Below are 72,089 nucleotides of genomic sequence, written 5' to 3' on the forward strand. Positions count from 1 at the left end.
GGGTTGAGCCTCAGCTTGTAGAGAATAAGTCTTTCAAAGACTTGGCCAAGAGCATCAAGATGATCTTCTCCTTCTTTGGACTTGATCAGAATGTCATCCACATAGGCATCCATGTTCTTGTGCATCTGATCATGAAAGATCACTGCCATAGCCCTCTGATAGGTTTCCCCGGCATTCTTGAGTCCAAACGGCATGACTGTATAACAAAAGGTACCCCAAGGCGTGGTGAAGGAAGTTTTGGATTGGTCACGAGCGGCCAATTTGATTTGATTGTAGCCTGAGTATCCATCCATAAAGGAAAACATGGCGTGGCCTGCCGTGCTATCGATCAAAAGATCGATGTTGGGGAGTGGATAATCATCCTTTGGGTGGCTTTGTTTAGATCTCTGAAATCGATGCAGATTCGGACCTTGCCATTCTTTTTGGGAACCGCTACGATGTTCGCCAACCAATCTGGATATTCAATGGTCCGAATGAACCCTGCTTTTAATAACTCTTCGAGTCCTTCTTTAACTTGCGGTGCTACCTGAGGATCCATCTTTCTTAGTTTCTTCTTGATTGGTTTGCAATCCGGCTTCAACACAAGGCGATGCTCGACTAACTTGGAGTCTAAGCCTGGCATATCCTCATAAGTCCAAGTGAAGACTTCCTGATGCTGTTTGAGGAAGTAGATGAGCTTTTCCTTCTCATCTAAACTTAGACTGGAACCAATTTTGAGGATCTTTGGATCATCTTATGAACCAATATTGACATCCTCCGTTGGATCTTGAACCAACACGATGGTTTATCCTGTTTCTGAATGCTGGCAAATTCTGGCAAATCTTGAATTGTCGAGTCGAATTCTGCCAACTCTTCAATCTGCTCTGTCATTTTGCTGACTTCTGCCCCTGTCTTTGCCTTGCAGATTCTGGCCGGTTTATTTTGAAAAAAGTTGGTATTGATAACGAGTTTTTTGAACGATTTAAGAGCCATGATCCCGACAATCTGAAAGCGAAAAGAAGGCCTCTGAGAAAAGGGTAAAAATGTTCGAAAAATAGCATTTTGTACAGAAACGGAGAATGACAACATAGACAAAAATATAAGCAAAGAATTCGTGTACACCAAGATAAATAGAGCAAACAAAACTTTTCATTGATTAAGCAGACTTTGATATTTATAAACGATTGTTGAAGAAAAGAGAGAGACTGGGGCGGATCTTGCCCTTACAAGATGACAGAAGGGAAAGAAAACAGAAAACACTGACATTGTCTTCATCACTGGGCTCCCTTGACGAAGATGGTCTTTCTGCCGGATGACTGACCTGTGAAACCCAAGCCTGTACTGGTGACATGCTGATCGGGGACGATCGGCTCCAGAATGCCGTCTTCATCTTTGCCCAGGCCCCTGAAGGGCTGATAACCGTGCTTCATTAGAAGATCAAATCCTTTCTTAGCTTTGGAAAATTGAGGAAACAAAGGGTGATCTTTACATGAAGTGCAATCGAGGCGTCCTCCTAGCTTGAAGAAGCGAGGTCTCTGCCACTGAACAACTGCGGTGACATTTTCTGTTGGCTGGACCTCTCTCAAATTTAGCATGTCCAGACTTTCACTCAAATCAATTTCTTCGGCTTCCTGGATGCTCGGGATGTCGGTAGTGAAAGTAGGACGGGGAATCATCGGTTGCGGGAGTCGTTCTTTCGGATCCTCTCCTAGGACCGTAGTGATCATGCCTCCCTTCGACCACTTGATACACTGGTGCAGGGTTGATGGGACCGCATTGGCGTTGTGAATCCAAGTGCGCCCGAGGAGCAGATTGTACGTAGGTGGCACATTGACCACATGAAACAGGACCGTATGCACCGAATAGTTGATAAAAATTTCGAGAAATATCTTCCCCTTGGCTGTCTGTCCGTGGTTGTCAAAACCATAGATCGTGATTGGATCCGGGGTATATTTATCTTCTTTTAATCCCAAAGCCTTGGCTGTCATCTCTGGAGAGATATTGAGACTGCTGCCTCCATCGACGAGCACATGAGAAACTGTCATTCCCCTGGTTCGCACCACTATATATAGGGCATTGTTATGAAAAGAATGAGGTTTTGGCAGATCCTCATCAGAAAAGGTGATTGGTGCGTTCGTCATGGCCTGATTGACGATTTGAGCCATGTCTTGTGGAGTCGTGCTAGGCTTGACTTTGATCTTTCTGAGCAGATCTTCTAGCACTTGCTGGTGCTCAGGTGAAGCGTGGGTCAGGTCTAAAATAGAGACATTGGATAAAGCAGTGATTGGCTTCTGAACTGACCCTGAAGCTTCTTCTTTCTTCGAAGCTGCCTTGATAAAGCGCTTCGGGATTCTGGGGACCATTTTGGCAATTTCTGCTATTGCCTTTGTTGGTTTACTAGAAAATGCGGTGACATCCGCCCTCTTGGCAGAAGACTGTGCTTGGCGAATGACTAGGACCTGATGTTGATCCTGAATGTCCTGCCTAGAACATGGCTGGATACTGCCTTGCAGAGAGGATACTTGCTCTGTAACGACTGAAGCTGAATGTTTAGGAAATGGTTTGGACAAGATTTCTGGCTGCTGCTCATCCTCGTCCTCAATTAGCATATTTTTGTCAATACAATCCTGAATGATGTTCTTGAGGACAAAACAGTGTTCAGTGTCGTGTCCGACAATCCGATGGAATTTGCAGAATTTATCAGTTCATTTACCCATAGCGACGGGAGGATCTGCCACCTTGGGGAGTTTGATCATTCCTTTCGACATCATATATTCTAAGATGTCTTCACGGGACTGTTCTAAAGCTGAAAACTCTCGATCATAACTCCAACCCTCGTGCTTTGGCTTATCTGACTGCTTTGCTTTAGGCTGAGGCACTGATTGAACAGGCTGTGGCTTAATAAATTTTCCTTTCTGGGCTGCAGAGTTTGTTCTTTCGGCCCTGGGATGCCCTGAGTTCTTGCTGCGGCTCTTCTTGTTCTTCTTTCTGCCGGAACTGCTGCTGCCCTGATTTGTCAATTCTGCGGCATAGGCGACATGCGCCTTTTTCTTTTGGTCAGAATTTCCTCTGACAAAAAGATATCCTTCGTACAGACCATTGTCTAGGCCGGTCTCGAGCCACTCGGCTCTCTCAATCAATTTGATGAATGACTTGGCAGGCGAAGTGGAAATGAGGTTCCTCAGAGGCTGGGCGAAATTATTCAGAATAATCTGCAGGGCGTGCTCCTCTGGGATGGGAACCTTCATTCTGTTACAGGTGCTCCTCCACCTGTGGATGAACTCGCTGGCTTTCTCATTCTCCATTTGTTTTAGATTGTATAGATGATTGAGGGTTGGTGAGGCTTCGACATTGAACATGAAGCGCTCAATAAACAAGTTCACGACCTTATCGAACTCTCGTAGTTCGATAGGATTAATGTGGTCTGCATACTACCTGGCTGCTACCCCTTCTAAGCTGCGAGGAAAGCAAATGAATAATGCCCGGTTGTCTTTTCTGAAGCGGCCGCATTCAGCATAAAAGGTGGCCAAATGAGCCTTAGGGTTGCTAGTTCCGTCAAATTTAAGGAACTTGCGGGGGAGATTTTCCAGGTTGTCATCCCCGTCTAGACCATGATAAAAATCTTCACCGGAGTAGGTCTGCTTTCCCTTGCTTTTGGCTTGAATATCCTTGATAGCCCAATTCATTTCTTTCATCTGCTCTTGCATTGGGTCATTAGCCGGAATGAGCTTGTTTATGGATTCGGGCTCGGCAGCGGTCTTTACAAACTGCGGCGAAGGATTCTGATGATAAACAAACTGCTCCTCTTCTTCTGATTCCTCTTCAACTGATTCTGTTTCTTCAGAAGTGGTGTCAGGCTGTACTTTCTTTCTAACAATCCTGACTGGTTTCTTTACAGCCTTCTTCTTTGGCTTGCTTTTTGGAGCAACTTTTTTCTGACTGGCCTCGGCCTGCTCGGACATCATTTTAGTCATCATTCTTTTGAATAGATTATACATGGCAGGATCTATATCATCTGCTGGGTTCTGTCCCCTGGCTGATTTGGGAGAATCCATCCCTTCGGCCTCACTGTCGCCGTGTTGAGGAACTATTTCTTTTCCTGGCCTTGTTACAACCATTTTGCCAATGCCAGTGATTTCTTGCGAAGGTAAAAGGAATGGTTAAGGCACGGGAGATCTCTTTGTAAACACGACTTTTGAGACGAAGATGAGAACAAAGGGACTTTGATAGACAATTAAACAGATTATCCCATCACCAGGGATCGGGTCATCACACAGCTTGTGATAATTGCGTTACCATTCTGTGATAACGAGGAAAAATGTGCCTTATTACCTAGGCGAGGTTGTCCATCATGATAAGGGATACTTACAGAAGAAACGAAAGGGAATGTCTCATCATTAGGGATGAGATTGTCACGGGAATCATGACCATTCACAACATAAAAGAATCATTTGGCAAAAATAAAAAAAGCTTTTTCGACGGAACAAAAGGTCGCATTTTATTGATGAGGAATTCAAATACAAAGAGAAGGTAGGCACACAATTTGCCACCATTCCCGATATTCAGAAGATACATTGGGTCCAGGAAATATAGACAAAGGAATGAAGGAATCCCAAGTGTATTTGGCGACGTGGTATGCTCCAGACCACTGATCTGACCGTAGATCGAACTCTGGCATGCGACCTGTCGGGAAGCGGGTGTTGACACGAATCTGCCGCTGTGAGAACTGTCGAAGACACCTTTCTGGCTGATAGTCTACGCAGAAGAAAGGGCCGAGCAGTTTGTAGCGCTTGTCACGAGCATAGGTGTAGCGAAGAACCGACTCTCGCTTGTCGAAGTAATCCCAAAGGATCTCCTCCGGGTGCAGATTCTCAATCGAAGCTCGATATTGAATAGCGAATTTCGGCTTCTTGCTGTTGAACCTGAACGAGCTGGCTTTTGACGGCACATGTCACAGGAACCAAGACTGCAAGGCATAAGTGCATCCTTCCACCAAAATGGTTTCTCCGAGGGCGAAACGAGCTAAACCACTGTAGAGAAAGGCTAGAGCTGCCATGGATACTGAAAGCTGACGGATCTGCTTGCTTCCCCATCTTCGAAAAAGTTGGTCGACTCTGACATCGATGAAATTCTGACCATCCTGAAAGAATGCTAATCCCACTGTGCATAGGATCATGGCATGCTGGATTCTTTCTTTCGCTGCTCGAGACAGTGTGTCAACTTCTTCATAGGCTCCATACTTGTGATAGAGTTCGAACAGATCGATGAACTGACTTCCGTTGATCTCTGTGAGAGGCCAGGATCTGCTCCCTGTAGCTCTGGCCAATGCTTCTCGAACATCTATCCCTTTGACATTGATCAAGAATTGCTGCTCGACCGGGTCATCTGGCTGACCAGCTGGTTCCGGCAATCCCATGATGTCACTGAACTCATCCATTAGCAAGGTCATCTCTCCCCATGGAAACCAGAATGTTCTGGTACGTGGATTCCACCGCTCTGCCATAGCTTGAATCAGACTGCCGTTGATGGTTCGCTTGCCAACTGTCGATGCCATCTCCAATCCACAATCATCCAAGTGGTCTGGGAACATACGCGAGAAGGCGGTGAACCAAGAATAGTACCACCGAGGGAAGAAGGTACGAGACTGGATAACCCGATGATCTGGGGTTCCATTCCTTATTTGATAGAAGACATGATCCCAAGGGAAGATAGCATCGGGAGATTCGGATGCCATCAGAGTGATACTGAGGCAAAAAAGAGGAAGAGAATCAGATAGAGTGCAGGACTTACAGACAGATTTTGATGAAAGAAGAGGATAGACACAACTCCTGAAGATTTTTTGAGGGGTTTAGAAAAAGACTTTCAGGGCTTTTAAGAAAATTTTTGACACGTAAAAGAGAAAAGAATGTAGGTAAAGGAAAAATATACATCTGGTGTTTTCGAAAAATAGAGGAAGATCTTGAATAATATACACCCAGGGTTTTGAAAAAAAGGTTCGACATATATAGGAGAATACAATAAAAATTACGCAATCATGGCTGCACAGACAAGGATGCGCACACAGCACTCCCTAAAGGCTGACTCTATATGCAATATTTGAAATAGCTTGTAGGACCTTAATCCTAACTCTATGGTTCAGATCATCTGATTCTAATCAAAGTATGCCGATATACTCAAGCCGAAGCTCGAAGTACGTGGCATATAAGATATTTCTCTGGTTCTAAGGTAAAGGCTTCCCGACATCCTTGAGCACCTACCGATATACCTCGGACTATGGCCCTTAGGCACGTGGTAGGGGGGCGCGAACCCAAATAAGTGGTCCAGTTGTGAGGCTCTCTCCCGAACTATGGTTCAGTGAGACAGCCCAGCAACGTGAAGACCAGGACAATATAGGTGGGGATGTTTTAAAAAAAAACATGATCAACATGCGATAAAATCAGAAGGCTCTGATGCAAGTCCTAAAGAAATAGATTTAAATGAGAAGAAGCATACACTTGCATACATTGTTTTGCATTCAATCCCTAAAATTGAGGAGAGTTGTATTTAAGGCCTAAATCTAATGTGAACATGGATATAATCTCCTCAATATGGTCCTACCAAACCATACTTAGATCCTATATGCAATGATGTCAGCTTTAGGACAGAGTCTAGGCTCCTAAGGTTTGCATGGAAAATGTAGCTGGCATATGTTAGAATAAAGACTTAGATTATATAAAAGGCAAAGCAAAGGCACAAAATTCGACCAGATGAAGACGAGTCCCATCACGGTCGCCAAAACTGTGATCATCACAAAATTTTTTCTCTCTTGTGGTTTCTCTCTCTTCCTTTTCTAACCTCTATTTTCCTCCTTTTTGAAGGGAGAAAAATAAAAGAAAGAAAAGAAAGAGAAAAGAGAAAAGGGAAGAAAGAGAGAGAGAAGAGGAATTATTTTGCGCGGTCTCACTTGACCTTAATTTGAAAACATTTAGAAATTTAACTCGCCTCCGTTTTTGAAAATATTGCGGGAAAATGAGGAGACGGGATTCGCTTGTCGGTACGAGGTTCGACCGTTCCTAGCGCCTTTACCAGGGGTAATCGAACCAAGGATCTATGCCTTTTGCTTTGCCTAAATAAAATCTAAGAATTTATTCTAACTCTAAATGCACAAAGAATCATGCTTGTGCAATGCAAGGATGAATGCTCTTTCAAAAATTGATTTAGAAATTTCCAAGTATTCTGAGATGAACTTGGTAAAAGAGTGAAGAAAGGATTGAATTTTAACTTAGAACTCGAGATAGATCAGAGAAATTCTAAGTTTTTGAAGTAAATTAGGATTTGGAAGAATAAATGAGAGAGAATGACTTGAAGCTTTGAAATGAAAGGAAATGAAAAGTCAAAATCGAATTTGAATTTGGATTTTAATTTAGAAAAGGAAGTGAATAATTGAGATGGAATTTGAATTTGGATTTTTAAGTTTGGAGATTTGGAATGGATCTGAGAAATCCGGATGGTATTTTAAGAATAGAAATGGATTTAAAAGATTCAGATTAGATCCGAAAATGGAACTGAAATCTAGAATTGGAATTGGATTTGAAATTGAGAATGGAATTGGATCTAAAGATGGATTTAAAATCTGAGATCTGAGATCCGATATAAAATTGGGTTCTGGATCCTAAGATGGATTTGGATCTGAAGTCTGAAATCCAAATATAGAATTGGTTTCTGGATCCTAAGATGGATTTGGATCTGAAGTCTGAGATTCAAATGTAGAATTGGATTCTGGATCCTAACATGAATTTGGATCTGAAGTCTGAGATCCAATGTAGAGTTGGATTCTGGATCCTAACATGGATTTGGATCTGTGTTCTAAGATCCAAAGTGAAATTGGAGTCTGGATTCTAAAGGAGAATTGGATCTGAAGCCTGAGATCCAAAAGTGGAATTGGACTCTGGATTCTAAAGAGGAATTGGATCTGAAGTCTGAGATCCAATATGAGTGTTGAATCCTGGATCCTAAAAAAAATGGATTTGGAGTTAAATTCAGAAGATGAATCAAGAACTTCCAAGTTTAATTTGAACTTGGAAAATGAATTTGAATCTTTGAATATACAAATGAATTTCAAAGTCAAGATTAGACCTTGGATTTGAAACTTAGAAGATGAATCAAGAATCTCAAAGTTAAATTGAACTTGGAGATTGGATTGGACTTTTGAATGAATTTTGGAATGTCAAAGTCAAATTTGATTTTTGAAATCTGATTTGAATCTGAATATGAAATCTCAAAGTTAAATTGAACTTTGAGATTGAAAATAGAATTTTGAAAAAAAATGAAAGGATGAATCGGATTTGATAAGGATTGAAGATAGATTGAGGAAGATATTTACATTTACTTGGAGTTTTTGAAAAATGAATTTTTGAAAGTCTGATGTAATTCTATCCTAAATGATGAATGAATTTGAAGAATTTGAAATTGGATTTTGAAAAGCTATTCCATTCTTTAAATGAATTAAAATAAGATTGAAGATATAATACATCCTTGACTATGGTCATTGAATGTATTATATAATAATTTATATTTAAATTCAGGTGAAGAATGAAACATATTTGGTGCTTTTATAGAATTTAAAATGAAATTAACTCTCAATATACCCTGACTATGGCCATTGGTATATGTTTTGAATTAATTTTAAGTTAAATTCTGATAAAAGAAGAAAATATTTAAGGAAAATATGATGAATTTTGAAAACGGATCCAGTGTGGATCTAGTGTTATTTCGTAAAAGATAAAAATACTAAGTTTTGTCCACACCCTGACTATGGCCATTGATGTGGATCATCAACTTAGGATTAATTTACCTTTTACGAAATGGTGCACGTGTCATTCGTGTTTCACCATTGTGAGATTTTGAGAAATAAAGGAAAAATGCATGGAGAACAAGTAATTCATGTTATTTACAATGCTCATTCATTTTATCTAAAGCAGGAAATGTAAATTCTCATTTATAATCTAATTATTACACCTTTCGATGGAAATAAAAAATCCTACCCTAAGAACAACAAGTAGCATTCCTCTACATATTTTTGCGAAACAGGGTTAGTGTGAGATAGGATATAAAGTCTAAGAAGAAATTAAGAAGCTAGAGCATGCATGATGATGTCTAAATACTAATGGGAAAGGTATACCTGCATAAGCCACTTATGATGACGAGAAAATATAGGGTGGAGTGATACAATAAGCTAAAATGAATGCAAACATATATATGATGTCCTAAGCTAATAGTAATGGTAAATATTGAATGCACATCCTAAGGTAATTACAGACTTTAGAATATATACGGTCGAATATACACAATAGATTGATGTAATAGGTATGAGTGATGGCAGTAGCTGAGGCTGTATTATAGGAAAGGAGGCATAAAACCAAAGATATCGGCGACTTTTGTATAATAGGTAGAGAATAGCAATCATAGGGGTGGCTAAGGGTATAGGCTATAGAAATGCAAGAAATATGCTGTGAAACCATGGTTTTAAGTGGATGATAAGTGAAGGTAAGTGGCTGCTAAAGTGCATGAGTGCTGCTACTGTGAAGACAAGAAGTACAACAAATAGAGGATGATGGTGGGTGGTTATGTTGTTGCGATGGCAGCAATGTTGCTGTGAGTTGCAACAGATAAAGGAGGTGATGATGGGACAACATTGTAACAATATCCAATACTACCACAGATAGCCGCCAAAGGGGGCCATACTGCTCTCCAAGTGACTATACAGCAGTGCTTTAAGCACTGAGTATGATTGTAAGTGCATGAAAAGAGACTAACTGCGGATGGCTGGACAATATAAAACAGGGAGTTCCTGAGCCATGGGGTATAGCTGATGAGGTGCCAAAATGGCGACTATGTAGGCTGGTGCACAGGTGCCTTACAACAGGGAACGTGAACAACACAGGTGACATATGCTGGATGTAAACTTGGTACAGTGAGTTTGTATGTACGAGGTTAAAAAGGAGATAATTATGGAGTAAAAAAAACGATGTTCCAATTCACAATTATTGTTTTGACATTGCCAGCAAAATGGCTTTTCGCAGCTTGGTTTGTCATGTGCCCCAAAATATGGCTCCCATCCATGGCACACCAGGAAACTACTGTGAACATGGCAGATTAGGAGTAAGACATTCGAGGTAGGTGACGAAAAAGAGAGAAGAAAAAAAAAAAAGGAAACTATATGCTAATGAAGTAGTAAGACAAGATGTTGATGGGCTGTAACCTGTAGAACAACATAATTAAATACATCAAAATGCAAAATTTAAATTATAGAAAATGTCAAATCTGTGTAAAACGAATTTGATGTAGATAACCTGGATCACTGAAACATAGTAGCTTCGGTTCAGGTTTAACACCCAGACGAATACATACCGATCTTCAACAACTCTTGGAAATTTACTGAACATATATGAGGTGGATTCATCAGCTTAAGAGTTCAGGTGTATGTGCACTCAGTAAATAGGCACGTATATGAGTGATATGCTAGTAATGTTATTAGAGACAGAATGAAGTGCAGCGAGTTAAAATTAATACAGATACCTTGGATTTGGAACAATGAGATCTGTAATCAGTCTATAATGTTAAAAGAAGTATAACACGCAGCCAATGAAATCTAGAGGAATAAATGAACAAGACGATAATAAACTTCCACAAAATCCTAAAAAAAAAAATGATGGAAGAGCTAATACTTACAGGTCTGAAACGTTAAGACTCTTTGATGACTTTCTTAACCACAGCCAACTTAACTGTATAACACAAACATAAAGTTAGACTAAAAGAAATGTATACAATCTGGACATCAGGATTCCAGAAAGAAAAGAGCAAAAGGAGTCCGTGAGATTGCATCCATCTCTTTAGACACAGGATATTCAAGGAGACTGCCATCTTATAGTATCCCTTCAAAGCAAAGCATATTGGATACAACCTGTGAGAATCCTGATGTGGCCTCCTATTTCTGAGATTTCACCTCCAACCATCTTACAAATCCCAAAGCTGGAATCATAATGATAGAATAATAGTGAACTGGATCTACCGATTCTTTAAACATTGGAATGAGGATAAATTGATTTAAGCCTACAAGTCCTGAATTCTGATGGATATAAACGCCAGGGCATTGCCTCTACTACAGGGGGGGTTACGGCATTGATTTCTCTTATGGGTTTGTTGTGAATCAACTCTCACAGAACTCGATCGGTATTAGAGATTGATAATTGGCAATTGATGCTTATCAAACGATGAAAATGTCATACATGCGTAAGATGGAGATGGTCCAACAGACAAACCCGGGGGGGGGGGGGGGGGGTAAGCCCACACATGGATGTTGGATGAATCAGACTTGCAGTTCAACACCATTAAGTAGGAGATCAAATATAGAAGATAGTAATGAAACGTGAACAGGAAATAAGAAAGAAAATCAAAGAACCAACCAGGGATTAGAAATCAAAATAATTAAATAAAAAAAAGGGGGGCCGAGCTAATATCTATGGAATTAAAAGGACGAGGCACAAGCTTTACACAGAGCTGCAGTAAAAAAAAAGAAAAGGAAAGGAAACAGAAAAAGGGAAAAAAAAATAATAATAATAAAAAAAGGGAATCAAAGCATTTACGTTGAGATACAGATTCAAATTCTGATGAATCCATGATGCTATTAAGAAGCATCTTTGATGTCTATCAGAATAGAATTTAAGGATCCGATGTAAATTCCATGATTGAAATGAGCCAAGAAAAAGAAGAAAAAGAAAAGAAAAAGGGGACTACAATGCCTAATGAGGAGTTGAGTATAGATAGTGCAACTAAAATCAGAGAGAAAGCAATAAACATGAGAAGGAATTGTAGGAATAGATATCTCTTCGTTATGGCACAGAGGTAGGTTGATGTTGCCTGAGCAACTCAACACTGCCAGGAGTGCGTTAAAAATGAAATAAAGAAAGAAGAAGAAATAAAAAAATATATATATAATAAAAATAATAAAAGAGGCTAAACAGGAATTTTAGGTAAAAAAAAACGGAGATGGAGGATATAGATGGCTTACCCGAGTGCTTATGGGAGTCGGGAGGGGCCCTTCTTAATCTCTTTTCTGATCGAAGAAGGGAAGGTGGATCAACCTTCCTGTTCACAAAGTTTCTGAAAGAGGGGAAATGGCCCTTTCTCCTTTTTACTGAATCTTCCGGCGTAATGAATTCAGTTGTGGGGTTCTCTCGATCGCAGGCAGCGGACGACCTCCCTTTGATGGCCCGAGGCTTCCGATTTGCAGAAGTTCTCAAAGGAGGAGAGCTTGGCTACTGAACTTCTTTCAGACGGAATGAAAAGGAGAAATGTCGGGAGGCAGAGAACAAACTCCAAAAAAAAGAATCCGATCCCTGACCCCTTCCCCTGTGTGCACTCTTATAGGAAAGCAAACGAAGGCTCGAGAAGGGTGAGGCCGTTGAGGATGAGGCGTGCGAGGGTTTTGGAGGAAGATTGCACATGGGGTGCTTGGTGGAAGCTTCGTGAAGGGGGAGGGGAGTGGAGATTTCCGTTTCAGATGGACGGAGGCCATGGAGAGGCTCGTGGAGGAGGAGGCGGCGATGGATGGCTCGAAAGCTGGAAGCTTCGTGAAGGCTGAGAAGGAGGATGCTCCAGAGAGAGGTTTTTCCGAACCCTAAAAAAAAAAAGTTGTAAAAAGGGGCTTTTGCGAAAAGGCGGTTTCCTGTGAAAAAGTTTTCAAAATGATGGTCTTTTCAAAAAGTTTTTGCAAAAGGATGGTTTTAGTTAAAAGACCGTTTTTAAAAAAAAAAGAGTTTTTTCAAAAATCCAAATTTTGTATCTTTTCTATATTTTCATTTTTTGTTCTTTTCTTATATATATATATATATATATATATTGATATTTTCGAAAACAAAATTCTAAAACTAAGAGATTTAAACTAATCTTACAAAATTTCAAAATACTTATAGAAGAAAGGGTTTTTTCTGAAAAATTAGTGTTATTTTGAGAAAATTTCTTCAGAAAATGGGTTTGGACCCAAGTTTTGAGAAAATATTGAGGTTTTAAACCTCGAATTTGAGAAATACCATTTGACGAATACAAACGGACACCGGACGAACTGTCTGAGCTTTTCAAAAGGTTATTTTGGAAATTTCAAGAATTTTGATTTTAAACATTGGATAACAAAGCTCAGATTTAGATCTTTTATCTAAATCCGGATCCGAAATTGAGTCAGATATATAAAATGAATTTATTTTCAATAAAACTTGAGAAACAAAATGGAATTTAGATTTAAAACTGACTCAATTACTCAGAAAATGGAGATAGAGGCAAAAAGGGGAATATTTACAACATTTTGAAAAATTTGGGGTGTTCACAACATGATGCTCCCTGATATAGCCTGCTGAGCAATATATCATGGAGAACATGACAATTCAATGGGTATCCTACATCAGATCTTTAACAGCGACATCCACACAAATATTGCAATGCCAGTGCAAATCATCCATCAAAGTTAGCATTGCCCCCTTTTGGAACATTTTCACAGTGTAACCGGTTGTAAAACATCATACAACCATGTTTAAACTTGTTTGTTTCCAGCGACAACAGCTCAGGCTGTAAGTCAAGGTTGTGTGATGTTAGGAACAAGGAAAACCTTAAAGAATCAAAATGCAAATTCATAATTAAAAAACAAAGGATTAGCAACACACAGACCTCCACAACATGCTAAAACCAAAGAGGATTTCTAAAATGAACTGCGAAAGAGAAGAAAACTGTTGGAATTGGTAATAAATCGAGGTTAAGTAGCAACACATCAGTTTTGGTTAGATAGAGTGATATTTTTGCAGCTATCAAAACATTTTACTGAGGAAAGAATAACAAGAAAAGAGAATACCAAGTTAATCTAGTAAAGAGCATGAAATCAGGACAACCGATCAATCACTCATGCAGAGGACTCAGGATTAAGGGTGCTCTTAATCAGACGGGATATTGAGTTATGGGGCAACCAACCATGCTGCCGAGGATTGTCTGTATCCTTCTGTAGCTAGACATACCACACAAGAGCAGCAGAAATCGACGCTATGGGCGTCAATGTATTGAGAGCCAGGTGAACTTAATAGAATATAGGTAAAACATGAATGTGAGATCTTAGCCAAATGAATTCAATCTATCGCTAGATCAAATTTCAAACAAAAAATTTCTAGATATAAAGCAATAGAACTGTAGAAGGAAAATGAAATTGAATGAAAAATAGGTAAATAAGATTGTCTGGATGAAAGCAAAGGGGATCTGATTATAGCGGAATGTTGAACCGACTAAGGTTCAAGTTGCTTAAGTTAAAAAAAAAAGTTAAAACAAGTGTTGGAATATGTAAATTCCATTCATTATCGCACGATATATGACCCGATCTTGCTGTAAGCAACATCAGGGTCACAAGTGTGCTTTGTTTAAAGAGGATAATACCAATAAAAGGACCCAAAGTGAATGAAGAGCTCAAAATTACAACAGGAAATAAAGGGAGCTCTTACCGAGTTACTGGAAACTTCTGCAGCGAGATACACTCTCTTCCGTCGGTTGGGGAAAAGGCCAGATCAATATGCACAGAATGAGGAATGTTCAGAAGTCGATTGTTGTAGGGGCCTAATAGACTTCCTTCAGTGTGAGCGTGGCTCTGCTTGATGATCGAAGGGACAAAGGATGATCAATATGAAGTTCTTGATCAATGATGGCTGAGATGATCGATGGAGGGGATTAATGGATGTTTGGTCGATCCTCCAAAAGGAAAACCCGATGATCAATGGGGGAAATTGGTGGATAAGAGAAAAAAACCCGGATGTGATAGAGAAAAATTGGATGATCAACGGTGGTGGGTTGTCATGGGTCGCTACCGAAAAGATGGATGATCCTCGATCATGGGTGAAGGCCTCTTCTTAAAGAAGAGGTGGAAGGTTCGAGCGAGGAACTCGTTGAAGATGGAGGGTGAAGAAAAGGAAAGTTGTTGCAGATCGGACGATGAAGAGAGGAGGGGGAAACGCGCGGGAAGGAGTTGTTGGAATTTTCCACTTTTTTTCATAAAGGAGGTCCCCTTTTTAGGAAATTTTTGTAAAGTGGTTAAAAGTGACGTTTTCAGAAAAATTATTTTAAAAAGCTTCAAAACTATTTGTTTTTCTTGTAGTTTTTCCATTTTTTTTGGTTTTTGTGTTTATTTTTCATTTTTTTGTATTTTTGGAATAAAATCCTAAAGTTTTACGGGGGAATAAAGATTAAAACTAATTTTTTGTGTTTTTGGTAAAATATTTACAAAAAGGAGTTTTCCTGAGAACTCAAGGCAATTTTTGTGAAAATTTCTTTAAAAAAATGGATTTATATCCAGATTTTTAGGACATATTCGAGGTTTACAACCTCAAACTGAGAAATTTAGGGTTGGGGATCCAATAGAGTGCCAGATGAATTGCCCGAGCCATTTAGGACCATTTTTGATATTTTTGTAATTTTAATTTAGAAATCGGACAACGGGGCTCAGATTTGGGTTTAAAACACTGGGTTCGGACCCGGAATTGATTTTGAATGGATCAATATGGATTTTAATCCAGAAAATCTGAAGAATGACTGAAATTTAGCTTTGAAATTGCTTTGATTTTTCTCAGAAAATGGGGTCAGGGGCAAAAAGGTCATTTTTATAAACCTTTAAAAAATTTGGGGTGTTCACAGATGCCCCTGTTTGCTACTAAGCCAGTTGAAAGCCGAGTTTAGTGGCAAAGATAACACTCCAAATTTTGAAAATGCCCCCAGTCAGCAAATCTAAACTGGGTGTGGAAGAATCATTTTAGAAATATGACTTCTCAGATTTAAGACCTTATCCTGAATGGTTTTGGGGAGATGAAATCCTCAAAAATGATATGATTGAGTAGAAGATGAGGAAATCGTGATGGGACTTCGGGTGAAAATCCCGAAATGGTGAAAAATCAGAATTTTGATCAGGTCTCATGGGTGAGACAAGATACACTTTTTGGAATGATTCAAGTTTAGCCCTTAGCCTGGATGAGACGAAAATATATCAAAAATGTATTGAATGAGGAAAGGAATACATGAGGGTTTTGATGGGACATTTTTGGAAAATATCTCGTGAAATGAAGCTCAAGTAGGATCCTATCCTGGATGGATATACAAAGCATGGGTTCCTTGATGGGAAGAACCATGATGGGACTGGAAGGAAATATCTCATTTAGAACGAGGAATCTCGTTGGAACGAGACTCAGGTTTAACCCAAATCTGCAAGGAAGATACCTCGCGAAGCGAGGTTTCGGGTTAACTCATAACCTGAATAGGAAATCTACCATACGGGTTTCTCGAATAGAGAAACCATAATGGGACCTTCGGAATTTGGACGGACAAATCCGAAAGGGGTTTTGCGAAAGGAGAAATATAGGGTTGCCTAAATCTTTGAAAAGGAGAAGAAATTGGGCGTCTCATTGTTGAGACTGAAATAGCTTTTGAAATTAATGACCTCTCACAGAAGGTTCAGGTTTAACCCTTAACCTGAGTGGGAAAAATCTACTATGCAGATCTTTCAAATGGAGAAACGATAATGGGACCTTTGGAATTTGGACAAACAAATCCGAAAGCGGTTTTGCGAAAGGAGAAATATAGGGTTCCCTAAAGCTTTGAAAAGGGGAAGAAATTGGGCGTCTCATTGCTGAGACTGAAATAGCTTTTGAAATTAATGACCTCTCGCAGAAGGTTCAGGTTTAACCCTTAACCTGAGTGGGGAAAATCTACCATACAGATTTCTCGAATAGAGAAACCATAATAGGACCTTTGGAATTTGGACAAACAAATCCGAAAGGGGTTTTGCGAAAGGAAAAATATAGGGTTCCCTAAAGCTTTGAAAAGGGGAAGAAATTGGGCGTCTTATTGCTGAGACTGAAATAACTTTTGAAATTAATGACCTCTCGCAGAAGGTTCAGGTTTGACCCTTAACCTGAGTGGGGAAAATCTACCATACAAATTTCTCGAATGGAGAAACCATAATGGGACCTTTGGAATTTGGACGAACAAATCCGAAAAGGGGTTTTGCGAAAGGAGAAATATAGGGTTCCCTAAAGCTTTGAAAAGGGGAAGAAATTGGGCGTCTCATTGCTGAGACTGAAATAACTTTTGAAATTAATGACCTCTCGCAGAAGGTTCAGGTTTGACACTTAACCTGAGTGGGGAGTCTACCATACAGATTTCTCAATGAGAAAACTGTGATGGGACGAGAAGAGATACTTCAACTAAATGAGGCAACTCTTCTGAAAGATATAAACAACGCCAGGTTGTATCGAAATGGATATTGAATATTTATTTCATTTTCGAATATCTAGAAAATTTTGCCAATAAGATAGAAATATAGTTGACTCAAAAGGCTTGAAAATGTGCACGTATGTGCAAAGATATTTTCCTCTTTTACCTAGAGTATTTCCTCCAATGAGGTTAACTCTTCAGTTCTAAGAGTCAAATTCAAAATTTTTAGCGCTGATGATTTTCTTTAAGGAAGCTATCCATTTCTCTGACATGAAAAGAGAAGAAACATTCTTAATTTCATAAAAGCAAGTAATGAAAAGATATTGATAAAAGAATTTTGTATGAGAAAAGATGACTTCTGGCAATTTTGGCAGTTTGATATCTGGGTGTTTTCCCATGATGATCTTTTTGCACTCTTTTTGAGTCATTGAACTTTCTCGGGTTTTTACATCATCCTTCATTTGGATGTCCTGCCTTTTCTCTCTTTTCAGGAAATGGTATGTCACAAACTCCTTCATCTCAGAGATGTTTCGATCCTTCTTTTATCTCAGGAATTCTATTGATGATATAGGCTTAAAAAGGTCTTTAGATGATAGTAGGAATCAAATATCTTTTAGGGTTTGTCGGTAGGTTCATCGCACTTGTCTTCATCTTGACGGTGATCTGAACTTTCCCTGGAAGGATCCTTCATAAACTCCTTCATCTCTGAGATGATCAAAATCTTCTTTGGTCCTGGAGGTCTAGCTCGCCTATTCGCCTTCATCTTGACAATAGTTGAGAGATCCCTTTTGCAGATATTTGATTGCAACTTTAAATGAATGAGAAGATATGGGTTGAGTGAATTCTTCTTAGAGCTCAAGATATTTCCACTGCCTGATTGCTAGAAAATCGTCTTTAAACATGCGTCATAGCCATGATCAATATAAATTCACTTCTGGCTTTTCAACATCATTGAATATTTGTTTCATTAATCATATCGAGGATATTTCTTTCATCCTTTTGATTGATCAATAGGGAAAAAAATTGAATTTTATCCCTTTTTCGCAAAAGGTTTCACCTTTTTGGAAAGAAATACTAGACGTAATCTGAGGAAATTCTTTTTGTGTAGTCCGACTTTTAGAATCAACAAATGGTTTTAGAAAATTGGCAAAGTTCTCACGAATTCTTTGTGAAATAATCACTCAATATAGATTTTGATGAGACCTTTTAGCTGTATCTTCGATTTTGGAAATACATGACCAGCAAAAGCTGAGATCTTTGAAATACATGACCAGCGAAAGCTGGAACCTTTGAAATACATGACCAACAGAAGCTGAAACCTTTTTTGAAATACATGACCAATGAAAGTTGTAACTTTTGAAATACATGACCAGTGAAAGCTGGAACCTTTGAAATACATGACCAGTGAAAGCTGGAACCTTTGAAATACATGACCAATAGATGTTGAAATCTTTTGAAATACCTGACCAGCAAAAGCTGGAATGTTTGAAATATCTGACCAGCAAAAGCTGGATCGTTTGAAATACCTGACCAGCAAAACTGGAACGTTTGAAATACCTGACCAGCAAAACGCTGAAACATTTGGAAATGTATGACCAACGAGTGTTCGATCTTTTGGAAATACCTGACTAGTTATGAAAAACTGGGTTTTTGATAAAAAAAGTTTTGAAGGTTTTGAGAATGATCGAAATTGGGAGATTATAACCCGAGGGTTGAGAAAAACATTGCACCCAGAGGTTGGAGAATTGATTTTGGAGATATGAAGGTTTGGAAATGATAGAATGGAGAAATCTTACCCTGAAGGTTTGATTTGTGGGATAGGTTGATTTGGGAGCGCGACAATTGTGAGCTGGGACCTTTTGAGATATATGACTAGCGAGAGCTGGGTCTTTTGGAAATACGTGACCAACAAAAGCTGAGTTCTTTTTGGGAATACATCACCAACAAAGCTGAAACGTTTGAAATGCATGACCAGCGAAAAGCTGGAACGTTTGAAATACTTGACCAGCAACAGCTGGAATGTTTGAAATACTTGACTAGTGAAGCTGGAACGTTTTGGAAATACATGACCAACAAGTGTTGGATCTTTTGGAAATACCTGACTAGCAAAAAGCTGGAACGTTTGAAATACCTGACCAGCAAAAGGCTGAAACGTTTGAAATACATGCCCAACGAGTGTTGGATCTTTTGAAATACCTGACCAGCAAAAGCTAGAACGTTTGAAATACCTGACCAATAAAAAGCTGGAATGTTTGAAATACATGACCAACGAGTGTTGGATCTTTTGGAAATACCTGACCAGCAAAAGGCTGGAACGTTTGAAATACATGACCAACGAGTGTTGGAACATTTGAAATACTTGATCAGCAACAACTGGAACGTTTGAAATACATGACCAACGAGTGTTGGATCTTTTTGGAAATACCTGACCAGCAAAAAGCTGGAACGTTTGAAATACATGACCAACGAGTGTTGAAACATTTGAATATACATCAAATTTTGAGAGATTTAAATCAGAACTTGAATTTTGTAGAAGGAAAGATTTTGATCAAAAGACTGAATGTAGAAAGTTATTGGTGCGATGATCGGATCCTCCAAATGAGCTCAATATATGATTGAAGATATTGAGAAATATCCTAGTGCGAGGACTGGGTTGTAAAGATGAGCTAAACAAAGTGAAATTTTTAGAAAATAAGGATTCTTTGGTAAAAATTAATGGACCATCATAGTTTATTTGCATGTGGTCGACTTTCAGGATTTTGTCTCCTTGTCCTGAACGAGGGAAATAACAAAGAGAATACCTCATTGACAGGAGACATCAGGTTTATCCCTTAACCTGAAAGGGTAAAATTTTAAAGATAAAGGTAGATGGAATTTTAATAAGATTGAAAAATTTGTTAAAACTTGACAAAAATGAACAATAGCTTGATGAAAATTTGATCAAACCAAAAGTGAATAAAATAGAATGAAAATAAAGATCACAAGATCAATTTAGAATTAAAAGAATTTGAGGAAAAGAGCTTTTGTCTAATCCTTCCTGCATATGATGGAAGAAGACGATTATAGATCAAAATAAAATGCCCCAATATCATGGAGAAGAATGTAAGAATTGATAGAAGATCATTGTTTTATTGAAATGACCTTTTGAATTATACAGAAGGCTTTAAAATGAAAATTCTAAGTATAAAATTTCTTCAAATGCAGAGCGTTGATAGGGTCTGGCATTTCCACCCCGTCTGCATTGATTAAACGATACGAATTGCGAGACAATGCTTCCTTAACCACATAAGGGCCTTCCCAATTGGGTGACCACTTGCCCGGTGGTCGATGCTTGATATGAGTTGTCAATCTGAGCACCAAATCGTTAACTCAAAATTTTCTCTCAATGACGGACTTGGCATAGTGTCGAGCTATCCTCTGTCGATAAGCTTGAACATGCTCTGCTGCCTCGAGTCTCTTTTCATCTAGTAAATCTAACTGTACCAATCTCTGTTGCTGATACTGATCAAGTGGTAATTCTATAAGAGTGGCAAATTTGAGAGCGGGCTTCTGGACATGAATAGGTAACACCACTTCAGTTCCGTAAACAAGTTCTGAAGGAGTGGCATTAGTCAAAGTCCGAATGGTGGTTCGGTATGCCCAAAGTGCATCATGAATTTTTTCATGCCAATCTCGACCTGTTTTTATAGTCTTTTCTAGAATACGGATCAAGATTTTATTGGTGGCTTCTGCTTGGCCATTCCCTTGAGGATAATAGGGAGCTGAGAAATGATGAGAAATTCTGAATTTAGAACAGAAGGTTTTCATCTTCTCATTCTTGAAATGGCTCTTATTATCTGAAACGATATTATGGGGTATGCCAAAGCGGCAAAGAATATTCTTGTGAATGAAAGAAACCACATGGTGGCCTTCTACTGTGCGTAGAGTAACAACTTCAACCCATTTGGTAAAATACTCTGTTGTAGCCAGAAAGTACTTGTGGCCGTTCGAAGCAGAAGGGGTAATTGGGCCGACGACATCGAAAGCCCACATAGAAAATGACCAAGGAGAAACAACTGATTGTAGATATGTGGCCGGTGCATGAATGTAAGGCGCGTGCATTTGTCACTTGACACACTTCTTTACAAATCTATGACAGTCCTGATGCATGGTATTCCAATAGTACCCTGCTCGAACGATCTGCTTGACAAGAGTTTGATAGCCAACATGGCCACCACAAATCCCTTCATGTGCCTCTTGGATAATTTCCATAGCTTCTTCTTTGTCTAAGCATCTGGCACACTCAGAACTGAAACCACGGCGGTAGAGGACATTGGCAAGAATGAAATAACGGGTAGACATGCGCTGGATTGCACGCTGCTCCCTTTTTGGCATCTCTGGTGGAAATTCACCAGTCTCAATGAAATCTTTGATGCTTTGATACCAAGGCTTCTCCTTCTGATTGACTTGGTTTACTTGCATAGTTGAAGTGAAAGCAGGTTGCTCAAGTCTGACAACTTCGAAAGAACGACATGACTCACTGCCCTTGAAGGATAAAATGGAGCCTAAGCTGGCTAAGCCATTGACTATCTGATTGTGTTCTCTTCTTATGTGATTGAGCTGAAATTCTTCGAAGCTATTCACAAGAGCTAAGACGATCTTCTGATATGGAATCAGTTTGGAATCTTTCACTTGCCATTCAATGTTAACTTGACTGACAACAAGTAGTGAATCGCCAAAAGCATGCACTCTCTTGACATTGAAACTTTGCAGAATTTTGAGGCCTTGTATTAGAGCTTCATACTCGGCCATGTTATGAGTGCATTGGAAATCAAACTTGAGGGAATAAGGGATCATTTCTTTTTCTGGAATGATTAGCAAAACTCCAATCCCTATGCCAGACATATTTTTAGAGCCATCGAAGAACAAGTTCCAAAGTGGGGGCTGTTGGATATTGCATATGTGTTCATCAGGAAAATCATCTTCTGCTTTAATTTCTTCTGTCAAAGGAAAATCTGCCAATTGATCTGTGATCGCTTGGCCCTTAATCGACTTTTGAGAAATATACTCTAAGTCATATTGCATTAGAAGGACTTGCCACTTCGCAATCCGTCCAGTGAGAAATGGTTGTTCCAAAATGTATCTGAGAGGATTAAGTTTCGATAGAAACTTGATTTCAGAAGCCAACAAGTAATGTCTTAATTTCTGGCACATCCAAACCAGTGCTAGACAAGTTTTTTCCATCTGAGAATACTTTTTTTCATAATCAATGAAAGTTTTGCTCACGTAGTAGATGACGTGCTCTATCAGACTGCCTTCTTCATACTGCGCGAGGAATCCACCACAGGCGTTCTGATTGACAGAAATGTATAGTAGGAGAGGTTTCCCCAACTTAGGCGGCTTCAAAACTGGCGGATTAAGGAGATACTGCTTGATGCGCTCCAATGAGAGTTGGCATTCTGATCCCCATTCAAATTTAACTCCTTTTCTTAGCAAATGATTGAAAGGTTCACATCTCATGGCCAAATTGGAGATGAACATGCGAATAGACTGAATATGCCCTTGAAGGCTTCGCAGTTCCCTGAGATTAGTTGGAGGCGACATATCAATAATGGCTTTTGCCTTGGCTGGATCCACCTCGATTCCTTTCTTGCTGATAATGAAGCCAAGCAATTTGCCGGACTCAACTTCGAAAACACATTTCTGAGGATTAAGTCTCAACTTATAAAGAATAAGTCTTTCAAAAACTTGACTAAGAGCATCGAGGTGATCCTCTTCTTCTTTAGACTTAAACAGAATGTCATCCACATATGCATCCATATTTTTGTGCATTTGATCGTGGAAAATGATGGCCATTGCCCTCTGATAAGTTGCCCCAACATTTTTTAGTCCAAATGGCATGACTGTGTAGCAAAAGGTTCCCCAAGGTGTAGTAAAGGAAGTCTTCGACTGATCACGAACGACCAACTTGATCTAATTATAGCCTAAATATCCATCCATGAAAGAAAACATGGCATGACCTGTTGTGCTATCGATCAACAAGTCAATGTTAGGAAGTGGATAATCATCTTTCGGGGTAGCTTTATTGAGATCCCTGAAATTGATGCAGATCCAAACTTTTCCGTTCTTTTTAGGGACTGCTACGATATTTACCAACCAATCGGGGTAATCAATGGCCCGGATGAAGCCTGCTTTTAATAAATCTTCAAGTCCTTCCTTGACTTGCTGCTCAATTTGAGGGTCTAACTTCCTCAGTTTCTGCTTGATTGGTCTGGCTTCTGGTTTCAACTTGAGTCGATGCTCAACCAGCTTAGGATCTAATCCTGGCATATCTTCATAAGTCCAGGCAAATACTTCCTGATGCTTCTTAAGGAATTGGATGAGTCTTGCTTTTTCAACTTCGCTTAGACCCGACCCGATTTTGAGAATTTTTGGATCATCTTTCGACCCAATGTTGATATCCTCAGTTGGATCTTGAATCAGATATGAGGGTTCATCCTGCTTCTGAATGTGAGCAAATTCTGGCAATTCCTGAATGGTGGAATCAAATTCTGCTAGCTCTTCGGTCTGCTCTGCTGCCTGGCTGACCTCTGCTCTGTCTTTCATCTCAGGAAACCTTGCTAATTTTAGATACTTGGGATTGATAATAAATTTCGTCATTGATTCAAGAGTTAATGGTCCTGAAAATGTTGAGAAGAGGTTTTTAAGGGAAAGTACAAGCCAAAACAAATTTTTGTACAAAGTAAAGAAAAATTACATAGACAAAATATAAGAAAGAAATGATGGATACTCAAGTATGGAGAGAAAATTGATCTTTCATTGATTGGAAGTGAAATATTTACAAGATTGACAAAAAGATGGGACTGTGTCGTCTCTACAAGATTCAGTAGAAAAGAAAAGACAGAAAGCAGGGAAAACTAAGGCATCATCTTTTCATTGGCTTCTTCTGACAAAAATGGTCTTTTTGCTGGAATCCTGACCGGTGAACCCCAACCCTGAGCTGTCCGCATGCTGAACTGGAATGATAGGCTCTATTATGCCGTCCTCATTTTTCCCTATGCCCCAGAACGGCTGGTATCCATGTTTTATCAGCAGGTCGAATCCCTTTTTGGCTTTGGAAAACTGAGGAAATAAGGGATGATCTTTGAAGGAGGTGTAATTGATGCAGCCTCCTAACTTGAAGAAACAAGGTCCCTGCCATTAGACCGTGGCTGCAACATTCTCTTCGTTCATGACATCTATCAGTTTCAACATCTCTAAGCTCTCGCTGAGATTGATTTCATCCGCTTCTCGGATGCTTGGAATATCAGTTGTGAATGTTGGACGGGGAATCATAGGCTGTGGCAGCCTTTCTTCAGGGTCTTTGCCCAGAATGGTGGTAATCATTCCGCCCTTGGACCACTTAATGCACTGGTGGAGGGTTGATGGAACAACATTGGCGTTATGGATCCATGTTCGTCCCAACAAAAGATTGTAAGTTGGCGGTACATTGACGACATGGAATAGAACCGTGTGCACTGAATAGTTGATAAAAATTTCCAGGAAAATCTTGCCCTTTGCAGTCTGCCCGTGATTGTCGAAGCCGTAGATGGTAATGGGATCAGGCACGTATTCTTCTTCCTTCAATCACAGAGCCTTTGCTGTCATTTCTGGACAAATATTTAGACTGCTGCCTCCATCAACAAGAATATGTGGGACAATCATGCCTCTGGTCCTTACCACAATATACAGTGCATTGTTGTGAAAAGAATGAGGCTTTAGCAGGTCCTCATCTGAAAAGGTGATAGGTGCATTAGTCATCGCCTGATTCACGATTTGCGCCATATCTTTAGGCGTGATGCCTGGCTTCACCTTAATCTTTCTCAATAGATCATCCAACTTTTCCTGATGCTTGGGAGAATCATGAGTTAACTCGAAGATAGAAATGTTGGAGAGCGCTGTAATTGGCTTCTGGAAATTATCGACTCACTCTTCTGCTGCCTTAGAGGTTTCTGCTTCCTCTGCGCAGACTTCTTTCTTAAGGAATCTTCTTGGGAAAATTTGAGTTCTTCTGTTCTTAACTGGTGCACTCACTTGGTTAAGCAACAAGAAGATATCCATTTTCTGAGATACAGGCTAATCTTGATGTAGAACCATTACCTGATGTTGGAGACTTAGTTCTTCAGTGGAACATTGATGTATATGGCTTTGTGGAAGGAATGAATGTTCTGAAATGGTTGATGTGGAATTTTTGGGAATGAAGCAGATAAAATTTCCAGTTTGCCTTCCTCTTCATCTTCTACGAGGATGCTCTTGTCAATACAGTCCTGGACTAAGTGCTTCAAGACGAAGCAATGCTCTGTATCATGCCCCATTGCCCTATGGAATTTGCAATATTGCTCTCTATACTTCCCCATGATTACTAGAGGATATGCAATTTTGGGCAATTTTACCATCCCATGGGACAGTAGGTATTCCAACACTTTTTCCAGAGGCTGGTCCAAAGGAGTGAATTTTCGATCCTTGCTCCAATTGATGTGCTTAGGTTTTTCCTGAAAATCCCCTTTTTGTTGAGGACCGCTTGGGAGAGGCTTATCACTGTTCTTAACGATCTTTCCTTTTCTACCTCTATTATGTTCAGGCCTCGTGCCATTACCGCTGTCATTCTTGCTGCTACTGCCCTGATTATTTTCGAGAGCATCGGCTGAGTAAGTAAAATGTGCCTTTTTCTTTGGATCTTGGACATTCTTGGCCAAGGTGACACCTTCATACATCCCGTTTTCTACCCCCATTTCGAGCCATTCTGCTCGCTTCGTCAGTTCAATAAGCGACTTGGAGGGATATGGGAAAATGAGGCTTTTCAGGGGTTGGGAGAAGTTATTGAGGATGACTTGGAGGACATGTTCCTCAGAAATAGGGTTTCTCATCTTATTACAAATGCTCCTCCATTTATGAATGAAATCCCTGGCTTTCTCATTGGGCTCCTGTTTGAGGTTGCACAGGTGGTTCAGGGTGGGCAGAGCTTCCGTATTGAACATGAAGTGTTCAACGAACATGTTGACAACTTTGTCAAAATCCCTTAGCTCAATGGGATTGACGTGCTCGACATACCACTTGGCAGCTATCCCCTCTAGACTGCGGGGAAAACAGAGAAATAGGGCACGGTTGTCCTCACTGAATCAGACACATTCGGCAAAAAACATTGCCAAATGGGGCTTGGGATCTCCGGATCCGTCAAACTTGATAAATTTCCGGGGAAGATTCTCTAGATTGTTGTCTCCTTCTAAGCCGAGGTAGAAGTCTTGCCTGGTGTATGACCTCTTTCCTTTATCCCGAATTTGCAGGTCTTTGACTATCTTGGTTAAGGCTTGGATTGAATCCTTTGCGGGGGCCCCGTACTTGGGTTTGTTCACCGATAATGGTTCTTCCACTGACCTCTTAGATGATCATAGATGCTTCAGGATGTAAAACAGATGCTCTTCCTCTTCAAAGTTCTCTTCTGCTGATTCAGAATCCTGAGAAGTGCTGTCACGTTGTACTTTCTGTTTGCTGATCTTGACGGGCCTTTTCACGGGCTTCTTCTTAACTTTGCTCTTAGAAGCCGCCTTCTTGGGACCAGCCTTAGCCTGCTCGGCCATCATTTTGGACATCATTTTTTGAAAGACCCGGTACATGGCTGGATCAATGTTTCTCTCATCCTCTGAGTCATGTTTCTTGAATAATCTGGGAGAATTCGTCTCTTCTTGTTCGCTGTCACTATGCCGCTGAGCAGCCTGCTTACCGGCCCTTGTCTGAACCATCTTTGGATGCGAAAGTTTTCCTGCAAAATATGGGAATGGTTAGAGTATGAAGAAGCTTTTGAAAACCAAAATTTTTGAGGAAAAGGAATGAAGGATTTTGGCACACAATTTTAAGAGATTATCCCATTACCCGGGATTGGGTCATCACAAGATTTGTAACAATTGTGTTACCATTTTGATGATAACGGAGAAATATGCCTTGTTACTTAGGCGAGGTTGTCAACCATGATAAAATATATTGCAGAAATGTGGGAGGAATGTCCCATTTACCCGGGATGAGGTTGTCACCAAAATTGTGACCATTTGTGCTATAAAACAAAATACAAGAAATAAAATTTTGGCCAAAAAGTAATTTTTATTGATTTTTTTAACATTCAAAGACAAAGAGAGGGTGGGCAGACAATTTGCCACCACTCTTGATATTCGGATGATACATTTGGCCCAGAAAATACAGACAGAGAAACAAAGGAGTCCCAGGTATATTTGGTGACATGGTATGCCCCAGACCACTGATCCAACTGCAGGTTGAATTCTGGCATGTTGCCCATCAGGAAGCGGGTGTTGGCACGAACCTATCGCTGTAAAACTGTCTGAGACATCGTTCCGGCTGATAATCAACACAAAAGAAAGGGCCAAGCAATCTATAGCGCTTGCTGCGAGCATAGGTGTATCGAGGGACGATCTCTCTTCTGTCGAAGAAGTCCCAAACAATCTCTTCCTGATGCAGTTTCTCGATCAAAGCTTGACACTAAATGGCTGACTTCGGCTGCTTACCGCTGAATCTAAAAGAACTGGCCTTTGAGGGAACATGTCGCAAGAACCACGACTGCAGTGCGTAAGTGCATCCTTCTACCAGGATAGTCTCTCCAAGAGCAAATCGAGCCAAGCCTCGGTAAAGAAAAGCCAAGGCTGCCATAGAAACTGATAGCTGACGAGTCTGCTTGCTTCCCCATCTTCGAAAGAGCTGGGCAACTCTGATATCTATGAAATTCTGGCCATCTTGGAAGAAAGCTAATCCTACTGTGCATAGGATCATGGCATGCTGAATTCTGTCTTTTGTTGCTCGAGACAAAGTGTCGACCTCCTCGTAGGCCCCGTATTTGCGATAGAGTTCGAACAAGTCGATGAACTGATTTCCATTAATCTCAGTAAGAGGCCAGGATCTGCTTCCTGTTGCTCTGGCCAAGGTTTCTCGAACATCCACCCCTTTGATGTTGATCAAAAACTGCTGCTCGACAGGATCATTTGGCTGACCAGCTGGTTCGAGCAATCCCATGATATCACTAAATTCGTTCATCAGTAGAGTCATCTCTCCCCAAGGAAACCAGAATGTGCAGGTACGTGGATTCCACCGTTCTGCCATAGCCTAAATCAAAGCTCCATTGATGGTTCGCTTGCCTGCTGCCGATGCCATCTCCAATCCACAGTCATCCAGGTGGTCTGGGAACAAACGCGAGAAGGTGGCAAACCAAGAATAATACCACCAAGGGAAGAAAGGACAAGACTGGATGACACGTTGATCCGAGGATCCATCCTGAATCTGATAGAAGACATGATCTCGGGGAAAGACAACATCGAGGGAATCAGACGCCATCGAAATGATACTGGGGCAAGAGAGGAATTGAGAAGAATCAGATAGTTAGCAGGACTTATGGATAGATTCTTGAAAAACCTGGAAATTTTGGAAAGGTTGAGGAAATTTTAAAGGAATTTTCCAGGGTTTTGAAGAAAAATTTGATCAAAAAAAGGAGAAAAAGAAATGTAGGTAGAAAGATACACACCTGGGGTTTTTGAAAATAAAGGGAAGTTTTGAATAATACACCCAGGTTTTTGAAGAAGGGTTTGATATATATATATATATATGAGAGAGAATAAGAGAAACATCACAAAAATTTGCACAAACAAGGATGCGCACACAACACTCCCTAAAGGCTGACTCTAAATGTAATATTTGAAATGGCTTGTAGGACCTTAATCCTAACTCTACGGTTCAGATCATCTGATTTGAATCAAGATATGCCGATATACCCAAGCTGAAGCTCGAAGTACGTGGCATATAAATATTTCTCTAGTTCTAAGGTAAAGGCTTCCCAGCATCCTTGAGCACCTACCGATATACCTCGGACTATGGCCCTTAGGTACGTGGTAGGGGGGTGCGAACCCAAATAAGTGGTCCAGTTGTGAGGCTCTCTCCCGAACTATGGTTCAGTGAGACAACCCAGCAACGTGAAGTCCGAAACAATATAGGTAGGGATGTTTTCAAAATATGCTCAACATGCAATAAAACCAGAAAGCTCTAATGCAAGTCCTAAAGAAATAGATTAAAATGAAGAGAAGCATACACTTGCATACATTGTTTGCATTCAATCCCTAGAATTGAGGAGAGTTGTATTTCAGACCTAAGTCTAATGTGAGCATAGAATAATCTCCTCAATATGGTCCTACCAAACCATACTTAAATCCTATATGCAATAATGTCAGCTTAGGACAGAGTCTAGGCTCCTAAGGATTGCATGAAAATGAAGCTGACATTTGAAAAATAAAGATTTAGATAATATCAAAGCAAAAGAAAAGGGCCTTAAATTCGACCGGACGAAGACGAGTCCCATCACGGTCGCCAAACCTGTGATCATCGCAAAATTTTTCCTCTCGTAATATTCTCTCTCTTCCTTCTCTTTTCCTTTCCGACCTCTATTTCTTCTTTTTTGAAGGGAGAAAAATAAAAGATAGAAATAAAGAGAGAAGATAAAAGAAGAAAAAAGGAGAGAAGAGGAATTCTTTTGCGGAGTCTCACTTGACCTTAATTTTGAAAATATTTTAGAAAATAACTCACCTCCATTTTGAAATATTTGCGGAAAAACTGGGAGACAGGATCCGCTCGTTGGTACGAGGTTTGACCATTCTTGGCGCCTTTACAAGGGGTAATCAAACCAAGGGTCGAATTCATGCCTTTTGCTTTGCTATGAAATTATCTAAGAATTTATTCTAAAATGCACAAAGAATCATGCTTGTGCGAATGCAAAGATGTATGCTTTTTTTGAAAACGATTTGAAAAATTTCCAAGTGTTTCTGAGATGAATCTGATGATAGAGTGAAGAAATGGTTTCTAACTTAGAACTTAAGATTTAAAGTTCTAAGTTTTTGGAATAATCAGAATTTGAGAATAAATCTTGGCTTTGAAAGGAATGATTCTGAAGTTGAGATAAAAGGAGAAGAAAGGAAATTTCAAAGTCATAAATGGACTTTGAATCATAATAGAGATGAAATAGAATTGAATTCTAACTTTGAAGTTTTGAAATCAGAAGGAGATTTGGGAAGTCTAAATAGAATTGAGAAATAGAATTAGTTTCTGGATTCAAGATAATCTTGAAATGGAATTTAGATTAGGAGATAGAATTCGATTTGAAATTTGGAGTTCAGAATGGAATTTGGATCAAAGGTTTGGATTCTAAATAGAGTTGAAATCCAAGATGAAATTGAATTCTGGAATTAAAATCCTAAATGGGAATTTAATCTGAAATTTGAGATCCAAGATGGAATTGGGTTCTGGATCCTAAAGGGAATTTGGATATGAAATCTGGGATCTAGGATGAAATTGGATTCTAGATCCTAAATGGAATTGGATCTGAAGTCTGAGATCCAAAGTAGAATTGGGTTCTGGATCCTAAAATGAATTTGGATATGAAGTCTGAGATCCAAAGTGGAAGTTGAATTCTGGATCCTGAAATGAATTTGGATATTGGATCTGAAGTCTGAGACTCAAAGTGGAATTGGGTTCTGGATCCTAAAAATGAATTTGGATCTGAAGTCTGAGATCCAAAGTGGAAGTTGAATTCTGGATCCTGAAATGAAATTGGATCTGAAGTCTGAGATCCAAAGTGGAAATTGAATTCTGGATCCTGAAATGAAATTGGATCTGAAGTCTGAGATCCAAAGTGGAAATTGAATTTGGAAATCTGGATCCTAAAAATGAATTTGGATCTGAAGTCTGAGATCCAAAGTGGAAGTTGAATTCTGGATCCTGAAATGAAATTGGATCTGAAGTCTGAGATCCAAAGTGGAATTTGAATTTGGAAATCTAGATCCATGTTGGAATTAGGATCTAACTTTGAATTTTAAAATTGATTTGAGAATTTAAACTTTGAAAATGAATTTCAAAGTCAAATTGGACTTTGAAAATGAGATATAATTGATAATTTGAAATAGAAATTGAAGAAGAGATATTCACAATCACTTGGATTTTGAAAAAGAAATTTTGAAAATATGATGCCACTCTATTCTAAATGATGAATGAATTTAAAAGATCTGAAATTGGATTTTGAAAGCTACTCCATTCTTTAAATGAACTAAGAATGAGGTTGAAGATATAATATATCCCTGACTATGGTCATTGAATATATTATATAATAACCACATTTAAATTCAAGTGAAGAATAAAATACATTTTTTTGTGCTTTTATAGAGTTTAAAATTAAATTAATTCTCAATATACCCTGATTATGGCCATTGGTATATATATTGAATTAATTTTAAATTAATCTCTGATAAAAGAAGGAAATATTTGAAAATATGATGATTTTTTGGAGAGGATCCGGTGTGGATCTAGTGTTATTTTATAAAAGATAAAGATCCTAAGTTTTGTTTACATCCTGACTATGGCCATTGATGTAAATCATCAACTTAGAATTAATTACCTCTTACGAAATGGTGCACGTGCCATTCATGTTTGCCATTTGTGAGAATTTGAGAAATAAAGGCAAAAAGCATGAAAATAAGCAATTTATGATATTTACAACGCTCATTCATTCTATCTAAAAAAGGAAATGTAAATTCTCATTAAGATCTAACTATTACAACACTTAAAATTGAAAATACAACTCCCAAGTAATGACATTTTCCACATATTCCCTGCAAAACACCTAGTTAGTATGAAAAATAGAAGAGAATTGCACATATCACATGGATTTCAAAGATACCAATGGTAAAAATGCTCATAAGCCAAGATATTTATAATAGAAAGATGGGAATTGACATATATATCTATATACATACATACATATATATATATATATATATATATATATATATATATATATATATATATATATATATATAGGGCCTATACAATAGTTTATGAGATAGGAGATATGGTAAAGGGGTGTATTGAAATCAGAATACACATGATGATAAGAAAATGCATATATTGAACATTATGCCAAAAAAAATGTATTAGAATACATATGCGATGAAAAATGTATCCTAAACCAATGGGAAAATGAATGCATGAATACTTATACAAGGAAGGTATATATACAATCACAAATTTGCAAACCTCTATGCCTTGGCCTAAGGCATTACCTCTAATGTAGTGGAAATGCTGGTATGCAAAAATATAACTGCACATGCTGGAGTAACAGTATAAATACTGTGCACAACGTATTTAATGAAAGCTATAGGGGATTATGCAAGGACTAACAATTGAAGCCTGGTGAGATATTTGTTTTGCTGTAGCACTATGCAGGAAATGATAAGTATAATACTGTGATGGAAGTTTAATGAAGTGTTGTGCCCAGTGTGCTGCGTTTGTGACAACAGTGAATGCGGGAAGGGAGAGATGCTAGCTGCTGCAACTAACAACAAATGGCGGCGAGTGCCATGGAAGGGGTATATGCAGGTGCTAACCTATATGGGCAAGTGCAGCAAGGCTGCAGGGGAGTGGTCATAATGCAAGGTTATTGAAGTGATAGATCGAGCCTTGATGAAGCTCGCAGGTTGATCACACCTAGTTGTTGTATATTGGAGTATGACAAAACATCAATTGATGAAATGTAAATGTGAAGTCTGGACATATGACCAGATAACAGTGAAATGCCACTATCTAAATATCATGAATGTAGGTTGTGACCTAAACAGGAAATCAAAGAGACTGGAGAGATGGAGTGATGGCTTATAGGATAGTGGAATGGTGATGTGGTAAAAAAAAATGCAGTGAATGATGCTGGAGTTTGGACTGTGATGGTGTTGCAGCAGCTGAAAAGGAAACTGTAGCTATGATAAAACATGAGGTGCTGGTGGTGCTAAGTACAGGATATATCAGATGTATCATGAGCTGCAAAGGGTACTATTACAATGAATAGTATCATTTGCAGAAAACACAGGTGGGTGACATGGATGTTGTAACTATTGGGATTTGAAAGGTGTGAAGAAAATATAACAGTGAATGGAAATTGCAATATTTAGATGCCAAGGGACATATTGAAACAGTTACCTTGAATGTGATAAAATATATACAGTAGATCTAATATACTAACCATGAAAAAAGTGAATAAGTAATGACAGATCATACTACAGAAATTTGCAGATATATGTGATGCAGTCATAAGAATTACACTTAGCTGCAGAGAAATGCATGTTTAAATACAAGTCATTAGACATAGATACCAAAAAAAAATTGATGAGAGTGGCTGCCGATAGGTAAACATAAGAGAGTAGCCCTGTTGAACATCACCATAAACAACATCTCCAAAGCTCAGACTAAAATTATGATTTTACAAAGATGATTTCCTCGAGCAAGGAGTCCCCGATTGAGGGAAATTGGGCTTCATTCTTCTGGAATTTCCCCTTCATCTCGATCCAATAAGGGTTTAAAACCTGTACCACCGTAAGCCTCTGGCCTGGATTTCTTCAGAGTTCTCTTCTTTGATCAAATTGCGGCAGCATCTACTCAACCCCATGGATCTTTGCATTCCCCTCAGAATGGAGAAATCTCACTAAGAAGTATGCAAAAAGTCATGCCAGTATTCCATGCATCTACTGCTTGGTTATAACCCCCAGCAAATAAAACTTACTATCCGAATTTATTTTATGACAAATCAGACCTGTTGTTTGCAGTAGGTCAGGTTGATTCCTACATCCTGTAAATTAGTCCTGCTATTACAGTAGGTCAGAGGCCTACTTTTAATAGAAAAATTTTCTAGCGTGACACATGATGCTCCCTGATATAGCCTGCTGAGCACTATATCATGGAGAACATGACAATTCAATGGGTACATCAGATCTTTAACAGCGACATCCACACCGATATTGCAATGCCAGTGCAAATCATCCATCAAAGTTAGCATTGCCCCCTTTTGGAACATTTTCACAGTGTAACCGGTTGTAAAACATCATACAACCATGTTTAAACTTGTTTGTTTCCAGCGACAAGAGCTCAGGCTGTAACCCAAGGTTGTGTGATGTTAGGAACAAGGAAAACCTTAAAGAATCAAAATGCAAATTCATAATTGAAAAACAAAGGATTAGCAACACACAGACCTCCACAACATGCTAAAACCAAAGAGGATTTCTAAAATGAACTGCGAAAGAGAAGAAAACTGTTGGAATTGGTAATAAATCGAGGTTAAGTAGCAACACATCAGTTTTGGTTAGATAGAGTGATATTTTTGCAGCTATCAAAACATTTTACTGAGGAAAGAATAACAAGAAAAGAGAATACCAAGTTAATCTAGTAAAGAGCATGAAATCAGGACAACCGATCAATCACTCATGCAGAGGACTCAGGATTAAGGGTGCTCTTAATCAGACGGGATATTGAGTTATGGGGCAACCAACCATGCTGCCGAGGATTGTCTGTATCCTTCTGTAGCTAGACATACCACACAAGAGCAGCAGAAATCGACGCTATGGGCGTCAATGTATTGAGAGCCAGGTGAACTTAATAGAATATAGGTAAAACATGAATGTGAGATCTTAGCCAAATGAATCTGATCTATTGCTAGATCGAATTTCAAACAAAAAAATTCTAGATATAAAGCAATAGAACCGTAGAAGAAAAATGAAATTAAATGAAAAATAGGTAGATAAGATTGTCTGGATGAAAGCAAAGGGGATCTGATTATAGCGGAATGCTGAACCGACTAAGTTTCAAGTTGCTTAAGTTAAAAAAAAAAGTTAAAACAAGTGTTGGAATCTGTAAATTCCATTCATTATCGCACAATATATGACTCGATCTTGCTGTAAGCAACATCAGGGTCACAAGTGTGCTATGTTTAAAGAGGATAATACCAATAAAAGGACCCAAAGTGAATGAAGAGCTCAAAATTACAACAGGAAATGAAGGGAGCTCTTACCGAGTTACTGGAAACTGCTGCAGCGAGATACACTCTCTTCCGTCGGTTGGGGAAAAGGCCAGATCAATATGCACAGAATGAGGAATGTTCAGAAGTCGATTGTTGTAGGGGCCTGATAGACTTCCTTCAGTGTGAGCGTGGCTCTGCTTGATGATCAAAGGGACAAAGGATGATCAATATGAAGTTCTTGATCAATGATGGCTGAGATGATCGATGGAGGGGATTAATGGATGTTTGGTCGATCCTCCAGAAGGAAAACCCGATGATCAATGGGGGAAATTGGTGGATCAGAGAAAAAAACCCGAATGTGATAGTGAAAAATTGGATGATCAACGATGGTGGGTTGTCATGGGTCGCTACCGAAAAGATGGATGATCCTCGATCATGGGTGAAGGCCTCTTCTTAAAGAAGAGGTGGAAGGTTCGAGCGGGGACTTCATTGAAGATCGAGGGTGAAGAAAAGGAAAGTTGTTGCAGATCGGACGATGGAGAGAGGAGGGGGAAACGCGCGGGAAGGAGTTGTTGGAATTTTCCACTTTTTTCATAAAGGAGGTCCCCTTTTTAGGAAATTTTTGTAAAGTGGTTAAAAGTGAGGTTTTCAGAAAAATTATTTTAAAAAGCTTCAAAACTATTTGTTTTTCTCGTAGTTTTTCCATTTTTTTTGGTTTTTGTGTTTATTTTCCAATTTTTTGTATTTTTGGAATAAAATCCTAAAGTTTTACGGGGGAATAAAGATTAAAACTAATTTTTTGTGTTTTTGGTAAAATATTTACAAAAAGGAGTTTTCCTAAGAACTCAAGGCGATTTTTGTGAAAATTTCTTTAAAAAAATGGATTTATATCCAGATTTTTAGGACATATTCGAGGTTTACAACCTCAAACTGAGAAATATAGGGTTGGGGATCCAACAGAGTGCCAGATGAATTGCCCGAGCCATTTAGGACCATTTTTGATATTTTTGTAATTTTAATTTAGAAATCGGACAACGGGGCTCAGATTTGGGTTTAAAACATTGGGTTCGGACCCAGAATTGATTTTGAATGGATCAATATGGATTTTAATCCAGAAAATCAGAAGAATGACTGAAATTTAGCTTTGAAATTGCTTTGATTTTTCTCAAAAAATGGGGTCAGGGGCAAAAAGGTCATTTTTACAAACCTTTAAAAAAATTGGGGTGTTCACAGATGCCCCTGTTTGCTACTAAGCCGGTTGAAAGCCGAGTTTAGTGGCAAAGATAACACTCCAAATTTTGAAAATGCCCCCAGTCAGCAAATCTAAACTGGGTGTGGAAGAATCATTTTAGAAATATGACTTCTTAGATTTAAGACCTTATCTTGAATGGTTTTGGGAAGATGAAATCCTCGAAAATGATATGATTGAGTAGAAGATGAGGAAATCGTGATGGGACTTTGGGTGAAAATCTCGAAATGGTGGAAAATCAGAATTTTGATCAGGTTTCATGGGTGAGAAAAGATACTCTTTTTGGAATGATTCAAGTTTAGCCCTTAGCCTGGATGAGACGAAAATATATCAAAAATGTATTGAATGAGGAAAGGAATACATGAGAGTTTTGATGGGACATTTTTGGAAAATATCTCGTGAAATGAAGCTCAAGTAGGATCCTATCCTGGATGGATATACAAAGCATGGGATCCTTGATGGGAAGAACCATAATGGGACTGGAAGGAAATATCTCGTTTAGAACGAGGAATCTCGTTGGAACGAGACTCAGGTTTAACCCAAACCTGCAAAGAAGATACCTCGCGAAGCGAGGTTCCGGGTTAACTCATAACCTGAATAGGAAATCTACCATACGGGTTTCTCAAATAGAGAAACCATAATGGGACCTTCAGAATTTGGACGGACAAATCCGAAAGGGGTTTTGCGAAAGGAGAAATATAGGGTTCCCTAAAGCTTTGAAAAGGAGAAGAAATTGGGTGTCTCATTGCTGAGACTGAAATAGCTTTTGAAATTAATGACCTCTCGCAGAAGGTTCAGGTTTAACCCTTAACCTGAGTGGGGAAAATCTACCATGCGGATTTTTCAAATGGAGAAACCATAATGGGACCTTTGGAATTTGGACAAACAAATCCGAAAGCGGTTTTGCGAAAGGAGAAATATAGAGTTCCCTAAAGCTTTGAAAAGGGGAAGAAATTGGGTGTCTCATTGCTGAGACTGAAATAACTTTTGAAATTAATGACCTCTCGCAGAAGGTTCAAGTTTAACCCTTAACCTGAGTGGGGAAAATCTACCATACAAATTTCTCGAATAGAGAAACCATAATGGGACCTTTGGAATTTGGACAAACAAATCCGAAAGGGGTTTTGCGAAAGGAGAAATATAGGGTTCCCTAAAGCTTTGAAAAGGGGAAGAAATTGGGCGTTTCATTGCTGAGACTGAAATAACTTTTGAAATTAATGACCTCTCGCAGAAGGTTCGGATTTGACCCTTAACCTGATTGGGGAAAATCTACCATACGAATTTCTCGAATGGAGAAACCATAATGGGACCTTTGGAATTTGGACGAACAAATCCGAAAAGGGGTTTTGCGAAAGGAGAAATATAGGGCTCAGATTTGGGTTTAAAACACTGGGTTCTGACTCGAAATCGATTTTGAATGGATCAATATAAATTTTAATCCAGAAAATCTGAAAAATGACTGAAATTTAGCTTTGAAATTGCTTTGATTTTTCTTAGAAAATGGAGTCAGGGGCAAAAATGTCATTTTTACAAACCTTTGAAAAAATTGGGGTGTTCACACCCAGCCAATCGCTGCCTTGTGCTCTCGTAAAATAGTCAGCAATCACTGTTCCTGCTCCTTAGTGAGCAGTGACGAGATGATCACATGCAGAGTCTTATCACCTCTGAGATATGCATACTTGAGTGAATCCGGTAAGAGTTTCAACTCAAGTTTCGGAGGAGACTCGATCAAAGATTTGCGGGGGTCTCCGCAAGTAGTGAGAGAGGCTCAATGCCCGCTCTCCAAGGTGGTAACTCTGACGACACTCTAGACACATCTACACTAACTATACAACTATTCTTCTCTATATGGTACAAATCTAATGAATCCTCAGTAATATACAAATCAGGCTGCTCCTCCACTAAATCCTGTGCAATGTCTACATGGAAACAATCCATATCTTCTGTTGGACCCATCGCAACATTGAAAATGTTCAGCTTGACTTTCTTGTTGCCGAATGATAGATCCATGACTCCGGTCCTACAGTTTATACATGCATTGGCAGTCACCAAGAATGGTCTGGCCAAAATGATCGGAGTCTGGTGCTGGCTATCCACTCCTTCCATATCGAGAATGATGAAATCGAAGGGGAAATAGAAATCATCCACCTTAACTAGCACGTCTTCCAAGACACCTCTCGGTACCTTGACAGAACGATCTGCCAACTGAAGTGCAATAGGAGTCGATCTCATCTCTTCTAGCCCGAAAGAATCATAGAAATATCTGAGCAAAATGTTCACGCTTGCCCCAAGATCGAGCAATGCGTGTTCTATCCGGATGTTCCCTATAGTACAAGCAATGATCGGGGCTCTAGGGTCCTTGAGCTTTGGTGGTGTCTGATGCTGAAGTACTGAACTCACCTGCTCAGTCAGATGGACCCTGTTAGGAACTCTCTCTCTGGATTTTCTCTTCTGCGTACATAGTTCCTTCAGGAATTTGGCATAAGCTGGCACTTGCTGAATCGCATCGAGCAAAGGCAAGTTGATTTGCACATGCTTGGAGATGTCAAGCATGTCCTGTATCTTCGTGCCCTGCTTCCCTCTAAATCCGGGAGACTCTAAAGCTTTGGGATAGGGTGGTGAGGGAATATACATCGGGGGTTCCTCCTCTTTGTGAGAAGGCTCACTCCTATCCTTCTTCTGAACTGAGGTAGATGAAGATGATGGTGATGAAGATGGGAACGGTTGTTCAACCGCTTCCATTCGGTGTTTATAAAGAGGGTTTCATAAGCAACCCAGAAGAGAGCGCAAATACAACAATTACAGAGGGAAAGAGGTCGACTTACCGTCTGCATACAGTGGCTTGCGCTTGTGGTGGCTGCGGACAGGCTGAGTTGAAGATCGTCCCTCTCCGGCAAGCACAACAGCTTCAGTAATGGCCTCCTCAGGTATGTGAGCTCTATTTTTTCTATTTGTTATGCAGGGCCACCGCTACAGAGGATGTCGATGAGTTGCCGTCGCCGGAAAAACCCTAGCCGCACCCTACATTTACTTCCCAAATGACAAAGGATAACCCGATCAAGATTGAGATATTGAGTTTTTCTTGAGCTTTCTTGATTCTCCAATGTGCATCAATAAGGGAAGCTTGGATGGTGAACTCACCCAAGCATAACCCAAACAAGAATATTGTGTTCTAGATTACCACTAGAAAATTTTATAAGATTTCATAAAGATGAGAAAGAAACAAAGGGAACAAATGAGAGAGGGTGTAAAGAACTCAAAGTTTCTGGCGAAACCCTGGCCCCTTCTTTTTCAAACAGTGTGTTTGCATCCTGTCAACAATCGAGTTGTAATTCCATCATCCTACCAAGAAATTTCTTATTGGAAAATAGGCTTTCCCACAAGAATGAAGGATTCTTAGAAAAAAAAAATCCAAAATCCAAGGCTTCTTGGAATAAAGATGCCAAGAAACATAAATTTTGTGTAAAAGTACATAAAAATGCAAAGTACTCAGAGAGAGAGAGAGAGAGAGAGAGATTTGGGAGCCAAGGAGAGTTCTCCCACCCAAGATCTCAAAACCCATAAATCTTTCTAAAAAAATACATTTAAAGATATTTTTTAAAAAAATAGGAATTAGAGAGCTCTTGGAAGCGCTCTTGAATGCTTAGAGCAACTTGAGATGCTTCGGAAGGGAATGAGACCTCTAATTTATATGTTGGAGGCCCTCCCATCATTTTTTGCTCTGGCCAAAGTGAGAGCATATCGACATTGTTGTGTCGATAGACCTTTTTGTTAGGTGTAAGAAAGAAGGGAGAGAAATTCAAAGAAGGAATGTGGTGTTTAAAGATAGAGGTCTTGATGAGGTGGAATAGTCCCATATTGCTTTTGCTTGAGTTTTCTGAGAGCTTTATAAGCAATTAGTGGACTCATACACTTGTTCCTGAAAACAAGGGAGTGGGATGACCACCACACACACACGCACGTGCGCGCCCGCCCGCCGTGCCGTGTCGTGCCGAGCCGGGCCGGGCTCGGGTTCGGGTTCGGATTCGGGTTCGGGTTCGGGTTCGGGTAATTGGCCCTTTAGGGCCATATCCAATCAAGACAAGTATCTTTTTACCCAAAGTTTCTTTGGATTCGGTAACGGGTTATGGGAATGGATAACGGGTCACGACTCCTCGTATTCTGTGCCCGTTATGACGCTTCGGATTCCGTAACGGGTCTTGATCTTTCGAAGACCGTTAACGGATCACGTCTCCTCAGAATCCGTAACGGGTCCTTCCACGTTTCATAACCGTTCGTGGGTTATAAAAGCGTGGTGAGGGCTGGGGTTACGGAGAGGTTGAGACAGGCGATTTCTGGCTGAAGCTCTGCGATTTCCCATCTCTCTCTCTCTCCTTTTCCTGAGATATCCCGAAGAGGGTTGTTCTGCAACTTTGGTTCGAAGAGGCTGTTTTTGAAGGACGACCCGCCGGAGTGCACCGTTCGGTTCGTCGTGGCTATTGTATCCTGGGGGAAGGACGCCGGACCCTGATTTGCACAGTATGTGGGGGCAAATCTTCTCTAAGGGGAGTACCTTCGTACGCCTTAGCCTATTACATAAACTAAACATGTTCCTGTTGTTTTCTTTATGTTTTGTGCATCTGTTTAATCTTATGCTGTCGTCTGGATTTTGGTCTGATGCGGAAAATGCCATGCTTGCTCCCTGTTACTGTTTCGGTCGTCTGTTAATGATGTTATTTACACTGTTGTATTTCTTGATTTATTTCGTGTTTTATATCATGATGACGATTGTGAAACTGTATGATCTAAAAAATGATCCAACAGTCTTAGAGAAGATTCTAAGCATGTCGTCTTCTTCTGCGTTTGTACCAAAAGTGGACATGTCCGGTATGCCGGAAAAGTTTGCCGGACAGAACTTCAAGCGTTGGCAGCAACGCATGAAGATCTGGTTCACTACGATAGGGCTGCTGAATGTTCTGGAAGTCGACTGCCCTTCATTGTCTGATACTAACCCTGACCCTGCTGCAGTTACTGCGGCTGTAGAGTGGAAAGAAAAGGATAGTATATGCCGTGGTTGCATACTGTTGGCTCTGTCCAACACATTGTTCGATGTGTACTGTTCTTCGTCTACCACTGCTAAGGGTTTATGGGATCAACTTGACAAGAAGTACAATACCGAAGACCAAGGTCTTGAAAAGTACTCTGTTGCCAAGTTTCTGAAATATCAGATGGTAGAAGGCAAGTCGGTCACTGAGCAGGCACACGAGTTTCTACTACTGCTCCATAGTTTGGCTGAGGCTGAAATGAAACTTCCTGAGAAGTTTCAGGTTATGACCATCGTAGAGAAATTTCCTAAGTCTTGGGTAGACTTCGGTATGTCTCTCAAGCACCGTAGAGGAAAAATTTCTCTAGATGATCTTATGGTAGCCATTGCCAATGAAGAAGAGCATAGGAGTCAGAAACAGATCATAATGCCAACTGAACCGCCTAAGGTGAACATGATGACCGGAGCTTTTAAGGGAAAAGGACAAAAATCGAAATCTGCAATGAAAAACCAGTTTAAACCTAAGGCCAAAATCCAGAAAAAGGCAAAGAACAAACCGTGCTGGAACTGTGGGCAGGTTGGGCACTGGGCTAAGGAATGTCCTTCCAAGAAAGCCAAAGCTCATGGGACCACAGAAGGAACGCCTCAAGTCAACATGGTGACTGAGGTCGTTGGGATCAGTACTGGGTATGTTTCTGTTAACCCACAAATCTATCACGTTTATGAGCCAACTGAGTGGCTGGTTGACACTGGGGCTAATGTGCACGTTTGTGCTGATAAGTCTGTCTTTGTCTCATACCAGGCTGCTGCAGGCAGATCCGTGACTATGGGCAATTCAACGGGTGCAAAGGTGTTAGGAATTGGACGCGTGGATCTGAAGTTTCCTTCAAGACGAGTTCTATCTTTACACAGAGTGCACCATGTGCCTATAGTTAGAAGGAACATTCTTAGTGGTTCATGTCTTGTTAGAGAGGATTATGAATTTAACTTTAAATGTAATAAAGTTGTTATTTTACATTCTGGAACTTTTATTGGCAAGGGGTATTTAGATGATGGTTTATTTGAAATTCGTGTTGAACATGTTTGCAGTGATAAATTAGAAAATGATGTATCTTTTGACTCATTGTCTAATGTTGCTTATAACATAGAATCATCTGACTTATGGCATAATAGATTAGGTCATGTGAATTTCAACTCTGTGAAACGCATGATGAACTTGAAAATGATTCCTGAACATTTCATTGATAAAACTAAAAAATATGAAATTTGTGTGCAAGCAAAACAATGTAGAAAACCATTCCATACGATTGTTAGAGATTCTGAAATATTGGATCTGATGCATACAGATATCTGTGAGTTTAATGGAGTGTTAACTAGAAATCATAAAAAGTATTTTATCACTTTTATAGATGATGGCACTAAATACTGTTATGTGTATCTGCTAAAATCAAAAGATGAAGCTTTTGATAAGTTTCTTAACTTTAAGAATGAAGCAGAAACACAAACTGGTAGAAAACTTAAAAGATTGAGGTCTGATAGAGGGAGAGAATATACCTCTAATAAACTCGATGAATATTGCAAATCTGTTGGAATAGTTCATGAGTTTACAGCTCCATATTCTCCTCAATCCAATAGGATTGCAGAAAGAAAGAATAGAACCCTAACTGACATGATAAATACTCTACTTGGGAGTTCTGGTTTACCTACCTATATGTGGGGGGATGCTCTGAATACGGCTTGCCCTATTCTGAATAGAGTACCTCAGAAGCATAAGGATAGTAGCCCTTTTGAACTCTGGAGAAATAGGAAAGCTAGCTTAAAATACCTTAAAGTGTGGGGGTGCCTTGCTAAGGTACTTGTCCCAAAACACAATAGGAAGAAGTTGGGTCCTAAAACAGTAGATGTTGTCTTTTTGGGTTATGTAGAGAACAGCTATGCCTACAAGTTCTTAGTAATTAAGTCTGAGATATCTGGCATAGATGTTAACTCTATTGTAGAGCTTCGAAAAGCTACATTCTTTGAGGATGTATTTCCCATGAAAGTTGGTGTACCTCAGAATCTGTCTTCTTTAGATATACCTCCAACTTCTGGTTCCATTCCCGAACATGTGGAAATGATGACAGATGTGGGGGTAGAACCATCTTGTTCCCATCCTAGACCCGATGAGTCTGAGGAAGTGGTTGAACCTAGAAGGAGCAAGAGACCAAGGATTACCAAGGATTTGGGAAGTGACTTTATCACTTACCTTATCGAAGATGATCCTCCCACTTTCCGAGATGCAATGGCTTCACCTGAAGCAAAGCATTGGAAAGACGCCATCAAGAGTGAAATGGACTCCATTATCTCTAATGGTACTTGGGAACTGGTTGACCTCCCTCGTGGTAGTTCCACAATTGGGTGCAAGTGGATCTTTAAGAAGAAGTTGAAACCAGATGGATCTATTGACAAGTACAAGGCGAGACTGGTTGCCAAGGGGTTCAAACAAAAGGAGGGAATAGATTACTTTGATACCTATTCTCCGGTTACCCGGATGACCACTATTAGGGTGCTTATTGCACTGGCTTCCATTTATGATCTCTCGGTCCATCAAATGGACGTGAAGACCGCTTTCTTGCATGGCGATCTTGAAGAAGAGATCTATATGGATCAACCTGAGGGTTATGTGGCTCCTGGTAATGAAGATAAAGTTTGTAGACTTGTTAAGTCATTATATGGACTGAAACAAGCCCCTAAACAATGGCATGAGAAGTTTGATAATATTATATTATCATTTGGCTTTGTTGTCAATGAATCTGATAAGTGTGTTTATTGTAAAGTTAAAAGTGATGGTTGTATTATTTTATGCCTGTATGTAGATGATATTCTACTGTTTGGTTCCAATATGGGAATTGTTAATGAGACAAAGTCGTTTCTTAGTAGTAAGTTTGATATGAAGGATATGGGTGTTGCAAGCGTGATCTTAGGCTTAAAGCTGACTCGTTCAGATGAAGGGTTAACCATTTCTCAATCTCACTTTGTCGAGAAAGTACTTGTGAAATTTGGTTATAACCAAGGGAGATCTGTAGCAACTCCATATGACCCTTCTATCCCTCTTCATAAGAATACGACTGGTGTTCCTGTGTCTCAATTGAGGTATTCCCAGATTATTGGAAGTTTGATGTATCTTGCAAATTGCACGAGACCGAATATTTCATTCTCCGTGACAAAATTAAGTAGATACACAAGTTGTCCAAATCGCACTAATTGGAAGGCATTGGACAAGGTACTTAGATACCTGAAAGGAACCATTTCTTTGAGTTTGCATTTCAAGAGATTCCCTGCAGTTCTTGAGGGATATAGTGATGCGAGCTGGATAGCCATGAACTCTGGCAGTTATGGTGTGACAGGGTATGTATTTACCTTGGGTGGCGGCGCAGTCGCCTGGAGATCAGTAAAGCAGACCATCTTGTCTCGGTCTACTTTTGAGGCTGAACTCTATGCTTTAGATGTCACTGGATTGGAAGCTGAATGGTTAAAGGGACTTCTTGAGAAACTTCCTTTAATGTGCAAGCCAATTCCTGCGATATCTGTGAATTGTGACAATATGGCCACTATTGCAAAGATTAAAAGCACAAAATATAACCAAAAGCAGAGGAGACACATCCAAGTCAGAATAAAATCTGTAAGGGAACTGGTGTCTCAGTTAGTGGTTGTTGTGGACTATGTTGGATCCAAAGAAAATACAGCTGACCCATTAACGAAAGGACTAGATAAGTCTTTAGTCCTAAAATTCAGAGAGGGGATGGGACTGAAACCCATCAGTAGTTCATCTACAGTAGAAACCCAACCTATCTGAGTGGAGATCCCACAAAGTAGGTTCAATGTGGTAATAACAAGCTGTAGGGTGAACTGGATAGCACCTTATTAAAGATGATACTTTGTATCTGTGTCTGTTCCCCTGTTTACTCTGGAAAGGTGCTGTAGCTGCAAGTTAAGGAAGAGTTAAAACTTTGAATGTGTTCAAAGTCTTCAAGGCGAGATGTTAGCAGTGCATCTTTGGAGAAGCCCACCTATGTGAGTGTGACTGTGTGGCCGCAGTTCAAGGAATTGGGTTATTCCTGAAGTCACTCATGAAACAGGATTCGGGCGCATGGCCATTAACGCGCCGCCCCTAAAGATTACAACCAGAACCTTTATCATGTTGTTGCTGATGGACACTCCTACACCAAAGGTTCAAGTTCAAGACTTCAGTTCACTTCGTTCCTATGGGGGTAAAGTTAGTCAACTAAGGTAGTGGTTCAAACCGGAAGGTACCATTGCTGAAAGCATGATATGTCTTGTTGCAGAATGTCTCTTTTAGCACTTTGGTTTCCGCCCGCTTCATTCTTTGAATTTGTGGGGGAATGTTAGGTGTAAGAAAGAAGGGAGAGAAATTCAAAGAAGGAATGGGGTGTTTAAAGATAGAGGTCTTGATGAGGTGGAATAGTCCCATATTGCTTTTGCTTGAGTTTTCTGAGAGCTTTATAAGCAATTAGTGGACTCATACACTTGTTCCTGAAAACAAGGGAGTGGGATGACCACCACACACACACGCGCGCGCGCGCCCGCCCGCCGTGCCGTGTCGTGTCGAGTCGTGCCGAGCCGGGCCGGGCTCGGGTTCGGGTTCGGGTAATTGGCCCTTTAGGGCCATATCCAATCAAGACAAGTATCTTTTTACCCAAAGTTTCTTTGGATTCGGTAACGGGTTATGGGAATGGATAACGGGTCACGACTCCTCGTATTCTGTGCTCGTTATGACGCTTCAGATTCCGTAACGGGTCTCGATCTTTCGAAGACCGTTAACGGATCACGTCTCCTCAGAATCCGTAACGGGTCCTTCCACGTTTCATAACCGTTCGTGGGTTATAAAAGCGTGGTGAGGGCTGGGGTTACGGAGAGGTTGAGATAGGCGATTTCTGGCCGAAGCTCTGCGATTTCCCATCTCTCTCTCTCTCTCCTTTTCCTGAGATATCCCGAAGAGGGTTGTTCTGCAACTTTGGTTCGAAGAGGCTGTTTTTGAAGGACGACCCGCCGGAGTGCACCGTTCGGTTCGTCGTGGCTATTGTATCCTGGGGGAAGGACGACAGACCCTGATTTGCACAGTATGTGGGGGCGAATCTTCTCTAAGGGGAGTACCTTCGTACGCCTTAGCCTATTACATAAACTAAACATGTTCCTGTTGTTTTCTTTATGTTCTTTGCATATGTTTAATCTTATGCTGTCGTCTGGATTTTGGTCTGATGCGGAAAATACCATGCTTGCTCCTTGTTACTGTTTCGGTCGTCTGTTAATCATGTTATTTACACTGTTGTATTTCTTGATTTATTTCGTGTTTTATATCATGATGACGATTGTGAAACTGTGTGATCTAAAAAATGATCCAACACTTTTGACTTGTTGACACATTGTGTCGATAGGTAATAAGTTCGTTGACATATATTGCTTAGGATCCAATATATATTTTGGTGTTTTGTTTGTAATTATATGCTCGTATGTCAAAATGATAAACAGTTTAAAGCATTAGAAAGCTAACATCTTCCTCCGTGACCTTTTTGTTGGGCAAAAAATGAGATTTGGTTGTTTTGTTAGTAAAAAATGTATTAAAATTGAGCCCTACTTTCTAAAATTGTTTGCTGAAACCCAAACTTGTCACTTATATTTTTTCATTTCAATGTTAGAGCGAAGTGATTTTTTGTTTTATCATAAAGCTTGAAACCTTTAGTTTTTCATGAAAATATTCAAAGGATGACATTTTTTAAAACCAAGCATGGTAAGAACCAAGTTTTGGCAAAAAATACTTTGCAATATGCTGGAATGTTTTATGGGGTTTATGAAAAAAGTTTCTCTCCCGCGACTCAAAGATATCATGCCCGAAGTGTTAACAAACTGTACTTAAATGATTTTTTAGCAAAGGTATATCACTCCTTGCGAGGATACTTCGAGTTCACGTACGAAATCTTTGGAGTGTGAACAAAACATCACATTTTGATGAGTCATCATGGTGACTATAATGTCAGCCCAACATTTAAGTTGGTTGGGAACTCAAAAATTTTTGGCTGTCAACGCCCTTAAACTTAAGTCATCTGATTGTGGCTTGCTGCAACGTTAAGGTGCTTGAACCATCAGTCCAAATGTGAGTTTAAATTCAGAGTAATTGTCCCGAAGGGGGTTGGCACTCTAAAATGGGGCCTAGGCCATTAGGTGTTCAGTCTAGGTTTGAATCTTGGGGGCAGCAACACCATTCCTCATAAGCTAAGTCACACGGACTCGGCTAAAAGGTCGACGCACCCGCGTCAACCATACCCAACACGGGTGCAGGACACAATCAACTAAGTGTCAAACTCGGTCAACACACTGGGGCCGAGTTCGTTCACATTTTGAACTCGGTCAACTTTGACTGAGTCTATTTTCATCTATTTTTTAGGTCAAAAGACGTATAATTTTTTTTTTAAAATTGATCTTCGATCGTCTTCCTCCTTTATGTATTATATTTTGGTAAGTTTGTGTTGTTACTTCAATAGAATTACTTTTTTTTTTTGCTTTAAATTTTACAATCTTATTATATATATAACCGTGTACCCGTGTCCAAAAATTTTGAAATTGCTCCGCACCCGTGTCGCACCCATGTGACATAGCTCATGAGGGATAACGACTTATTTTATACATAGTATAAAGTTAATTAGGATCAGCTCCTTCTAAAAGGCAACCATTTTTTTAATGATACAAAGAAACTGCACCGAGATTAGAGACCTAGTCGCACTGGACTTAGCATTGTCATACTTATGATTGTTGTCCCAATAGCGTAAAACTCATAGGCATGCCCCTCATTCCCAGGAAGACACTTTGCTTCTGCTTTCACAAGAGGGTGAACCTTGAATTCAGAAAATTTAATGAAATGGGAGCCCAACTCCACCAAATTCATCTTTATGATTGGAAAGTGGCCCAATGGCAGTTCCAATTCCACAAAATTTCCTAAATCCAAGCACACAGTTAAGTGAATCTTTGTTGTAAAATTCTTACATATATAGTTACTCATGCATCATAAACTCATCCACAATTGAGAAGAGCCCCAATCAAATTTGAGTTAGTGCATGGTGAATTAGGGTTTGCATCGATCCATATTTTAGAGCATTTCATCCCGATGAACCTTGTTTTTTGTGGGTTTTGACAATTTGAATAGGATTATGCAGTTATAAGAGAAATTCATAGACTATGGAAAGAACAATCTGTCTTTGGTTATACCCCACCCCTTATATTCATTATATCCACATTTACAAAGCTTGTGAAACCAATTTCTCATTGAGAAACTAGACCATTCTTTTATCAAGTAATTGTCCTATAGAACTAATAGACAATTTGAATAAAGCTTTCTCAAGCATGTGTTTATTTTTCTTTAGTGTCTAAAAAAACGAAAAAACACCTACAAACATTTTGGTCACTGGTAGGATGTGCAATCGCAGCCATGAGACTCCAAAAGTTGTCTGAAAGTTTCAAAAGAAAAACATTCTCAATTATGAAAATCACAATCACAACTTACACTTCATGTTCCATTAAACTTGAGAGAGTGTTGTGATCATGATTTGCAATCAAAGAAACTTAAGAAAATCCAAGAATGATGATGAGTTGCAAACACACACTTGGGGCATGTTTTTTTTTGTTACATTTGAGAAAGTAGAAGCTTAATTTCAGATGAAATGATGAATTTCAGGTGAGAAAGTAGAAACTTGAGAAAATGGAAGCTCAGACAGAAAGCTAAGAAAGTAGATCACAAGGCCAACCTTGTTCTCTACTTTCACAAAAGTTTCAAGGCAAAGAGATGTAAAAACAATCACAACTGCCAATCACAATCACATATTCTTTTTATGTTCCACTTACCTTGAGAAAGTACGGTGATTGTGATCTACAATCACAAGAATAGAAAATCACAGTGCATTGCAAACATGCCCTTGGACCTCATGAGGAAGCAAATCTCAACCACTTTCTCAAGGGCAGTAGTCTATTTGCCGCTTGCAAAAGTGCCATATGTATTGCGTTTGGTAGCTTGAAGAGACTGAATCATGGACCATGCAGTGAATTAGAGAGTAGACAGTTGAAACCCTAATTTGGATTTTTGAGCCCTATATCCCTTAAATACCATAATTCTGACTTCAGCCATGCCATTGAATTCTTAAGCTAATGAAACATGCAGTATTGGTCCTTTTTAAAACATGCAGTAATAGTTAGTAATGTGGAAGTTTTTTTTTTATGATGAAGGGAAACCCTCACAATGGGCCTGCCTCTCTGAGAGGTCATACTCCAGGTTAAGGACACGGTTGCCTTACATGTCTCAACCATGATAAAGCAATGGCATCCCGCATGCACCAATGGGGTTCGACCTTGGGCCTTCAGCTTGACGCAGGACTTCACTGACCACGTGCAACCAGCGAGGTGATTAGTAACTTGGATGTTAAAAAGAGATTCCACATTGCCATGGTGTGATGCAAGTCATGATTGAAATTGATTGACTAGTCTTCCCATAAATATATACTTAGAATCAAATCCGAGAACGCCCCAACCATCATAAACCATGGAATTAAATTAGGTAAAGAAACAGAAAACAAAAGAAAGAATATCAAACCGGGATAATATGGCTTGGAAATACATGAGCTTGCAACCTATTCGAACTAGCTGGGACCCACCGGCATCTCCAAGCTATACTCTCTGAATTAGCCAAAAAGGGAGTAGAAAATGGAGACCTGAAGAAGCATAATTAATTTACAGCATTAATTCACTTTTAGCTAGTCTATGCATGCACTTCTAGCATAGTTTAGTATCATGACATGGTCTGTGGTTGGGGAATCGGGAAGTGATGGCATTGGTTCCATCCATTGCTCCCTGGCACACCATATGACATCCCGAACATGCTGCAGTGTCAAGGAGGGGAGAACCCTCTGTCCTCGGCATCTGATTTCCACCTGGAGAGAGAGAGAGAGTTCTTAGTAAGCACCATGCTTTTTGGATAACACCTTACAAAGAGAGGAGGGAAAATAAATAAATAAATAAAATGCACAGGTAATTCCAGATGAAGGGTGATCACAGGAGCTTATACTACTAGAGAGAGCATAATTATTAGTAAGCACATACTTTTTTACACCACCATTGAACGACAAAAGAGGAAAACAGAGAACACATGCACAACTAATTGAAAATGGAGGGTGATCAATATATATATAGTCGCTAAAATAAGTTTACCAGAACTAGGTATTTCCAACATTTTCTTTTTTCAAATCCGGCCTTAATGCATTCGGTACGGTCTGTTGGTCTCTCTCTCTCTCTGTGTGTTTGTGTGTGTATATACAAAAGTTGTTACAACAATCAAAAATAAAAAAAATAAAAAGGCAAAGTAACATATTAACAAGATTGGTATTAATAACAATAAAAGAAGGTGATGATGATAAGCATGTTGATGACAGAAGTGTATGGGAAGAGCCAGTTTACCCTTCCAAATAAATTTCAGCCTTTCTCCACTATAGAATAAACTTTGGTGTGACAGGTAGAATTGAATTCTTTTTTTTTAAGAAATATAATATATTAACAGATTAACACAACAAAATATTGCAGGACATGTTGACTACAGTACAGAGAACCCGCAAAAAACAGAAACAACAAAAAAAAAGACAAAAACAAAAGGCAGCAGAAACAGAAACAACATAAGCAGAGAACTGGAGAGGTGATGAGATATCAGGCTTTGTAGGAACCAGAAAACCTAAATCTAAAACAGATGAATCAAGATCAAGAGAAAATCTAGCAGTATATCCAAGAAAATCAAGAGAAAGGTGATGAGATAGTCTTCTGTTTTTCATCCATGCCAAGTCTCGTCCCTGCCATTTTTGCTTTGCCTGCCTTAGAGCACATATGAGCACGATAGAATCACATATAGAGTTTTTCTGACTGCCTTAGAACACATATGAGCATGCTATAATCACATATTCAATTTTTTGACTGCCTTAGAACATATATGAGCATGATCGAATCACATATATAGCTTTTTGCCTGTCTTAGAGCATATATGAGCATGGTAGAATCACATATAGAGTTTTTTTAGCTGCCTTCGAACACATATGAGCATGATATAATCACATATAGAGTTTTTTTACTGCCTTAGAACAAATATCATTCATGATAGAATCACATATAGAGTTTTTTGTCTGCCTTAGAGCACATATGAGCATGATAAAATTACACATAAAGTTTTTTTACTACCTTAAAACACATATGAGCACATGATAGAATCACATATAGTATATAATTTATTTCAATATATTTTATTTATCAATACTGACTATTTTTTTCTTGTGTAGGTTGCTAGCGATAATCAGCGTAGCGGAACTGAAGGGACAGATCAAGGCAATAAACAAGAAGACAAACAAAATCTTGGTGATGATTAGATTAATGTGTTGAAGAAGTTTAGTACCGGCGGATTTGCGGCGGAATCCATCGTTCGTTATTCCGTTGCAATTAGCGACGGACCAATTAGCGTCGAAAAATTCACGACGTAAGTTGTCTGTCGCCTCTTCGTCGCTAATTCATCGCTAAGCCGGTTAGTGACGGAATGAAGTCGTCGTTAATCCACTGCTTTGTTGTGGTGAAACTCCCCATATGATTCGCTCTGGCAGGACCTGAGAATCACGACATGAGCCTTTGAAGGTCCACTGGTTCCTCTCCTGCCATATTAGATGCTAGGTTGATAGTATCCACACTCTCCGAACAAACTTTCAGCGTTTTCCCTTGCTGCCCAATGGCCTCGCAATTAGCAAACTCAGTGGGAAATCCTCCTTTCCCCACATAAGCTGCAGGTCCACCCACGCTGAGGCTACCATCCTTCTTGTAAAAGAACAGTCCCGTAAAAGGTGCACGAGCGATTCTTCCTCGCACAGACACAATGGACACCTGCTCGCAAGTTGCACTCCCATATGCTTTAGATGCAAATCCGTATTGACCGTCCCATGCAAAATAAACCAACCCATCAACGAACCCCTGAGCGGTAGTCCTCCCCCACAATCCCTTCTGTGGAAACCATTCCATGGAAGGATAACACATGGCCCTGTAAATAGAGGCTGCACTATAAATCCCTTCCCCTGGTAGTGACAATGTACAGAGATCCTCTTGTGATAAAGTGATGGTCGATAGCACCTGCTTGAGCTCAGACCACTGCCGAAACACCAATTCCGAAGGCTGACTCCTCAAGGCTAGGTCCCAAGAGTTGGAGTGCGAAGACCAGGCCTCCTTTAGTGTACAGTAATTTTTACGAACCACCTCATACAACGCAAGGAACACATCTTTTAGTTTCTGGTCACCCCACCATACATCATGCCAAAGTAGAGTAGCCAAGCCATCTCTCAATCCAATCTTCAATCCACCGCAAAAGATGTGAAGCACCGTGACCCAACATTTCCATATCCCAGAAACCCTTTTCCATTTACCATGGCCAACCGTGCAACTCATATTTTTCCAAAAATATGGTTGCCAGCCTTCCCTCCTTCCTGCAGATTTTCCAAAGCCATTTAACTAGAAGGGCTAAATTGAATAGCCCCAAGTCAATGGTTGCTAGATGATGCACCATCACATCTTGGCCTTTGAGTTTCCCTCGAGATCACCATTTCAAATGAAACACAGGAATATGTATTTCAATTTTCAAGCGCTTCTCCACTTTTTCGAAATTTTAAAGATCTGCAAAAACTGCAATGCTACACAAGAAATGATAGTTCTTACCAAGTTGATCCTTCTCACACACGAAAGTGTTGCACACTAATTTGTTTCTCATCTTATGAGGTCTTCCACCCTCATGAAATTCCCTCGAGACGCCAAGCGTAAAGGGAGACATAAATACCTTAACGGGAGTGTTCCTACCTCGCAACCAAAAATTGTTGGAGCCTTCATTTGTGCTTCCTTAAGAGGGGTCATTCAAAACCGTAATTTCACTCGTCTTTATTCATGTGTATTGTGTATTCCTGAGATCTCAAAGCATCTTAGGACCGGCTATAATGCCTACACGTTTTTTTTTTGTTGCTTCCCTAAGACACCAACAAGTCATCCAAAAATAAGAGGGGTGAAATGGTGATGCTACTGAAGTTTGGCATCCTTTGATTATACCTCGCTCCTCTGCCTTCTGCAACATGATCGATAGAGCTTCCATCACTATAATGAAAAGTAGAGGAGAGAGTGGGTCGCCTTGTCGAAGACCCCTCCTTGGTTTGAACAACTCGCCCTGCTTCCCTTTGATGGATACCCTGATCGAGGAGGCAAAGAGTAGCCCCTCAATCCAAGAGTGTCATTTCTCGCCGAATCTCATCTTGTCAAGACAACATAACAGAAATCTTCAATCAAGCAAATCAAAGACCTTTTCAAGATCGATTTTCAAAACTAATGATTTCTTACCCAAGATCTTGATAGAACCTCATGACTTATGATGTAAGACTCTTATATGAGGGGGTCGGTGACAGCCTACATTCTCAATGTAAAGGACTTGGAAAGTCGTTCCCAACATGAAGATAGGTCTAAATCTCTTCCGCATTTGAGTCCGTCAGAATGAGTATGGATTTTGCCAATGTCGTTGGGACTTCGGCGTTTGAGTGAAATTCTGTCAAGAGTTGAAGTAGATCCTCGTTTACGCTATCTCATATTTCTCTGAAGAATTCTATAGGAAACCCATCAAGTCCAATAACCAAAACTACCAGCTTGATCTATTTCATCATGAAGGGTCGAGTGCTCATCACTTTAACATCCTCTTGCAATGTCATTAACTGCATGGCCGACATATCATAGTTGAATGAGACATTCAAAACCAAACTTGATGTAGAAGCGTACTTGAATCCATTGATGCTTCGGTAGATCATTGACAGGTATGATCTTACAGAACCTGTATATGTGACCCTTTTCTTTCTCTAAACATAATGAGAGAGAGACTAAATTCTCTTTTTGACTTATGAGAAGCTTGGAGAGAGGACCATTATATAAGGTTTTGAGACCATAACCTAATATGTTTAGAAGTCTGACTTCAATTTAGCCTATTACAGAATTGTAGATAGGGCAGATCTCTCCACATAATGTACCATACCATATGAGATATCGCAAGGCCCAACCAGATTAGATCACATAAATCAGGCATGAACCTAGGACAGTTTTACGATGTATGGTTCAACGTATGTAAGCCCACACGATTTTCTAACAATCTTTCACTTGGGCCACACATGTAACCTTATAATCACACATTGTAACCTTATAAGCTTAAAAAATATTATCTTATCAATTGATATCTGTATCAATTCGGTCCATTGATCATGTCAACATAGAATCAAAGTGGTCTTCATTGCAAATAATATAATTGGACCCATTAATGATCATGTATATCGAAATAATCAAATGACATGGATCAAGTATGCATGTGAAGCATAAAAATTACATGCAATGTGATCAAACATGCCTATTTTCAACTGGTCATTCCTGAAAACTTTACTCAGGTCACAACATAATGAGTACAGAATGAAACCAAAACTTTAACTTTATACCAAAGTGACAAAAAAAACTTTATTATATCATAGAACATTCAAATACAAATTCTCACTAAACCAACATATCATAAAATGATAAAACACCCATGCGAGCAATATGCTCGTGAAAGACCTTGGGTAGCAAAACTTTAGTAAGCGGATCCACAATTATGGAGTTTGTGCCAATATATTATATCTATATCTGGCCATTCTGCACTCTTTCTTTAACAACAAGGAACTTAATGTCAATATGTTTTGACTTCGATGAGCTCCTGTTGTTATTGGAATATAGCATTACTTAATTATTGTCATAAAATAACTTTAACAATCTTTCAATATTATCTAAAATCTGTAGCCCTGTGACAAAATTACGTAGACATATCTCATGGTTTGATGCCTCATAACAAGCTACGAAGTCTGCTACCATGGTGGAAGAAGCAATGAGTGTATGTTTGGCACTCCTCTAGGAAGTAACTCCCCTGGCCAACAGAAAAATATAGCTTGACGTGGATCTGTGACTGTCTTGACATCCCGCAAAGTCAGAATCAGAATACCCAATGATCTCCAACTGATCTGATTTCCTTTATGTGAGCATGTAACTTTTTGTTCTCTACAAATACCGCATAACCCGTTTGGCTGCTCTCCAATTATCTGTACCTAGGTTATTGAGATATCTGCCTAACATCCCAATAATGTACGTTAAATCCGGACGCATACATACCTGAGCATACATAAGACTCCCCACAACATATGATAGATAATATGTTCCATAATCTTAATTTCAGACTGGTGTTTGAGGCACTGAGCGAGACTAAATTTGTATCCTTTAACAACAGGAGTATCTCTTGGTTTGCAATCCTTCATGTCATACATTTTTAGAAGCCTTTCAATATAGCTCTTTTGTGATAATCCAAGAATACTCTGAGAACGATCTCGATGTATCTGGATCTCTAATACAAAAGAGACATCTCCAAGATCTTTCATTTCAAATTTCTTTATCAGAAATCTCTTGGTTTCGTGCAATATGCCTATATCATTATTGACAAGTAATATGCCATCCACATACAAAACCAGGAAAATAAGATTACTCCCACTGAACTTATGGTATATGCATTCATCAACCACATTCATTTCAAAACCAAATAAGAGGATAACTTGATGAAATTTATGATATCACTAACGAGAAGCTTGCTTAAATCTATAAATGGATTTCTTTAGTTTGTAAACTATTTTCTTGGCATTGCCTGAGATAAAATATTATGGTTAGACCATGTATATTGTCTCATTAATATTCTCATTAAGGAATGCAGTCTTAACATTCATCTGATGTAGATCTAAGTCATAATGAGTCACAAGTGCCATCATATTCCTAAAAGAGTCTTTCATAGAAACTGGAGAGAAAGTCTTTATATAGTCAATGTCTTCCCTTTGAGTAAACCCTTTTTTATAAGACAAACCTTATATCTTTTCATATTATCCTTTGAATCCCTTTTAGTTTTAAATATTCATTTGCAACCAATGGATTCTACACCTTCAGGTAATGAGACAAGATTCCATACGTCATTGTCCCTCATAGATTTAATCTCTTCATGCATTGCTTCAATCCACTTTTGAGAGTTAGAACTTTGTGTGATTTGATGGAAGTTGATTGAATCATCTTCAATTAGGCCAGTATCACCCTCATGTTCTTGTAGAAAGACATTATAATCATTTGAAATTGTCCTTCTCTCTCTAGTGGATTTCCTTAATGGCACTGGTTCTTGAGGTGTTTCTCAAAGTTGTTGAGTTTGAACTCTAGGAGCAAAAGCTTGACTTTGGATAGGGAGTTCTAAAGCATTATTTTGATCTGAATTTGTGAGAATAATGTCAGGAATAAAAATCTGATCATTGTGATCCACAACTGTAGGAAGAGAAAGTGACTCTTCTTCAAAAGCAATGTTTTTTACTTTATCACTCTCCCCAAACTCAGCACCCTTAAAGAAATAAGTGTTTCTCATTTTGAAAAGAGACTTATTTAAAGGGTCATAAAACTTATAGCCACTAGACCTTTCAAAATACCCAACGAAATAACAACTAACCGTTCTGGAATCCAGTTTCTTTTCATATGGCCTAGCCTCACCTGAACATTCTCAAATATGAAAATGTTTCATACTAGGCTTTCAGCTTGTCCACAATTCATATGGGGTCGTGGTTACTGCTTTAGAGGGTACCCTATTCAAAACATAAGTTGCAGTCTTTAATACTTCTCTCCAAAGGGACTCTGGTAAGGTAAAATGAGAAATCACACTCTTTACCATATTCTTAAGAGTCGTGTTTTACCTTTCAGCAACACCATTTATGCTAGGAGTGCCTGACATAGTATACTGAGGGACAATCCGTCATTCTTCTAAAAATTTAACAAAAGGCCATGAACGTTGTTCACCTGATCCATCATATATGTCATAGTACTCACCACCACGGTCAGATCTGACGACCTTAATATTTTTTCCAAGTTGGTTTTTAACTTCGACCTTAAATGATTTAAACACATCTAAAGACTGAGACTTTTTATGAATTAAATATAGGTACCCATAATGAGAATAGTCATCTATGAATGTAATAAAATATTATTAACTATTCCATGAAGTCATAGGGAAGGGTCCACAAATATTTGTATGGATCAGTTCTAAGATGTTTGTTCTTCTTTCGGTACCTAATTTCCTTATGTTTATTTGTTTCTATTTTATACACTCAACACAAACCTGAAAATTAGTGAAATCAAGGGAAACAAGAATCTTACTCGATACAAGCCTTTCAATTCTTTATTTAGAAATACGACCTAAGCGCTTATGCCATAATAAAGCAAAATTATCATTTGTTAATTTTTGTTTTGTACTACGAGAACTTAATTCTAAGGTTTCATTAAATAATGTAACAATATTAAGCAAATAAATGTTATCAACCGTAGATAAAGAACCGGTCCTAATAAGATTTGAATCAAGAAACAATTTAAATTCATTATTTCAAAATAAACAAGAATAATTGTATTTGTCCAAAATGAAAATAGAAACCAAATTTCGCCTAAAAGACAACACAATAAATATTTCTTTCAAATCTAAATAAATTTTAGCCTTTAAAAGCAACCTAAATGTCCCTATTGACTCAACTTCAACTATTTTGCCATCACCCACATAGAAGAATCTTTCAACATCAATTGGCATTCGACAACTTAGTCAACTCTGCATAGATACACTTATGTGAGTAGTAGCATCAGAATCAGTCATTCTTCATGTGACCCTCCTCTTTGCAAAAGAAACAACTAAACTTTGGGTTCTTATGTTTTTTTTTTGTTTCTTTTGCGATTGAGGGTCAACTGCAGCTTCCTTAGTCATTTTCTTTTTCTTAAACCTGTCCTTAGAGGTTACTGTCAACTGAGCACTCTCAGTCTTCTCTTACTTCATCCTATCCTCTTCTTGCATACAATGTGAAATGAGCTCATTAAGAGTTCATTTTTCTTTCAGGCAGTTGTAACTGACCTTAAACTGACTGTATTGTGCAGGAAGGGATATTAAAACTAAGTGAACGAGTAAGTCCTCAAACAACTCTAACCTTAATACCTTGAGTTTTGAAGCAAGATGGGACATCTTCATGATATACTCTTGAATGTTTCATTTGCCCTTATATCTTATTGAGACAATACTTGAAAGAAGAGTATTTGTCTCAGTCTTTTCGTTTTTTGCAAAACATTTTTTAATTTCTTTAAGAAAATGTTTGGCAACGAAGTAGTGATGGGAGTGTAGTGAAGCTTGGTGAGCAAGATATACCGGTGAATGATTATTTCAAATATTTGGGATCCATCATTCAAAAGTATGGAGAAATTGATGGAGATGTAAATCATAGGATAAAGGTTGGGTGGATGAAATGGAAAAGTGCTACTGGAGTGCTGTGCGATCGTAGAATGCCATTGCGGTTGAAGGGAAAGTTTTATAGGACGACTATTAGACCCGCTTTACTATATGGTACGGAATGTTGGGCTGCCAAGAGACATCATATTCAAAAAATGAGTGTAGCTGAGATGCGGATGCTTAGATGGATGTGTGGAAATACAATAAAAGATAAGATTCGGAACGAAGAGATACGTAAGAAGGTAGGTGTTGCACCCATTGAAAATAAGATGCGAGAGAATCGTTTACGGTGGTTTGGACATATTCGGCGAAGGCCTAATGATGCTCCAGTTAGAAGGTTGGAGAAATGGGAAAATATATTAGTTAAAAGAGGTCGGGGTAGGCCTAGGAAGACTTGGATGGAGATGATAGGAAAGGATATGAATGCTTTGAACCTCACCAAGGACATGGCGTTGGATAGAAATGATTGGAGGAAAAGGATTCATGTGGAAGACCCAAAATGAATTTCTTTTTTGGTTCATATCGCTGACCCCAATTGTTTTGGGATGAAGGCGTAGTTGTTGTTGTTTGTTGTTGTTGTAAGAAAATGTTTGGCATTTACCTCTTCGAACATGGTACCCTTGAAGGATTCAGGAATTGCATGTTTTATGATTATGAAACTCATGTGATTGAATCGATCCCACTGCTCAAAGTTCTTTTTATCCTCAGTAGAACTCATATCCGTAAGAGCAGGGGGTTGGTCTTCTTATAGTGAAAGATCTAAATTCAAGCATCTGAGAACAATCATAATGTTTTCTTCTCAGTTATTAAAATTAGAGCTTCTCAAAATAGGGATGAAATTAATGTTTGCGGATATCGTAGAAGCAGAGGTATTAACCGAATAAAGAATAAACAAGCTCACAATTAACATACATTTTTACATATAATAACATAAAATAACATATTTAAACAGTGGTGAACCCCATCGCAAAATATCCAGGACAATATTGACACTTAGTCTTTGGACAGAAGTGTCAACTTGTAAGTGGTATTCTCAATACAGTAATCAAAACATGGACAATTAGTCGTGTCAAACAATGAGCCTTTCTTTGAACTGACTCATTATTCACATAAAAAACTGAATAATTATCTCATATTTATTAATGACAGTATACATTTGGGCTTGACCAAATAGTAATCTTCCTTTGGGCTGATCACTATTCGCATGAATCACAAACAGATAAACATCATAATATTCCAAAATAAACTAACCTACACAACAAAGGTTACTTTGGCAACATATTGATTTAATTAATTCAATTTAAAATATTGGACCCAGAATAAAAAATAGTACTAATGTTCAAATATGTTAATAGATGCACATAAACAATAATGCAAGCATAATAACATATGTGGGCCAAAAAGTAACTGAATATCGACCCACCAAAGTGACCCATAATGCATGCCAAATAGCCCTATAAAATGCTCTTTTTTTTATAAGGCACAGTGCACGGGTCCGGCTAATAGGGCCTGGTCGGACCCACCTGTGGGTCCCAAAACAAGTCTGACCCAGATTGGGTCAGACCCACCCTATTGTAACTTGGTGAGGGCTCAAACCGGTCTAACCCGATAATCCAAAACCAAACACAAGCCTGCATAGTGGATTAGGTCTTGACCAGGCCCGATTCACATAATTCTGGTATCTGACTCGGTTCAGCCTTTCAACAGAATGGAGCTGAATCGGGTCATCAGCCTTCATCCTTACAGATACACATGCTGATTCAGTCCCAGATCAGGCACCGAAATGACTGGTATCCTGGTGGAGTTAGAACTCGATGAGACACAAGGCCATATCGGTCTTGTGCCCAATGCCTTACCCGACCCAGCTCTAAACAAGGTACCAAACTGGTTCGGATTGAAAAAAAACATGTGCCCAGCACACACTGGACCGAACCGATCCAATGTAACAAATCCAGACTGCCAAATAGTTGAACTGGTTGGTCCCTATTGAGCACACCGAAAGGTCACCAAATCGGCTCTGTGCAAAAGCCCAACCCGATTTGCTAAAACTAAACCACCCTACAAAAAAGGTTAACCGGCCTGCCCGACTTGTCGGTTAACAGGCACTAAATCAGATTGAAGCCATTTTGCCTGGCCCGACTCGAGTCGGCACTATGGATCATAGTGGCTGAAGCAAAGCATCTCGAGTCATTGGTTCAACTGTCGGTCGAACCGACCCCAACATATAGAGGTTGAATCAAAAAAAAAAAATTTGATTGTCGTCAATCTTGAACCACCTAGCAATGGCAACTAAGGTGAGCCAGATGCCCCTCGCACCATCACCGATCACGGTCGGCCCCAAATGGTCATCGATGGTGGCTGGGCCAAGCCATATGCCCAGACCACTATCGATTTTCGTCTGGTCTGTCATGGCCCTCTCCGATCGACGTTTGGAGATCTTAATGCCGACAACCACCCCTATGCCTAGTGTCTGGAGATTTGGATGATGACAACAGGCCGTCCACCGTCCGGAGATCAAAACAATGACCTCACTCCTATGCCTGGTGAACAGAAAAGTGGCGAACCCCTTTTTGTCCAGCGACGCTTCGTCTGACAAGGAGAAGGAAAGGGGGGGGGGGTCTTTTTTATCGTCTTTCATCATCCAGATAAATAGAAAGGGGAGGGTCGATCAGCCCTCTTGCCTGTACAGTCTGGTGATGCAAGGCAAGGAGACACCCGTTCGGCTTTCAGACCGACCATCTGCCTATCTTGATGGTCTAAATAGGGGCAAGCATGTGCTACTCCTGACGACTATCCATCGATCAAGAAAGGATGGGGTTATTGTCTGATCGACAACCCAATGAAAGGGCCTGATGGCCCTTCTTGCCCGGCACACCAATAGAAAACATAATCTTATGTCGCTCGGTGGTGATCCGATAATCATAATGGATCATTGTCAGAAAAACCAAGAAATGTACAAAATACATGAAATCATAATTTTTCAATGATTCAATGAGAACATGTGCTCTGATACGAATTAATGGATTTAGAAATTCACCAAAAACTAAAAAGAATTGATTTACATGTTCTTGCTAAATCATTGAAACGAAAAACGAAAACAAAACTTGATGTGAAAGCATACCTTAATCCATTGGTGCTCCGATAGATTATTGACGGGTATGATCTTACAGGACCTGTATATGTGAGCCTTTTTATTTCTTTAGACCTAATGAGAGAGGGACTAAATTCTCTTTTTGACTTATGGAAAGTCTGGAGAGAGAGCCATTATATAAGGTTTGAAAACCATAACCTAATGTGTTTAGGAGTCTGTCTCCAATTCACCCCATTACAAAATTGTAGATAGGGCAGGTATCTTCACATAGTGTACCATACTATATGAGATATCATAAAGCCCAACCGGATTAGATCACATAAATCAGGTCTGAACCTAGGACAGTTTTACGATGTGTGGTTCAACATATGTAGGCCCACACGATTTTCTAACAAATTAATCTTTGTACCACTCATCTGTCCGAGTAATTCACCTCTCTTCACCAATCACGAAGAAGAGTCCTAAGACCCTACTCATGAGCCACCATAACTCCAATTTAAAGGATCCTCGAACATTAATATCTCACTAACCCCAAACCAAAAAAATGAGTGAATGGTGAAACACCAATATAGGTTCGGGGGATGCCCTCATATCGTGCAACCTTAATAACATTGGTGAAGAAACTAAAAAACGGTCAAGCTTGCACATGATTGGAGGTGACCGCTTGCGCAACCATGCAAATATTATCCATTGCATTGGAATCTCCAATAAGTCCCATTTGTCCAAGAAATTCGCAAATCTTCTCATGTTTTGCTTGTATACATGTGGTTTGTTGGAGTCCTCGAGCATTAGGATATATTAAAATCCCCATCAAAGCCCTCTTCAATGTGGTAGTGCATGGTCCATAGACCGAAATTAGCATCAATAGATGAGTATTTCCCTTATCTAAGAATAGGATGAATATCAAGAACTTCCCCATAAAAGAGTCTCGGCCTGTTATGCTTCCAATCTACCAGGATCATACCTGCTCTGCCCTTTGTAGGCAAGAAGGTGAAACTGCATTTGTTCCAATTGAACTTCATCGTGGGGCCTCAAATGACTGTATTTTTGTCTCTTGAATGCAAACTATATCAAATGTTGTTTGTATTATGATTGACACTAAATACACTTGCTTATTGTGGTTACACAAGCCACATATATTTTATATTGCGATCTTCATCTTAACTAAGATCTACCCTTCATCTATAGTAGCCAAGTGTGAAGCAGATAACTATTGAAAGCATCTAAGTAGTAAGCCCACCCCAAGATAAGTGCTCAAGGGCTGCTCACAATCGGTCCTTCTCTACCCTCATTTCATTTAAGATAGCTAAGCATGATAAAAATGAGAGTGAGTTTAAGATCATCTAGGACTTCATGTAATGTGTAATCATCGTCAAACGGATCCTGACTACCATCCCAAATGGTCGCAGGGCTCTCTGTCAAAGATGTTAAACCCAACCTGGTACATTCCTCGTATAGTTCTAGTTTGGACATTCGGATCTCCCTTAGATCGATCCAAATATGAGAGGCTGGAACTGTGATAAGCATCACCTTTTTTTAATTGCTGACTCATCAATCCATGTTGATTTAGCTATAGGTGTCACCACATTTATTAAAGCTCTTGATGACTCAGCATCCCCAACCGACCCAGTCATAAACATTTGGGGATGTTGGAGACGACCCCTCCTTAATTATAAGTTTTTTCCTAGGGGTGTCGACAGGGCAGGTTTGGCTTGGACCGAGGTGAACTAGACTTGGTCTGATCGGTTATTGGGTCCGGACCTTGGTCTAATCGAACCCACTATAAGAGAAATCATATTCATCCGATAAGAACTACATGAACCAGACCCAAGCTATACCTGGTAAAATAATATTTTTTATCATTTTTACCTTGAAAATTTGCAAGTCTTAATCGAAACTCCGATCAAGCCTGGGTCTGGTATAAAATTTCACAAACTATACCTGGATTCATATAATAATAGGACCTTCGAGTCCAAACCTAGGTATTCTTGTTTATCACCGTACCCAAACCCTATAGGCTTTGGTACAAGTCGGGTCTAACCCGTTGACACCCCTATTTTTTCCCCACTTTTCTAGAAGCCACTGCTGACTCAGCAATTCTAGCTGGCCCAACCATAATCGTTGGGAATGTTGGAGGCAACGAGGAGTCCTTGGCCTGGGGTCCATTGCATTCACTCTTCCTTGTATGTCAAACGAGCCATCCCTCCACATTTTTGATGACTGGCCAAATAATTTGGCCAGCTGCTCCTCATTTCTGGCCACAACATCAGTTAGTCGGTTAACCAGTCCGGCGACCAAACCTTGAGACCATGGAGTCGTTCCACAGTTCAAGCGAATATGAAATTTTCAGCAGTTTGAATACCTCATCCTTCAAATCCCTTTTGAGTTCTGTGTCCTGAAACTGAATATAGTTGCAGCCCATATTGTGCAAAATAGGTTGGACATCCTGCCATCAGAGAGAGCCTGTCTGAGTGCATCTAACAAGCATCGACATCCAATATGTTTTGAAGACCCTGTGGTTCACCTTGTTCAGGTTATGTTTGAGCTCCTATAGGCCCAACAAATCGACGTCCCGTGATTGTTGCCAGTGTAGACAACCAACTTTTTGCTTTATGTCTTGTTCTGTTTCATCCACGAAGAGCTAGAAGTTCAATTGACAGCCTCATGCACCCTTTCATCAGATTAACTTTGCCTCATCATTCTGGAATATGATTCTCCCTAACGCACAATGTTTCCCCTCCACCATAGTATCTTCCTTATGACCCCCCGCCTTCATTGTATACACACATCTCATTACCTTTCTTGTTTGACGAGTGCTCTGCTCTACTTGTTGGTTAATGTTCAGTAATGGATGTAGTAGATGAAAGCATCCAATGTTCACATCAAGTTAGAGTCATTGTTCAAGTGATGAACGTAGTGGATGAGAGCATCTTATGTTTATGTCAAGTTGAGTCCTCAAAAGTAAGGGTATGTTTTTAGTAAAGTTAAGAAAACTAAATGTAGTGGTTCTTTGTGTGGGTAGTGGAGCTGTTGTTGCTCCTATCTTTATGCTGGTTTTTCTTTTAAATAGTAGTCTTTACTTACATTATATATAAGATGAAAGTATGTTAAATAGTAAAAATCTGTTACAATTTCAATTTTACTGCTGTTGTGTTCTCTATTTTTTTGGTTGTCGTTTTTTATGTGTTTTGTTCTATTGCAGATATAACCTTCAATTATGGTATCAAAGCCAAGTTGCAATCACAGTTGAACATTTCAAAACGTAGTGAGAGAACACTGATGAAGCAAGGAGTTCCTGTAGACTTGGAGTTTAGAAGGATAATCTCTAAGTGAAATAAAACTGCAAACTGGTATGGCAAATAATTTCAATACCCTCAATGTATCCCAATCGTTAGTGTCGATTTTTAATGATGATAACTATGAATTTTAAAATATTAAAATGAAGACTTTTTTATCTCACAAGACCTTTGAGAATTGGTTATGTATGGTTATGCAGATGTTGAAGGAACTAAGGCAGTAAAAAAAACGACAGAAAAATCTGATGCAAAAGAAGCTTGAAGAAAGGACGCGAAGGCATTGTTAGTATTACATTAGGCTATGTCCAAGACCAACTTTCCAACAATTGGCAGTGCTATAAAGTCAAAAGAAGCATGACTACTCTTGAAACAAAAATTTCATAGGGATAAGAAGATCACAGGTGTGAGTTAATCCCCAACCGTTGGATCTCTCTAAGAGATCCTAGCCATCCATTTTGCATGCAATAGTATAAAAACTTTTAGAAAAAAAGGAGGGAGCCCAAAATAGACGATTTTTGGGAACTCTCCTCTCTCTCTCTCTCGCTCTACCAATTTTCTCCTTGTGGGTGTGGTGGTTGTGTGGTGTGTGAACCGAAAATCTTGGAAGCTCTCCATTTCCAAGTGAAGAAGAAGCTTCCTATCTCCTCCTTTGATCGAGCAAAGGTGAGATTTTCTATTCTTATGGTATTCATTTTTAGGTTTTAGCATTAGGTAAGCATGAAGCCCAAAACTGCCTTGCATTCGTTGTATGCAAGGGGTTTATCGGCGGATTAGATAGATGCCTTGCACTTGTTGCATGTTTATCTAAGTATTAGAAATACATGTTCTCTTCTATTTTTCACTGTTTTTTGGTGTGATTCTGTTGTTTTGAGTGGAGAATGCTCAAAATCCCGGAACCACCTTCTTCCATGTAGTGGAGTGCAAGGGGGTTCTCGGTGGTAGCGTGATGGACATGGGTTTTCTTTCTTACATATGACAAAAGCATACTTCTTCCTCTTTCATTTTTGCAAGCATGCAAGTCTTTGCATTCCTTTTCTTTTTCTTGATTTTCTTTCTTTTCGGTTTGCTCTCTTGAAAAGGGATTCGGTTGGGGAAGCTTGCATGGTCAGTCTGGGTTCACTCGTAACCCAACCCAACCATCCTTTCCTTCCTCTTTTTTCTGCTGTCATAGCCTGTTAGGAAAGGGGACGACTGCACACTCCACAACTGTGATCCAGGCCGACTGAGTGAGGGTCAGCCCAGGCCACTCCCCCTTTCTCTTCTTTTCTCTCAGCTCGTGGTCGAGCTACACAGCCCTCAGTTTGAGGCTCTGTTGTAGCTCCTTGGCATGTGATTCTGGTCGGTTTGAACCCTCCGAGTTTAGACCCTACCAGGAGCTCCCTGGTCCGAACAGGGTTCAGACAGGGGCTCCCTATCATGAAGTCTTGCAAAGACTGGTAACCGGGTGTAGGCTGCACCCGGGTCTTGGTGGTTGGGCACACCTTCCCAGCGCAGACCCATAGCCTGCATCTTGGGCCCTGGTCTGAACTGCCTTGGTTCAGACCAGGGACCTCCTTGTCACAGCAGAGTCTAGTCCCTCATGGACCAGACTATGTTGTGGGTAGTTCGGCAATCTTGGAGCGCCCATACTGTTCCAGTCTGGGGTTGCCTGCTATGAGCTGCACCACACTCCCTGGTTCAGGCCATGGCGTGGTTGTGACCAGACGGGTCTGAACCCCCATGGACCAGACCCTCTTTTGGTGACTTTAACACCTGGGTGCCCGGACTATCACAGTCTTGGGCAGCTTATCGCGGGTCTGTCTTGCAACCCGCAACCTCTTTTTATTGCACTCGGTGTCGGCAACAGGTCATGCCTTGCTGCTGGCCGTTTCCAACATGTGTGCAGGGCAGCAACCCTGTTGTGTTAGCAGCATATGTGTTGCTATGCTTTGCAGTCCCGCGGACTGCCACAAAGTATGGATCAAGGCAGCAGGTTGAGCTGCCTTGGCGCCCCTTTTTCCTGCACATTCGTGCCATGTGCATGGCTGCAGAATGCAACCCCTTATTTCCAACATTTTGGCGTTAAGTCATGGTGGTTTCGTAATTGTCCCTTGTGTGTGATAATGCAAGCAAAGTTGTATGTGTGTAAGTGCTTGTCTTAGCGCGATAGTCATTGATAAAACCTTGATGAATTGATTGTGAAATGTCGCACGCATATATGTATATTCGCATTTCAAATGCTTAGAACATCGCACATATAAAGACGTGCATGGAATGGTGCGTTATATTGCCTTGTTGTCATAATTGTGAAACTTAGTGGATTTATGCATCTTGACTCATGTATCGCATATGGATGCCAAATGATACTTCTCACTTGCACATATTTATATGTTGCGATATGAATTGTATGGATATGCATAATTGCCACTGCTTATGTTTCAATACATGTGCAAGAATTTGAAGAATATGTGGAATGGCTTTGCACTTTCATTTTGTCACACCGAGACACTGAACCTAGGTTGTCCTTTATTTACATCAAGTGTCATATTTAGGTTTTGTGCGTTATCACTACACTATTGCATATCGTACATTGCGCACTTGATGTATCCCTACAAAGGGTTGGAAAGTTAGCACCACATAGGGTATTGGCATAATTTGCCAGGTGAGGTTATGTGACTCCACTGGAGTCATGTTGGGCGATGGTCCCATGTTCGTAAGAGAGCTCACATGTTATGATACCCTAAGAATAAAATGGTGTTGTATCGCCTTCACAGACGATGCGCTCTTTCTTTGGCCGTGTGAGGCTCAAGCACGTGAATGGGTGGGTAAGACCTCGTTTGTGTGACCTCGCGGGGACCACGAGGCATGTGTGTCAAAACACCTCGAAAGGAGATGTGTTGTCAAATTAGCTTAAGAAAGATAAACTGTCCGGTTACCCATTCACAAAAATGGTTCACCTTGGAGAGGGTGGATGGTACAAACCTTGAGTGACAGGTCGTTACTATGACATGTTAATAGGAGCAAAGGCATCCTTTTGGCCTCCAGTCACTCAGAGTTAGAGAGGTCAAGGTTACCTTTTGAGATATCTCCACTACTGCAGTAGTGAAGATTACAATCCATTACCTATGCGTGGTTTCTCCCAGCCTTGGGCTGCCCGCATGAGATTACTCGGTTTGTAGCTTCCCCGGTTACCACATTAGAATTGAATAACAAACACTGGGTGCATGTCTCACAGAATACAAGGTTCCTTCGCGTACCCGAAGGAGTAAGCAAGAAAAACATAATTACTAATCAATCACATGCTGACTTACCTTGATTAGTTGTTTTGTTTCTTATATTAGAGTTGTATAGTGTGTTTCCTTTCTTTGCTTCCTTGTTGTACATACCATAGTCATTTTACCTTAATTGTATGTTTCTTACTGTCCCATCTTTATGCACATAGCTTTGTATTGCTACTTTTATTATTTTTCTTAGTACTTAGACTTGTTGCATGTTGCACATATATATGCTCACACACACATTTACTTTGGATATATATTGTTAATTGTTCTATCATGTTAGCTGTAGTTCTGCTGTTTACTTTTGATTCATGTCATAACTACTATCATGCTTTATGTTTCCCTGAAAATGGTATATCTTGTTTGGTTTATCTCACCACCTCGCAAGAGGTCTGACCCTGTTTTATGGGGATGCAGGTGATGATTATCTTGGGTTGCGATACGACAACTGCACAACGGGAGGCTTAGGACCCACACTTGGACCAGTGGTCTTGGTTTTGGTTTGAGGGGATTTTTTTCTGACTTTTTGGGAGACTTGTATTTATGATGTATCCATAATCTCATTTTGTAAAAGATTTGATATAGTAACTTTATGGTAATTGATATTTATTCCTCTGTAACTCGTCCAAACTTGCAACCTTTGTCTTCCCCTTTCTTTCTGTTGCATATTCAAAACCATTCTAAAAAAAAATTAACTAAAAAAAATCTAGGGTTTTTCCTTGGTTGGGGTTTGGGGCGTTACAATGATACTCAAATTCTCAGTCATTTTATCAAAACTATCAGTCAAGAATTTATAATGAAAGATCTGGCGTTCTTGTACTATTTTCTAAGAATTGAAGTCTAATGGTTCTCAGGGGGTCTATTCTTGAATTAGAAGCGATATGTTTATGAGCTTCTTGATAAAGCTCAGTTGGTTGGTGTCAAGCCTATCTCTACGCCCATGGTGACTCATGCCACAAGCACCAAATATGGTAATTTGTCATTCATGGACTCTACCTTTTATCAGAGTCTTGTTGGAGGCCTTCAGTATCTCACAATGACTCACCCAGATTGATCAATTAGTGTTAATTTTGTCAGTCGAATCATGCAAAACCAGACCAATGCTCATTTTTAGATGGTCAAACGAATTATTCGTTATGTTCATGGCACTATTGACCACAAATTTCAACTACTCTCGCACACCTCCTTGTCGTTATATGCATTCTTTGATGGTGATTAGGCAGGTTGCCCTATTACCTGACGCTCTACCTTCCACTTTTGCATGTTTCTTGGTAACAATTGCACTTTCTAGAGTGCCAAAAAACAACTTATTGTTGTTAGGTCCAACTCAGAAGCGAAATACAGATCCATGGCATTAACCTCTGCAGGACTTATGTGGCTTTCATTCCTTTTGCATGATTTGAGAGTATTTCTTCACCAACCACCTATTATTTTTTGTGACAATATTTCAGCTCTTCATACTACCATCAAACCTATGTTTCATTTCCGCTTGATGCATGTCAAAATTGATTATCATTTTGTTCATGAAAAAGTTGTGTTAGGGACTCTAATCACTCGTTATGTGACCTCCTCTAAACATATTGTTGACATCTTTACCAAGCCTCTTCCGCGCACTCACTTCCTTTATTTATGAGTCAAACTAGGTCTCTTTGCTCCGCCCACAACCAGTTTGAGGGAGATTGTTAGTAAATATAATCCAGATGATAAACTCGATAAGCTCGCAGGTCATGATAATGATAAACTCGATAAGCTCGCATGTCACGATAATGATAAACTCAATAAGCTTGAGTTTTATCCAAGATCATCTCATGCCAAATGGGAAACTCGATAAACCCAAGCTTATCACTCTAACAACAGATCACGATAATGATAAACTTGATAAGCTCAAGTTTATCATTCCAGCTCAAGTGGCCAACATGATTGAGGATATCGTTCCAACTCAAGAGGCCAATGCAATTGGGGATATCGTTCCAGCTCAAGAGGCCAATGTGATAAGAGTGCAAGAGGATCAAGTTACTCAAGAAAATAACAGCAGGGCAGCTAAAGAATCGATTGATAATCTTATCTTATGTAACTGAATGAATAATAATCAAAATAATGATAATAGGCTAAAGAAAGTCGATAGACAATGTAGCTATTTTAATAGTGAAAACTATTGAGTAGAGTATCTTGGACATAGGTGATTGTTCACCGAACCACGTTAATATCGTGAACTTTGTCTATCATGTGTTTTTATTTATTATCATGAACAAGCAGCACAAACGAGCACGAGCTCTCACACACACATACGAGAAATTATGTGGGATACAATCATGTTTTCAGGATCTAGCAAATGTTACATCTATCAGTAAAGATGTGTTTTAAATAGTTTATCTACTTGGGTGATTATCACATGTAATATATGATAGGATTCAATCTCTGAGATGATGAAAAATCGACAGTTAGCAATTCAAAAAGATGAGCATGATTTAATACCCGTCCTAAACATCATGAGCCAACTTGAACACATGAAATAGCAAATAAAATATGCTAAATATCATCTAAAGATTAATTATTGCTTTTAGAAATTAGATCTATGTAAATCGTACCCACCTCCATAATTTATGGAGGTTAAGCAATAGATGCACATATGTGTGCGTGGGCATACAATTTTTTGTGCAAATGTGCAGATAGGATCAACCAATGTCGTCAGTATCGGTATCGGCCCTGTATGGTTTGGCCGACTGAATCAGTCGATACTCAAGTGAATCATTTTGAATTGGCCAAAAAAAAATAATAAAATATTATGTGTCAATCAGAATATGACGTGTTAAAGTCATTAAAATAATATAAAAAATAATTTTAAGTATTTTTTTATATTTATTAAAAAATAACCTATTCAAAAGTAAAGCATATCAATTTTCTGCCGATGGATAAGTATCATCCAATACAGACGGATATGCACGGATACTAATAACATTGGTATCAACTAGGGCTGTCAACAGGTCGGATTTACCTGGACCAAACCCTGTAGGGTCCTGGTGATAAATAAGAAGACTCGACTGAGACATGAGTTCGAACTGGAGGGTCCGATTAATACATGGATCCAGGTATAGTTTGTGAATTTTTATATCAGACCCCGGCCCGACCAGAGTTCCCATAAATTTTCAATGTAAAAATGATAAAATATATTATTTTATCGGGTATGGTCCACTTATGGTTCATGTAGTACTTATCGGGTCCAAGTATGGTTTTTATTATAATGGACCGGACCAGATACCATTCTCGAAAATCAAGTCCAAGTCTGGTTTCACCTGGGTTTGAACCCAACCCGACCCGTTGACACCCTAGTTTCAATCTTACCTCATGCACTTTAAACTTTGACCGATTGTACTGTACGGATGGGATTTGCATGGCCTGTGAATATGAATGTGAAAGGGGCCCCTTTGCATAATTAAATTTTGTTATAATATGAGTTACGCAAGATTTTATTTTTATTTAAAAATTTTTAATTTCATTATAAAGTAAAGGGATCATGAACAATCAATTCATACGGCCAGATTTACTCAAAAAGTGCATGAATAATGTTATAAGACTCATTGATACCACCTGTCTAACGTGCCTATCCTCACCGTTCAAGGAACGGACTGACCTGACCTGCTGAGGCAGTGGTGGGGTTT

This window comes from Nuphar pumila, chromosome 4, assembly GCF_984573655.1.
Source record: "Nuphar pumila chromosome 4, dmNupPumi1.hap1.1, whole genome shotgun sequence".
Lineage (NCBI taxonomy): Eukaryota > Viridiplantae > Streptophyta > Magnoliopsida > Nymphaeales > Nymphaeaceae > Nuphar > Nuphar pumila.